Source organism: Bufo bufo, chromosome 1 (genome assembly GCF_905171765.1).
Source record: "Bufo bufo chromosome 1, aBufBuf1.1, whole genome shotgun sequence".
Classification (NCBI taxonomy): domain Eukaryota; kingdom Metazoa; phylum Chordata; class Amphibia; order Anura; family Bufonidae; genus Bufo; species Bufo bufo.
The window spans coordinates 143,582,420-143,654,037 of NC_053389.1; the positions used below are offsets into that span (position 1 = coordinate 143,582,420).

The 71,618-nt window shown below is 44.6% G+C and overlaps 1 protein-coding gene across 1 annotated transcript; it reads right to left on the reverse strand.

Annotated features, from left to right (window-relative positions):
• Positions 1-29,371: 29,371 nt before the first annotated feature.
• LOC120996039 (nicotinamide N-methyltransferase-like) lies at positions 29,372-53,359 on the reverse strand. The gene is made up of 3 exons (XM_040425744.1): positions 53,209-53,359; positions 30,297-30,504; positions 29,372-29,801 (listed from the first exon to the last, which is right to left on the reverse strand). Exons 1-3 carry the CDS (start codon positions 53,357-53,359, stop codon positions 29,372-29,374), a joined length of 789 nt encoding a protein of 262 aa, XP_040281678.1.
• Positions 53,360-71,618: the final 18,259 nt, after the last annotated feature.

Consider the following 71,618-nt stretch of genomic DNA (forward strand, 5'->3'; position numbering starts at 1 on the left):
GCAGCAGCAGAAGAGGACTCAACCGAGGAGGTTAGCGAAGAGGATGGAGTAGAAGGAGTAGAGGAGGTGGCAGCAGGCCTGCCTGCAAGTCGTGGCGGTGTCACCAACTCCTCTTTAGAGCCACTCATTCCATGCTTGGTAGCCGTCAGCAGGTTTACCCAATGCGCAGTGTACGTGATATACCTGCCCTGACTGTGCTTTGCAGACCAGGTATCAGTGGTCAGATGGACCCTTGCCCCAACACTGTGTGCCAGACATGCCATGAATTCCTTTTCCACAATAGAGTACAGGTTGGGGATTGCCTTTTGTGAAAACAAAATTCGGCCGGGTACCTTCCACTGCGGTGTCCCAATAGCTACAAATTTTTTGAAGGCCTCAGACTCCACCAGCTTGTATGGTAAAAGCTGGCGGGCTAAGAAATCCGACAAGCCAGCTGTCAGACGCTGGGCAAGGGGGTGACTCTGTGACAATTGCTTCTTACGCTCAAACATTTCCTTGACAGACACCTGACTGTGGGCAGATGAGCAGGAACTGCTGAAGGTGAGAGGCGGAGTGGCGGGTGGTTGGGAGGGGGCAAGGAGGACAGCAGTGGTTGACGTGGCTGAAGATGCTGGACCAGGAGGAGGATGGTGGCTTTGAGTTTCTGTGCTGCTTGTACTCATCATGTGTTGATCCCATAGGCGTTTGTGATGTGAGATCATGTGCCTTCGCAAAGCAGTTGTACCTAGGTGGGTGTTGGACTTCCCACGACTCAGTTTCTTTTGGCACAGGTTGCAAAGGGCATCGCTGTTATCAAAAGCAGACACACAAAAAAAATGCCACACTGCTGAGCTTTGCAATGACGGCATTCTGGTGGTGGCAACAGCATGCGTTGAATGGCGTGCTGTCTGGCTGACCCCGGGTGCCGATACATGCTGTCTGACTGTGCCACTAGCTCCTTGCGACGACCTCCCCCTGCTTCCAACTCGTCTCCTCCGCCTCTCTGTCTCCCCATTTGAACTTTCCCCCTGTTTTTCTTCTCTTCGAGCGGGCACCCACGTGACATCCACGGACACATCGTCATCATCAACCGCTTCACTTGTATCTGACAACTCAGCAAAGGAAGCAGCAGCGGGTACAACATCATCATCATCACACCGTACGTCCATGTGTGTAATTCTGCCTGACTGAGACATATCCCTGTTATCTACATCCTCTGGCAATAATGGTTGCGCATCACTCATTTCTTCAAACTGATGTGTAAATAACTCCTCTGACAGATCAAGTGAAGCGGCTGTGGTGCTAGTGTTGGTGGTGGCGGCGGGCGGACGAGTGGTAACTTGAGAGGTGCCCGAAGCTGAGCTGGAGGAGGATGGTGCGTCAAGGTTCTGAGCGGAAGCTGTAGAAGATTGGGTGTCCTGTGTAAGCCAGTCAACTATGTCCTCCGAACTTTTCGAGTTCAGGGTACTTGGCCTCTGAACCCTGGGCATTATTCTAGGGCCAAAGGAAATCACAGCACCAGGACCACGACGGCCCCTGTGCGGTGGCCTGCCTCTGCCTGTCATTTTTTTTTAGAATAGTGGTACTATGCGTGCAAGATACTGTGCCACCCGATATGAGTGGTGGGCAGTTGGCACAGTACAGTCTGTGGGCCTGACATTCACTGGCAGGCAACTGCAATAATATTACAGAGAAAAAATGTAATGACTTTTTTTTTCTGCAAGGTACTGTGCCACCTGATATGAGTGGTGGGCACTGGCAGTGGGCACGGTACAGTCAGTGGGCCTGACACACACTGGCAGGCAACTGCAATTATATTACAGAGAAAAAAATGAATTACTTTTTTATCTGCAAGGTACTGTGCCACCCGATATGAGTGGTGGGCACTGGCAGCAGGGACGCAGTACAGTCAGTGGGCCTGACACACACTGGCAGGCAACTGCAATTATATTACAGAGAAAAAAATGTATGACTTTTTTATCTGCAAGGTACTGTGCCACCCGATATGAGTGGTGGGCACTGGCAGTGGGCACAGTACAGTCAGTGGACATGACACACACTGGCAGGCAACTGCAATTATATTACAGAGAAAAAAAATTTATGAATTTTTTATCTGCAAGGTACTGTGCCACCCGATATGAGTAGTGGGCACTGGCAGTGGGCACAGTACAGTCAGTGGGCCTGACACACACTGGCAGGCAACTGCAATTATATTACAGAGAAAAAATGTAATTACTTTTTTATCTGTAAGGTACAGTGCCATCCGATATGAGTGGTGGGCACTGGCAGTGGGCACAGTACAGTCAGTGGGCCTGACACACTGGCAGTCAACTGCAATTATATTACAGAGAAAAAATTAAATGACTTTTTTATCTGCAAGGTACTGTGCCACCCAATATGAGTGGTGGGCAGTGGGCACAGTACAGTCTGTGGGCCTGACACTTACTGGCAGGCAACTGCAATTATATTACAGAGAAAAAATTAAAAGACTTTTTTATCTGCAAGGTACTGTGCCACCCAATATGAGTGGTGTGCACACAGTACAGTCTGTGGGCCTGTGGCCTCCCACACACGGACAGACAACTGCAATATATATATATATATAAAAAAAATTAAAAAAGCAAACTGATGTACCAGCCCTAAAAATGGCTTTCTGGGGTGCTGTCAGGGTCTGGGAGGGAGGGTATGCTGCTTGTCTGGAATGTGTCTGCTGACTGTGACGTACAAGGTTAAAGTTTGCTCAATGATGACGTATAGGGGGCGGACCGAACATCGCATATGTTCGTCCGCCGCGGTGAACGCAAACAAGCGATGTTCGCCGGCGAATAGTACGGGACATCTCTCTCTCTCTCTCTATATATATATATATATATATATATATATACAGTTGCAAGAAAAAGTATGTGAACCCTTTGGAATTATATGGATTTCTGCACAAATTGGTCATAAAATGTGATCTGATTTTCATCTAAGTCACAACAATAGACAATCACAGTCTGCTTAAACTAATAACACACAAATAATTAAATGTTATCATTTTTTATTGTAAACATTCACAGTGCAGGTGGAAAACGTATGTGAACCCCTAGACTAATGACATCTCCAAGAGCTAATTGGAGTGAGGTGTCAGCCAATTGGAGTCCAATCAATGAGATGAGATTGGAGGTGTTGGTTACAGCTGCCCTGCCCTAAAAAAAAAAAAAACACACACCAGTTCTGGGTTTGCTTTTCACAAGAAGCATTGCCTGATGTGAATGATGCCTCACACAAAAAAGCTCTCAGAAGACCTACGATTAAGAATTGTTGACTTGCATAAAGCTGGAAAGGGTTATAAAAGTATTTCCAAAAGCCTTGCTGTTCATCAGTCCACGGTAAGACAAATTGTCTATAAATGGAGAAAGTTCAGCACTGCTACTACTCTCCCTAGGAGTGTCCGTCCTGTAAAGATCACTGCAAGAGCACAGCGCAGACTGCTCAGTGAGGTGAAGAAGAATCCTAGAGTGTCAGCTAAAGACTTACAAAAGTCTCTGGCATATGTTAACATCCCTGTTAGCAAATCTACGATACGTAAAACACTAAACAAGAATAGATTTCATGAGAGGATACCACAGAGGAAGCCACTGCTGTCTAAAAAAACATTGCTGCACATTTACAGTTTGCACAAGAGCATCTGGATGTTCCACAGCAGTATTTGCAAAATATTCTGTGGATAGATGAAACCAAAGTTGAGTTGTTTGAAAGAAACACACAACACTATGTGTGGAGAAAAAGAGGCACAGCACACCAACATCAAAACCTCATCCCAACTGTGAAGTATGGTGGTGGGGGCATCATGGTTTGGGGCTGCTTTGCTGCATCAGGGCCTGGACGGATTGCTATCATCGAAGGAAAAATGAATTCCCAAGTTTATTAAGATATTTTGCAGGAGAACTTAAGGCGATCTGTCCACCAGCTGAAGCTCAACAGAAGATGGGTGTTGCAACAGGAAATGACCCAAAGCATAGAAGTAAATCAACAACAGAATGGCTTAAACAGAAGAAAATATGCCTTCTGGAGTGGCCCAGTCAGAGTCCTGACCTCAACCCGATTGAGATGCTGTGGCATGACCTCAAGAAAGCGATTCACACCAGACATCCCATAAATATTGCTGAACTGAAACAGTTCTGTAAAGAGGAATGGTCAAGAATTACTCCTGACTGTTGTGCACTTCTGATCTGCAACTACAGGAAACGTTTGGTTGAAGTTATTACTGCCAAAAGAGGTTCAACCAGTTATTAAATCCAAGGGTTCACATACTTTTTCCACCTGCACTGTGAATGTTTACATGGTGTGTTCAATAAAAACATGGTAACATTTAATTCTTTGTGTGTTATTAGTTTAAGCAGACTGTGATTGTCTATTGTAGTGACTTAGATGAAGATCAGATCACATTTTATGACCAATTTGTGCAGAAATCCATATCATTCCAAAGGGTTCACATACTTTTTCTTGCAACTATATATATACAGGTCCTTTTCAAAAAATTTCATATATTTTAGATTCATTACACACAACTGAAGTAGTTCAAGCCTTTTCTTGTTTTAATATTGATGATTTTGGCATACAGCTCATGAAAACCCAAAATTCCTATCTAAAAAAATTAGCATATTTCATCCGACCAATAAAAGAAAAGTGTTTTTAATACAAAAAAAGTCAACCTTCAAATAATTAAGTTCAGTTATGCACTCAATACTTGGTCGGGAATCCTTTTGCAGAAATGACTGCTTCAATGCGGCGTGGCATGGAGGCAATCAGCCTGTGGCACTGCTGAGGTGTTATGGAGGCCCAGGATGCTTCGATAGCGTGTGTTGGGTCTTGCATCTCTCAACTTTCTCTTCCCAATATCCCACAGATTCTCTATGGGGTTCAGGTCAGGAGAGTTGGCAGGCCAATTGAGCACAGTAATACCATGGTCAGTAAACCCTTTACCAGTGGTTTTGGCACTGTGAGCAAGTGCCAGGTCGTGCTAAAAAATGAAATCTTGATCTCCATAAAGCTTTTCAGCAGATGGAAGCATGAAGTCCTCCAAAATCTCCTGATAGCTAGCTGCATTGACCCTGCCTTTGATAAAACACAGTGGACCAACACCAGCAGCTGACATGGCACCGAGGCCATATGATGTTTTGTGTATTTTTGTCTCTATGGTGATGTGACGTCATCACGTTTGACGCCGGTATGGGCGCACTATTTAAATGTGTTTTATTTAGAAAATTACCATGCTTGAAAAAGGCTTGCATTCGAGCCGAAACACGTGTTAGCAGTGATTGCCTCCCTTTATATTCCCTCCCATACTGCCTCACTTTGCGGTTTATACTACTTCCTGGATTTTGCTCACTGCTAGTTGCTGCAACTGCTGGTTCCTCAGATAAGTCTATTCCTTTATTTGTGTTTTCCTGTTGGCTTGATTCTTGGTGACCCGGACTCCCTCCGTATTGAGTTCTTTGAAGGGAGCCGGTGGTCATGTCCCCTCTCTATTATAGGGTTTTCAGGTGTCACTCAGTCTAGGTACGAGGGCATGCAAGTTTCTATCATAAAGATCTTTGCATGGGCTGAGCAGTCAGGGAGAGCTCTAGGACTTTTATAGGGCTCACCCATATGTTCCTTAGTTTGGGATCAAGTCAGTCGGATCTTTATTTGTGACTTCTAGTTTTCTGCAACACCATCCGTGACATATAGTTTTTATAATAGCAATTTGCATATACTCCAGAATGTTATGAAGAGTGATCATATGAATTGCATAGACCTTCTTTGCCATGCAAATGAACTTAATCCCCAAAAAACCTTTCCACTGCATTTCATTGCTGTCATTAAAGGACCTGCTGAGATCATTTCAGTAATCGTCTTGTTAACTCAGGTGAGAATGTTGACGAGCACAAGGCTGGAGATCATTATGTCAGGCTGATTGGGTTAAAATGGCAGACTTGACATGTTGAAAGGAGGGTGATGCTTGAAATCATTGTTCTTCAATTGTTAACCATGGTGACCTGCAAAGAAACGCGTGCAGCCATCATTGCATTGCATAAAAATGGCTTCACAGGCAAGGATATTGTGGCTACTAAGATTGCACCTCAATCAACAATTTATAGGATCATCAAGAACTTCAAGGAAAGAGGTTCAATTCTTGTTAAGAAGGCTTCAGGGCGTCCAAGAAAGTCCAGCAAGCGCCAGGATCGTCTCCTAAAGAGGATTCCGCTGCGGGATCGGAGTGCCACCAGTGCAGAGCTTGCTCAGGAATGGCAGCAGGCAGGTGTGAGCTCATCTGCACGCACAGTGAGGCGAAGACTTTTGGAAGATGGCCTGGTGTCAAGAAGGGCAGCAAAGAAGCCACTTCTCTCCAAAAAAAACATCAGGGACAGATTGATATTCTGCAGAAAGTTTGGTGAATGGACTGCTGAGGACTGGGGCAAAGTCATATTCTCCGATGAAGCCTCTTTCCGATTGTTTGGGGCATCTGGAAAAAGGCTTGTCCGGAGAAGAAAAGGTGAGCGCTACCATCAGTCCTGTGTCATGCCAACAGTAAAGCATCCTGAGACCATTCATATGTGGGGTTGCTTCTCATCCAAGGGAGTGGGCTCACTCACAATTTTGCCCAAAAACACAGCCATGAATAAAGAATGGTACCAAAACACCCTCCAACAGAAACTTCTTCCAACAATCCAACAACAGTTTGGTGAAGAACAATGCATTTTCCAGCACGACAGAGCACCGTGCCATAATGCAAAAGTGATAACTAAGTGGCTCGGGGACCAAAACGTTGACATTTTGGGTCCATGGCCTGGAAACTCCCCAGATCTTAATCCCATTGAGAACTTGTGGTCAATCCTCAAGAGGCGGGTGGACAAACAAAAACCCACTAATTCTGACAAACTCCAAGAAGTGATTATGAAATAATGGGTTGCTATCAGTCAGGAATTGGCCCAGAAGTTGATTGAGAGCATGCCCAGTCGAATTGCAGAGGTCCTGAAAAAGAAGGGCCAGCACTGCAAATACTGACTCTTTGCATAAATGTCATGTAATTGTCGATAAAAGCCTTTGAAACGTATGAAGTGCGTGTAATTATATTTCACTACATCACAGAAACAACTGAAACAAAGATCTAAAAGCAGTTTAGCAGCAAACTTTGTGAAAACTAATATTTGTGACATTCTCAAAACTTTAGGTCACGACTGTACACCCTACTACCTTATGTTTGGCTGACAAGGTACATTACCTGCTGATTACACTTTGGGCGTACAAGTGCCTGATGCAATCAACCCTCTACCAAAAACTGATTGGGTGACTGAGCACCAAAGACGTTTGATTGATGCACAGCAAATTGTTCAACAACGCATGGGACATGCCCATGAAAAACAACAGAAAGATTACAATCAATCTGCCAAGGCAGAACCTCTCAAAATTGGTGATCGTGTGTGGTTAAAAAATAACCATCGTACCAGCAAATTAGATAGTAAATGGGAGAGAGAACTTTACACCATTACTGCTATTCTAAATCCAGAGACTGATACGTATGAGATTACCCAAGAGGACAAATCACGTGTAGTACATCTAAATCGCCTAAAATTGTGTCTTAAAGAAGACACTCCAGAAGAAACTTCTCAAGAAGAAGCTGTTCCAGGAGAAATTCAATCCTTATAGCCAGAACTGGAAAAACCAACTGATCCAGAGGAACCAATACAGTCTTTGGGAAAAACATTATTAGCCTCTGATCCTTGGCAATGGTTCTTAACTCCATGGCTCAAAATCTTAGTGCCTGCTAAAACCAACACCACAACACTTCAACCAGAAGCTGAAGTTACTGCAACTCAGGAAACATCAAGTTCTGAAGAGTCTCAGCCACTTCGTAGATCCGACCGGATTACAAGAGGACAACCACCAGTCCATTACGGATATTTCCTGCTCCAGCAGCCGAGAAGATAACTTACAGCTCTGTTAATTCAGCGTTGAGGACATCCTTAACTTGTCTGGAGTTCCAGCGATCCAGAAAAAGGACTAATCTACGGTTATCATGTTCTATTTTCCTTAAAGGACTTTTTAAGGGACTATTTGCCTGTTTTGCAGGTTCAAGCCTGCACCCGGAGATAGACTTTCACGTACCTGAGCCTCCGTGATATTCCACTTTGACATTTATTTGTGCCCAGGGAATGGACTCATACCCTGTGAGCCTCCTGAGATGTTTATTTTTGCTTTTCTTCATCATTGTGGACAATTTTGGTTTCCGGTACATCCTCGGTCTTCAGAAAACAAAAAATATGTGTTACCCCATTTATCACATTTCGTTGTTGCCTGAGATATGCTTGCCTAATCCATTTTACTTATAGGTACAAGTAATACAAGAATGAAGTTATGGCATTATTTTTCTATGCATGCATGCTTTTCCTCTTTTTTATATCTTACAGGATGATACAACATCAAGAATGTGTCGAGGTCGACTTACATTTTACCATGGGGGTATGCAGCGTCCCACTACACGTGTGTGGGCACTGCTTAAAAGCACTTTTGAATCGAAAAAATTGTACTATGCTGTATTATATGACTTTGTACTAATTTATCTGCAAAATCCCTGTTACCAGGCAGATTAGGTGTAATTTATACATCCCACCACTAGATGGGGATAAAACTTAGGTTCTGTATATACTAGAAGCTATAATGATGGGCGAGCACACTTCATTTGGACTGATGCAATTAATAAAATTTAATTAAATCACACAATTGTATACTGCACACGTGTATAACATATAGTAATATAAAATCATTACTAAAAACTTTACCAGAGGGTGGGTGTCCCTCTAATTTGGGCTAGCAGCACCTGTTCCTGTATCTCGTTTGGAGTGAGCCACCATCTTGATATTTGCATCTGTATATACCTAGTTCAGGCCTAGAGAGACAGGATGGGGACAGATCAGTGGTTATTCAGTCTGCTGAGAGTGAGAGAGTGCAGATCTAGCACTTCTGCTCTGATGAAAGTTTAGTCCAGAAAGGGACAAAAGAAAAGACTTAAACATCCAAAGGATAAAAGCCACAAATCAGGCATCAGGGGCCTTTGGGATATTCAGGTGAAGGATACCATAGCCTCCGGCATTCTCACCAAATTACACTGATACAGAAAATATCCGGCTAAGCTTAAATCAAGCCTAAGAAAGCCTGGAAACAGTGGATCTGCAGAATTAACTCTAATACCAACAAGAGACTGTATTTTGTACTGCTGCAATCAAAGTCATCAACAGTAAAAGTTGTGAGTTGCATCTTACCATTGTTTACCTCATTATTACCACTATTGGTTGTACCACCATTAACGGTACTGGCGTCACAACAAAAACCATCAAGGGACTCAGCCGCAACAAGCACCCTAAGCACCCCTAACATCAACGGCACCTCAACCACCATCTGTCACGGATGATGTTTCAGATAGCTGGAACTTATAAATAAACATCCGACTGGCTTGATCCCAAACTAAGGAGCATATGGGTGAGCCCTATAAAACCCTAAGAGCTCTCCCTGACTGCTATGCCCATGCAAGGGTCTGAATGGTAGACGATTGCATGCCCACGTACCTAAGACTGTGTGACACCTGAAAACCCTATAATAGTGAGGAGACACGACCACCGGCTCCGTGCACTAAATACGGAAGGAGTCAGGGTCACCTAGAATCAAGCCAGCAAGGAAACACAAATAAAGAAAAAGACTTATCTTAGCAAACAGCAGCAGCAGCCTCCAGCAGTGAACACCTCATCCAGAAAGTAGTATAAACCGCAAAGTGATGCCGTATGGGAGGGAATATAAAGGGAGACAATTAGTCTAAATAGTTGACACCTGGGAGAAGGAAAGGAGATGACAAAGTGAAACAAAAACAAAGAACGTCATGCAAGAGGTAGAGAAGAACGTCTGCCAGACCTTCTCACAGAACTGGCGGTGACACCATCTTGGCTGATGCTTCCCTACCACAGAGCGTGCCCCAGAGGATTTCGTGCTGTCCACCTCAACACTGTGCTGCCAGCCCAGGGAGGCTTTCTGCTAACCGTGAGTAAACTGATGAACTGTGTGTTATTACTTAACCCCTCATCGGTCCACCGTGCACCTCACGTGTGGCCCCTTTTCTACTGGCTGGCTGCACAATCTATCAAAATGAAGACAATTCATAGCCATCACTTCAAGCCTGTTTAATTATTTAATTCACTATATATCCACCTTTCCTACTCTCTCTTGTATGGTTTGAGGTGGCACCAAGGGCAATCTATAGGATCTCGTCGAGGCTCTCTTTCTCACTCTTACACCTCATCTATTGACTGGCCTGGTGGTTCCTCCACCTGATTATAAACGTTCGGTCTAATTACCTGATGGTTTGGGGCTACAGGGTTAATATCTTTTAACCCTATGAGGTGTTTCTGGTATCCCGATTAAACAGCCTTCACTAATCCCCAACCCTTCTCATGGACACTAAACATTAACTCCACAAACACATTCAGGATATGACATGCTATTTTCTCGAGTTCGTCAGGAGTATTCCCAAACTTTTACAGTTTGTCTATTTCCCCACTGCCACTTTCTAATGGCGCGTATATTTTCCCCGCTGCCACTTCTTTATGGAGCATATATTTTCCACGCTGCCACTTCCTTATGGAGCGTATATAAATACAGTACAGACCAAAAGTTTGGACACACCTTCTCATTCAAAGAGTTTTCTTTATTTTTATGACTATGAAAATTGTAGATTCACACTGAAGGCATCAAAACTTTGAATTAACACATGTGGAATTATATACATAACAAACAAGTGTGAAACAACTGAAAATATGTCATATTCTAGGTTCTTCAAAGTAGCCACCTTTTGCTTTGATTACTGCTTTGCACACTCTTGGTATTCTCTTGATGAGCTTCAAGAGGTAGTCCCCTGAAATGGTTTTCACTTCACAGGTGTGCCCTGTCAGGTTTAATAAGTGGGATTTCTTGCCTTATAAATGGGGTTGGGACCATCAGTTGCGTTGAGGAGAAGTCAGGTGGATACACAGCTGATAGTCCTACTGAATAGACTGTTAGAATTTGTATTATGGCAAGAAAAAAGCAGCTAAGTAAAGAAAAACGAGTGGCCATCATTACTTAAGAAATGAAGGTCAGTCAGTCAGCCGAAAAATTGGGAAAACTTTGAAAGTAAGGGCTATTTGACCATGAAGGAGAGTAATGGGGTGCTGCGCCAGATGACCTGGCCTCCACAGTCACCGGACCTGAACCCAATCGAGATGGTTTGGGGTGAGATGGACCGCAGAGTGAAGGCAAAAGGGCCAACAAGTGCTAAGCATCTCTGGGAACTCCTTCAAGACTGTTGGAAGACCATTTCAGGGGACTACCTCTTGAAGCTCATCAGGAGAATGCCAAGAGTGTGCAAAGCAGTAATAAAAGCAAAAGGTGGATACTTTGAAGAACCTAGAATATGACATATTTTCAGTTGTTTCACACTTGTTTGTTATGTATATAATTCCACATGTGTTAATTCATAGTTGTGATGCCTTCATAGTCATGAAAATAAAGAAAATTCTTTGAATGAGAAGGTGTGTCCAAACTTTTGGTCTGTACTGTATATTATTTTATTTTTTTAATCCCGACACCCTCTCTAAATCCAGAGACAGTCTTACTACTTATCTTCTTGCAAGGGCTCTTTGTGTTGCCTTCAATGACAGACTCGGAAACAGCAGATAATATACACACAAATCAATCGGCAGATGACCCGTAATGACAGGTGAATTCAATCTACACTGTGAGCATACATTTACCTGTCTTTGGTGGCCTTCAACAGCCGGATTACGACCCCACCGAACCACACCACGGGGATACACAGGTAAGGAACTAAATTACAGAATCTCTCACCGTGCTCAGAGGTGATCAGGCTCCGTCCCCGTCTGTGGTTTAGATTGTGTCGCGGTCCCTCTCGGTCGGCTGGTTGTCGGTCACAAGAGTGCCTGTTCGGGCGTCCGACTGATTTGGATCTGATCAGCCTCAGATTAAATGTGGTGATCTGCCGTTGAGCCTAAATAGTAGAATGCGTGCACGCCGGAAGAGCACACTGACACACACTGTTCAGTTAGATCACTTCCAAGATTCTCTTCCTTTAATAGGGCGTGGTGATGCCTTATATAGGACACACAACATAGGTTTACATAGGCAATGTGCTATTGTACATTTGGCAGTTCATGTTCGGCTGGTTCCATATAAGGTCGTCTTCTCCCAAGGCCCTATCTCGTGTGCACAGGGTGGGTCCCAGATGGAGGAGTCATCTTAGTTTCTGCAAGCTTTACTCGATGGGGAGGAAGAGGAAGAGCTGGCAACCATTTTGAGTAAGGAATGTTTAGGCAAGTGAAATGAGCATTTTATAACTCTCACAATCCCTCACATTAGCACCATTCATATCGTGTTCACACACCATAGGTAGTCTAGTGGTAGGACCCATGCCACACTGAGAAACTATGGCGGTGGTGAAAAAGGGCTCCATTGTGTTCCTGACTGGAATACATTGGCTAAAGTCTCCGGTTTTAACATCGTGGTGCCCCTTTTGCAGTGATTTATGTATTTGTATATTTTCATCCACACACTACTCCATCTTGTGTAGGATGCCTTTGTGGTGCATGTGGTCTGCTGCCGACATCCTCCATTGTATGCATTTTTTGCTGGGGTTTGCCGCTAGCAACGGATCACATGCGGAGGAATTGCTCCCCCGGTTATAAACATGCATTTCCTCCCATTCGGGCCACTTTATTTGTAATAATAATTGTAAACCGAGTACCGGGGTGGGTTCCCCAGGATACAGCGAAGTCACAGACAAGAAAAGCGACACTGACACCAGCTTTATATACAAGAAGAACAGAAACTTTAATTTAACAATAGTGATAACACAACAATATAAGTATACACAGACTAAGTTATACCCCAGGCCCACAGTCACCATCCCTGTCCGAGGGACAGGCCTAGCCCGATGGCGCGCACAGCAGAGCCTGCAAGTCGTGCTGTGCCGCTAAAGAGGACCCACCTAGTCGGTGGCGGACGCAGCAGAGCCTGCAAGTCAAATACTGCGCCGCAGTTCAGTACAGTAAGGCCTAGAGAAACATATAACCCTAACTATTGTGAGATAGTGACAGATCTCACAGAGGTGACTGGCAGGGAACGGGTGCATAGTGCGGTCCACACCCCTATTCCACCAGGTGTACAATTAGTCTGGGGATAACCACACAGCCCAGACTGTCAGTCAAAAAAGAGTGAGATCCTGGAAAGGTGATGTTGCACAGCCTGGGGGCTGGAGGACTTGGGGAGCAGAGAACGACGCCTGGGAATGGGTTGCAGGGTCCTAGTCGGATGGACTAGAGAGCCAAGCTTCCCCAAGAGACTTTTTATTTGCACAGCCTAGGGGCTGGAGGACTACAAGGTGGGAAAAGCCTCATGTACTTCACCTGTGTGAACGGGGCTTAGAGGTGAGTCAGATTATGTTATGTTTAGTTAGAGCCCAGCCGGGCAGGAGTTTATTTTGTATCATTTATGTTTGTTTTGCTGAGCTGCCAAATAAAGCAATGTTTGGCCCCTAATCCTGCGGTGATCATTGTGTGAATTACCCCCGGATAAGAGCTAATCCCCCACACTATCTTACTACTTTCAGGTATAGGCTAGTCTCTATTACTTCAGGCGCCACACAGTATAAGTCAATCAGTAACTAGGTGTACTGCATCCATTTTGGGCCCGAGGATGCACTTACCCGGGATGGCCACCAACCTCTTAGCAACTGTGCGGCCTTGCTTGATAATCAGACTTCTGCCCACACACTGTAAATGGTCTTCCTGGAACAATCTCTCTTTCAAAGAGCCGGATCCAGAAAGGGACAACAGCTAATCTCCTTCCTCTGCGTGTCCATTCACTCCCGAACATCCGCAAGCCAGGATGGAACCGGATTCAGTCTCTCACAGAACAATCCTTCCACCATCTCAGATCAGCTCACACTTCCTGGTCTTTCTTCAGAAGCACACAACATGAGTCATCATCTGCTTTGCATATTCAAATCCCAGAGTGTGCTGGCTGTAGCTGCAAAACAGTGGCCTCTAGTGCCCAAAATGCCAAATGACAGTTTCAATACGATTAGGCACAAACATCATACAGGAAGAGCTGTATCACAATCTCACACAATGCTGGTAACATTCTAGTGCACCTGGTAGCCTGTGTCACATGGCCTGTTATAGGTGGGGCTTGCAGCCTTATCCCTACTCCCACTGCATGAGTGATCTCAGTTGTGTTCCTGACTGGAATACATTGGCTAAAGTCTCAGTTTTTAACATCAGCCTGAGGGATTAGCCAGTATTGTCAGTTGCATATCATTGTGGTGCACCTGTTGCAGTGATACGTCAAAGGTTTGGCGTTTATGATCGCCACTACTTCAGCCATGAAAGTTGAGAGGGTCTCATGGGTGAACCTTGAAGTTCCCAGCTGTAGAAAAACAGAATCACTTATCCGGCGGGCTATGCCAATCATATGTTCCCAAGAGCCTCCCATGTGAGAGGAATGTGGGATGTTGAATGTCCATTTACAGCCTTGGTCAGCAAGATATCTCCCTACATGGTCACTGTCAATGTTTGAGGGAATATGGAGTTCTTTGCAGGCTCCAACGAAGTTGGTACCCCTATCAGAGCAGATAAGTTTAACTGGGCCTCTAATGGAAATGAAACGTCTGAGAGCATTTACAAAGCTGGATGTATCTAAAGACTCGATAACTTCATGCACAGCTCTGATACTCATGCACGTAAATATGACTTCCCAGCGTTTACTGTTTGCATGGCCTCCTCTAGTATGTCGTGTGGTGACAGACCAGGGGCCAAACACGTCAAGACTAACATTAGTAAAGGAAGTTCTGTACTGAGTCTGTCAGCAGGGAGGTTAGCCATCTTCTGTGACTGAAACTTACCACATAGTTTTTGGCAAGTGACACATTTGAAAATAGGACAACTCATAAGACTTTTTGCTCCCATTATCCAGAATCCAGCTGTATGTAAAGCTCCTTCAGCGAACAAATGTCCCTGGTGTTTAGTCTTCTCATGGTAGTGTTGCACAATTAGAGATGCAATATGATTGTTTGTGAGTATTATGGGATTATATTTATTGCTCTCGAGTTTTACATTCGAAATACGTCCCTCAACTCTCAACAGTCCACTAGCATCTATAAAGGGGTCAAGTCTCTTGAGGGAACTATCTTTAGGAACACTCTTTTGATTTCGGAGGATTTCAAATTATTGAACATAAACCTCTTGTTGGATACAATGGATGATAACGTCTGTGTGAGCTCGTCCACTGTATGGGCCTTATGACAGTAATGCCAACCTTTGCAATGTTCTGATCTTGTATGTGTGGCTCTAAAGGATCTGTCTATGTGAATCAAACCAGCTATAGCTCTGCTCAGTGATTTCCATGTAGAAAACTTATTGAATTGTTTGGATCCAAGCTTTCTGTTAGAAACTTTTGCGGTGAGTACAGAAAAATGAGGAGCCGAATCTCTGCATCAACATTTGGCTCTAGTAGTTCAAATGTGTCTTTCTCAAGAGTGTCAAGTACAGGTTTGTAGATGAATGGTGGCCCTGTGAGCCATGTAGTATATTTAAGGTAGGCTGCAGGAACAGATCTTGTAGCATGGTCTGCAGGTTTGAGGTCAGTTGGTACATAGTGCCACTGGGTAGGCCATGTCGACCTCCTGATTCTTTGAACTTTGTTATGAACATAGACATAAAATCTCCTAATCTCATTGTAAATGTAGCCCAACACTACTTTGCTATCTGTATGAAATACTGTACTATCAAGTTTTATATCTATTTCTGACACGATAAGGTCTGCTAGTTCTACTGCCAGAACAGCAGCACAAAGTTCCAGTATTTGTATGGTAATCTCAGGACTTGGTGCCAGCTTTGCCTTGCCCATTGCAAAGCCAATTTAGACTTGACCTTTAATGTCTATAGTTTTAAGGTAAGCGACTGCAGTGATTGCTTTTACTGAAGCATCACAAAATATGCACAGCTGTCTGGACTGAACCTCTGCAGGAGAGAAGTGGGCATATGGCCTATATATATACGTAAGTTAGATAATGCTGTTAGAGAGTCTCTACCATCCACACACTACTGCATCTTTTGTAGGATGCCTTTCTGGTGCATGTGGTCCGCTGCCGACATCCTCCATTGTATGCATTTTATGCTGGGGATTGCCGCTAGCAATGGATCACATGCGGAGGAATTGCTCCCCCGGTTATAAATGTAGCTGTCAGAGGAGGAAGAGACCGCAAGGCAGGATTCAAATACAGTACAGCAGACAAGGAGGCTGAAGCATACACCAGCTTTATTAAAGAACAAAATGTAACTGCAGGAAAATCGGATTAACAGTATAGTACCACCGCACCAGAGGCACAATGGATAATGACAGAAATGGTATAAGCAGGTGTACATAAATCAGCAAGAATGGTAATGGAACTTTGTATGGAAAACAGAATAAGTTAAACAGCAAACAGAAGGCTTGCAAGCTACTCTCACTAATAATTTTCTATCTACCCCTGCTACTCAGGGTCCGCTTCTACAGCGCGCTGACTAAATTCCATTACTCCATAACCTATCGCAGATTAGCACCAGTGCCACTCACAGTTCTAGAGTTATCTGAGTAGAGGTCCGTGATGTAGTCTTTTCCCACGAGGTGGATGCTTGTTTTGTCCGGAACGTGGTGGCACGTGTCCTCTGGCTCCTGAATCGATCGTTGCTTGTCTCAGCACGTGGCCTGCTTCTCTCTCTCTTGATTACAGCTGCAGCACTTTACTTCAGAGCTTATCTTGATCTGTCCTTTACATAGCCAGTTTCTCAGGACTCCATCAGTAAGGGCCCATGTACCATCATTAGTCTCTCAGCTTGGCTCCTGACATGTTATCATGCACAGGTTAACATACACAAGAAAAACCCACATAAATGTTGGGCAAAATTGTCTGACCCTAGAGAAGCCAGCTCAGCATCATGAAGTAATCCTAAAAAAGCAAACTGACACTAAACAGGCTAAAATAATCAGTAATTTTATTAAATACATAAATATGACAAAAGACACAAAAGCACATCAAAAGATGTGGTACGAATCACTCCTGAGGCATAGTATAACACAGATGTATATAAATGGAGGCTTGGAATAAAATGCTAAAACATCCCTGGAGGTGGAAGGGAAGATAAGTGATCAGGTGGGCTGCCATAAAAAAAAACAAAAAAAAAAACAGACGTTATCTTGTTAGTGTTAAATCGCAAGGTAGCGATACAAAGAGGTAGTGCAACACAAAGGTAAGATATATATTCAACCCTAAAATAAGGGAAAATGTCAAAAAGTATATGCAACTACCTAAATTGTATATAAATGTAAAAAACAACAAACAATAAACTGGCAGTCACAGTGAATCACTATCAATGTTTTTTTAGGAAGCACATATTGATAGTGATTCACCATTACTGCCAGTTTATTGATATATACCTGTGGCTTGCTAGCTGGGTGCAGTTGTACTAGCCTTGCTTGGTGTTGGAGCTTTGCTCCTTGCCTGGGTGTTTCTGCCCAGTGCTTGATGGCCACCTTATGGAACATAAATTGTCCTCCCTTATGTACCCTCCATGTACCTTTACCCTTACTGGTTGTATATGTGGTGTGGGTTTATGTTCTGGGTGTGTGAAACGTTTTGTTGATTGTTACATGTCTGGGCTGTTGTTGGTGTTGGTCCCTGCATGTATGCTATACGTCACCTGATATTTTGATACCTCCGGAAGGGGGCTGGTTTCCCAGAGGGGAGAACCATAAGTCTGAATGCAGTGCTGCCTGGGGCTGCTGTGCATCTTGCTGTATGGGGCCCAGGCAGTATCAGGGGTGCTGGATTCCGGTGTGTGGTGTTGTTTGTATGGTGTCCCATTTGGTGTGTGGGCACCTGTACTTTTGCACGGGTTCCAGTCGTGGTGGCTGCGGCAGGTAAGTGTGTTTCTGATGTTCTTACCTGCCAACTCTGTTGCTGTATTCAGTCGTCCACTTTTCCCTCCAGCTAGGCCTGTGGAGACTCTGGTTCATCCATGTCTTGGATGAATCGGGTTGTCTCCTTCCCTGTCTCCTAACCTCAGGGATATTCAGGGATTTCAGGGTTCTGAGGTTTCTTTATATGTATGGAATGTGCCATTGCGCAATGCTGGTAACATTCTCGTGCACCTGGTAGCCTGTGTCACATGGCCTGTTATAGGTGGGACTTGCAGCCTTCTCCCTTCTCCCACTGCATGAGTGATCTCACTATGGAGCTATGTGGGAGTTTGGCTGTGAGTTATATCTTAGCACCATTCAAACCGTGTTCACACACCATAGGTAGTCTAGTGGTAGGACCCATGCCACACTGAGATACTTTGACGGTGGTGCAAAAGGGCTCCGTTGTGTTCCTGACTGAAATACATTGGCTAAAGTTTCAGTTTTTAACACCAGCCTGAGGGATTAGCCAGTATTGTCAGTTGCATAACATTGTGGTGCACCTTTTGCAGTGATTCATGTATTTGTATATTTTCAGCCACACACTACTCCAACTTGTGTGGGATGCTTTTTTGGTGCATATGGTTGTAAAATAACATACTAACACTTTTTAGTAGGATAGGGTATTTTAAGGACCATGAAAGGTCAGCACTTGTGTGAAGTGTCAATTTTGACAGATCTTGAGACGACAATAGTATTTGGAAAGGTTAGGAATCCTCCTCCTCAGCATATCATTATTAGCTTTACAAATAAGGAATACTTAGAAAATCATGATGTAAGGGGTTTTACTTGTTAACCATATATGTTTGTTAGAATGTTAAATTTAGGATACAATGTAACTCTATGGAGAGACAACCTATAAAAAGGCTTTGTCTAATGACATAGGGAGAGCATTCTTTGACAAGACACCTGTTGCTCTCTACACACACATTCACACATACACGTTACTTTAAGGGAATTACTTTTTCACTAATTTTAAATTGTTTTATTGCTTGCTTGTTACTTTTTGAGATTCATCTGCTGTGCTTTATTTTTCTCTTCCTAAACTTTGTAACCTTTTCTTTTTATGCAAATTAGATCCTTTTAACTTTTATCTTTCATCAAGAACTCTCCATATTTTGTTGACTCCTTCTGAAGCATTTCTTACAAAATTAAGATATGCTGGATGATATTTAACAGTGGTCCCCTGCCGACATCCTCCATTGTATGCCTTTTTTGCTGGGGATTACCGCTAGCAATGGATCACATGCGGAGGAATTGCTCCCCCGGTTATAAACACGCTACAGTGTTTGGGGTTTTTGAGCATTTCCTCCCATTTAGGCCACTTTATTTTAGTGATTTTTCTTTATATGTATGGAATGTGCCTGTTCTGTCCTACTTATGTGTGAAGGTACATAGCTTGACAGACAGCTAAACCTTTCTCGGCAATGAATTGACAATGGAGTAACGTCCAACTTCGTCTTTATTGCAAGGGTTTTTTTCATTACCAGCTGTCCCATTCACTTCAATGGGACAGCTCCTTCCTATTCAAGTGTATAGGAACAAGCCGTCCCATAGAAGTAAATGATGATGGCTTGTAATTACACCTGCTCACAGCTGCAGTGTCAACGGCGAACAGGTAAATCATGAAGGGATTAGGGAAAGCTGCTCTCGAACAAAGCGTGGCCTTCTCTTCAACCAGCTGATCCTGAGGATAGGTGCCCGTGTATTGCAGATCCGCAAATGCGTTCTGCAATACGGCAACGGGCAGCACACGTTCGTGTGAACGAGCCTATAAGGAGCAGGTAAGTAATAATGATACTCTCAAGAAAGGTTCAATCACAATTCAATGTTATACATTCACCTTTATTACAAGTTCTTATCATGCACAGAATAATATTATTATAATAGAATTATAATTAGAGTTGAGCGGACACCTGGATATACGGATTCGGCCGAACTTCAGAAAAAAGTTCGAGTTTGGGACCCGAACTTGACGCAGAACCTGAACCTCATTGAAGTCAATGGGGACTCGAACTTTTGAGCACTAAAATGGCTGTAAAAATGTCGTGAAAAGGGCTAGAGGGCTGCAAATGTCATCAAAATGTGGTTAAGAGTATGGCAAGTGCTCTGCAAACAAATGTGGATAGGGAAATGACTTTAAATAACATAAAATACATAAAAATAAAAACTAATAATCTTGATCTAGGAGGACAAGGTCCATATGGAGTAGGAGGTTGAGGAGGCAGTGGGTGTGGCGGTGTAGGTGGAAGCGGCGGTGGAGGAGGAGGTAGCCTACACTGCTTTTTGGTTTTACATTTATTTTTTTAAATTAGGGTACACCCCAAAACATTGGGAAATATAACCTGTGATAACCCCCTCTAGTCATGCTAAACACACGTTCAGACAATACACTGGCTGCAGGGCAGGCCAGCACCTCCAAGGCGTAAAGGGCAAGATCAGGCCATGTGCCCAATTTCTAGCTAAAATTGCACACTGACTAATACGGCAGAGGCCCCAGATGGAGGGTATTGCCAAAAATGGGTGTTTTTTAAAACCCAGAAAATAATTGAAGTATTTAAAGACTGTTTTTAACAATCACAGATGCAGCAAAGGCTTCAATATTAAGTACTTTTGCAGTATGCCAGACCATCATGGGAATCACATGTGAGGTCACGGTGTGAGCAATTGGTGGGCCGAGGTAAATACAGTTCTGGTTACTCACGGTTACGTCGTCCCTGGGCACGCTTTCATAAGTTATAAGGAGAACGGCACAAGATTTCTATGGGGCACACTCTGGTGTAAGGGATTCAGGCCAGATGGTGATTCGAGGTGCCCTTGATGGTGTGTATTAATGTGCCTATGGCAAGGTCCCTTTGTGGTCGTGACGCCAGTACCTTATGTGGTGGTACAACCATTTACTGTAGTGTTAACTGAGGAACTGAAGACTGAGACAAGGAAGGTGCAAACCAAATTATAACTTTTACTGAATGTTGCTCCTGGTAACAGTAACATCCAAGTCTAGTACAGTCTCTCTAAGATGGACAGAGGTAAAGCTGCAACAGGTCCACTGCTGATAGGTGTGATGTCTGTCTCTCATTAATTATATATATTTTATGCTTACTGGTAGTGAAATTTCATGCTGGTCCCTGTTATCCCAGTGCAGGTTAGTGAGGCTGCTGGAGGCTGGTAAATCCTTAATTTGTATCTCCAAAGTCCTAAGGCATGTATAACGATGGCTGTAACCCTTTGGGTCTCTGCTTCTTTAGTGCTTTCTGGATAAAAAATCCTTCTGAGTATGTGGACCACTTCAACTCAGGGCTGAAGACTCCAGACTGAACTAGACTGAACTGGAAATCTTCTCTAGACCGAGTCACTAGGCCTGAGCTGGGCTATATATATGGGAGGTGTTATCTCCCCCTAGTGGTAGGCTCAGTGTAATGCAATCTAACACACCTGTTGGCAGGGATTATGCATAAAGATGCACTGCAGCATAAGACAGGTTATATAAAGCATACAAAGCATAACACAACAACTTTGCAGTACCCACGAGGGTAGTGGGACACTGCACTTTGCCCAAAATGTTTTTTTTTTTTTTTTTTTACTAACAGAATATGACAGCAGTATATAACGCTTGAATTTCATACTGACAGATGCAGCAAGGGCTGTAAAATTTAGTATTTTGGCCAAAAAGGGTGTTTTTTAAAACCCAGAAAATTATTGCTGTATTTCTAGCTTAAATTGCACACTGACAAATGCTGCAAAGGCACCAGATGTATGATATTGCCAAAAATTGGTGTATTTTTCAAACCCAGATTATTATTGCAGTATTTCAAGCTTGGATTTAAATGTCACAAATGCACATATGCAGTGCTGGTGCACTGAGCTTTCATAAAATGGCCGCCGCCGCCCACCTAACTAACAGACAGATAAAAGTTATTTTTCTCTATCACTGGGCTCAGGGCAGGGTAAAAAGATTGTGCACTGCACCCGCAAAACTAAATCTAGGTAAATCGCTGAGTTAACAAGCACTTCTGATTAAAGTTTCTTTCCTATTCTCTCCCTCACAGCAGCAGCATCCTCTCTCTACACTAGTAACAGCAGAGTCACGTGCAGCACTACGTGACTCCTGCTTATATAGAGGCTGGGTCACATGCTGCACTGTCCAATCACAGCCATGCCATTACTAGGCATGGCTGTGATGGCTTCTAAGGGCACAGAGTTAAACGCTTGTTGATTGGCTGCAGCCTTTCAAAAAGCACCATAAAATAGCCGAACACCGAACCCGAACCCAAACTTTTACTGAAATGTTCGGGTTCGGGTCAGGGGTCCAAAAATCCTAAAGTTCGGTACTAACCCAAACTTTACAGTTCGGGTTCGCTCAATTCTAATTATAATGCGTTATCATGCCTCATGATTTTCCAAATGATCACTTAAGATCCTAGCAGTATTTTCAGACCAAAAAAGTATTGCAAAGACAAAGGAATGGTTACAAACAATGCAATTAATCAATTTTTAGAGACATTTTAAGTTAAAATTAGGGATGAGAGAATCTGAACTGCAAAGTTCGGGTTTGTGTAGTGTCCCACTACGTAAGGGTGGGCACTACACAAGGGTCAATTGGGTCACGTCGTTCTCCACCTCCTGTGGAACATGGTCATTGTATTTTATATTGCATTTTAATGTATATTGTCATGTTATTTATGTTATCTCCTGTGTACCAGGCCTGTTAGGGGTGTAGTTCCTCCTCCTAGACAGTAGAGGGAGCTAGGGAACTCCCTAGTACAAGTAGCCAGGTCCAGACCAGAGAGAGGGAGAAGTGTGTTTTCAGAAGCCAAGTGTGCACCCTAGCCAGAGAGTTGCTGGGAATCAGCTTCTGACATGCAGCTAGATAGCCCAGGCTTCTAGTTTGCCTCCAGGAGAAGAGTCTGCCTCCTGAGAAACCAAGTTCCTATAGAAGAGTACAGTGCAGAGCAAAGTTTATTCCAGCCAAACAGAGAGAGCTGAAGGGCAGAAGGATATATTTAAAGCAAGGAGACATATACCTAAGGAAGTTTTCCCTAACCAAGGATAAAGCCAGCAATAGGGCATACGGCCTTGGAGAAAGACAGACAGGATTTTGAGGAAAAGTGCAGCCTGATCTGTAAGTGTTTAACCCTCTGAGTATCTTGCAAGAACTATGCCTGCCATTTGATGCAAAGCCTGCCTGTCACTACCTTTTACATGTGGAACTGACCTAAAGACTGTAAATAGTTAAACTGTTCAGTAAAAGGAAGTTTTGGTTCACTGCAACTTGTGTTCCTCAATTATGGTTCAATTTGTTTGTGTTCCTCAATTATTACTACAAGAGATCAGTGTGCCACCGTTACCGGCACTGGCGTCACGAACTTAATGGGATCTTGCCACCGGCACATTAAACCTGCAACACCCAGGGCACCTTACCTACCACCTGGCCTGGTCCCTATACACAGAGAGTGCCCCAGAGGATCCATGTGCCAGCCTCTCCATCACTGCTGTACGCCTGCCCAGGGAATATAAAAACTGCGAGTACCAAGAGCAACCCTCGGTTTGTTAACTACCCCTGTGACCTCACATTCGCTCACCCTGCAGGGCTGCATACTGCATTTGTACCGAACTTTGCGATTTCAGGTGGCCGGACCTGAACCCAGGCTTTTTCACTGAAGTCCAGGTTCGGTGTTCAGGTGATTTTATTATTTTCCGTTATAACATGGTTATATTGGAAAATAATAGCATTCTTAAGACAGAATGCAAAGCAATATGGCCATTTAGGGGTTAAAAAAACAACAACTCACATCTTTCACTTGATTGCGCTGCAGCAGCTTCTTCTATCTTCACTGAACAGGACCTGCCAAAGGACCTGCGATCTGCACAATGATGTCACCGTGCTCTCCCATGTGGTGACGTCATCACACATATCGCAGGTCTTTTGGCAGATCCTATTCAGTGAAGATAGAAAAAGCTGTTGTTGCTCGATCGAGTGGATGAGGTGAGTTTTTGTTAGTTTTTTTAACCCCTAAATGGCCATATTGTTTTGCATTCTGTCTTAGGCTACTTTCACACTCATCCGGAAAAATGGATCTGGTATATATTTTTTTTACAGATTTAACCTCTTAAGGACATAGGGCGTAAAGGTATGCCCTTGTGCCCTGGTACTTAAGGACACAGGGCGTACATGTACGCCCTGTGTATTTTCGATCACTGCCGTGCGGCTGGCAGTGATCGGATCCCGGTGCCTGCTCAAATCATTGAGCAGGCACCTAGGCTAAATGCGCGGGGGGGTCCCGTGACCCCCCCATGTCGGCGATCGCGGCAAACCGCAGGTCAATTCAGACCTGCGGTTTGCTGCGATTTCTGCAGTTTCTGATCCCCGCGGTCCCTGCCCGCGAGGATCAGAAACTTTAGTATTCCTAAAAAAGATCTGTATCCCTCCCCCTGCACCCCCCGAGTGATTTTAGCCCGGTGGGAGGTGCAGGGGGAGGGTTGCGGGCGGTGTGGGCGGTGCGGGAGGCGGGCGGTGCGGCAGGCGGGATCGCGATCCCCCGCCCGCCTCCCCTTGAATAATCGTTGGCATCTAGTGGGTATACCAGGGTGCCAGCACATTGCTGGCACCCTGGTATAAACGGCTGACATCTGCGATGCGATGTCAGCCGTTTAACCCTTTCCATCCAGCGGTCCGTACGGACCGCTGTATGGAAAAAGTTAACAGCTCAGGGAGCTCCCTCCCTCTCCCATCGGGGGGCTGCTGTGCCTTTGCAGCCCCCCGATGGAGAGGGAGAGAGCCCCCAGACAGCCCCCCGCAGCCCTGTGCTCACCCTTCCCCGTCTGCGAAGTTCTGAACAGTACTGAGCAGACGGGGAAGATTCCCATGGCAAGAGGACGCCTCTCAGGCGTCCTGCTGTCCATGGTGCTGAACAGATCTATGCTAAAAGGCATAGATCTGTTCAGAAAAAGTGTAAAATACAGTACAGTAAAATATATATTGTACTGTACTGTATTATACAGACATCAGACCCACTGGATCTTCAAGAACCAAGTGGGTCTGGGTCAAAAAAAAAAGTGAATAAAAGTGAAAATAAAGTAAAAATCCAAAAACACATTTATCACTGATTAAAAATGAAAAAAAATAAAATTCCCTACACATGTTTGGTATCGCCACGTCCGTAACGACCTGATCTATAAAACGGTCATGTTACTTTACCCGAACGGTGAACGCCATAAAAATAAAAAATAAAAAACTATGGTGAAATTGAAATTTTGCCCACCTTACTTCCCAAAAAAGGTAATAAAAGTGATCAAGAAAGTCGCATGTACGCCAAAATTGTAACAATCAAACCGTCATCTCATCCCGCAAAAATCATACCCTACCCAAGATAATCGCCCAAAAACTGAAAAAACTATGGCTCTTAGACTATGGAAACACTAAAACATGATTTTTTTGTTTCAAAAATGAAATCATTGTGTAAAACTAACATAATAAAAGTATACATATTAGGTATCGCCGCGTACGTATCGACCGGCTCTATAAAAATATCACATGATCTAACCCCTCAGGTGACCACCGTAAAAAAATGAAAATAAAAACGGTTTAAAAAAAGCCATTTTTTGTCATCTTACGTCACAAAAAGTGTAATAGCAAGCAATCAAAAAGTCATATGCACCCCAAAATAGATGCCAATCAAACCGTCATCTCATCCCGCAAAAAATTAGACCCTACTTAAGATAATCGCCCAAAAACTGAAAAAACTATGGCTCTTAGACTATGGAGACACTAAAACATTTTTTTTGTTTTAAAAATGAAATCATTGTGTAAAACTTACATAAATAAAAAAAATTGTATACATATTAGGTATCGCCGCGTCCGTGACAACCTGCTCTATATAATTACCACATGATCTAACCTGTCAGATGAATTTTGTAAATAAAAAAATAAAAAAACGGTGCCAAAAAATCTATTTCTTGTTACCTTGCCGCACAAAAAGTGTAATATAGGGCAACCAAAAATCATATGTACCCTAAACTAGTACCAACAAAACTGCCAACCTATCCCGTAGTTTCTAAAATGGGGTCACTTTTTTGGAGTTTCTACTCTAGGGGTGCATCAGGGGGGCTTCAAATGGGACATGGTGTAAAAAAAAACTGTCCAGCATTCCTTTCCATCTGCGCCCTGCCGTGTGCCCGTTCAGCGGTTTACGACCTTATATGGGGTGTTTCTGTAAACTACAGAATCAGGGCCATAAATAATGAGTTTTGTTTGGCTGTTAACCCTTGCTTTGTAACTGGAAAAAAAATATTAAAATGGAAAATCTGCCAAAAAAGTGAAATTTTGAAATTGGATCTCTATTTTCCATTAAATCTTGTGCAACACCTAAAGGGTTAACAAAGTTTGTAAAATCAGTTTTGAATACCTTGAGGGGTGTAGTTTCTTAGATGGGGTCACTTTTATGGAGTTTATAATCTAGGGGTGCATCGGGGGGGCTTCAAATGGGACATGGTGCCAAAAAAACAGTCCAGCAAAATCAGCCCTCCAAAAACCAAACGGCGCACCTTTCCCTCTACGCCCCGCTGTGTGGCCGTACAGTAGTTTACGGCCACATATGGGGTGTTTCTGTAAACAGCAGAGTCAGGGCAATAAAGAAACAGTCTTGTTTGGCTGTTAACCCTTGCTTTGTTAGTGGAAAAAATGGGTTAAAATGGAAAATTAGGCAAAAAAATGAAATTCTCAAATTTCATCGCCATTTGCCAATAACTCTTGTGCAACACCTAAAGGGTTAACGACGTATGTAAAATCAGTTTTGAATACCTTGAGGGGTGTAGTTTCTTAGATGGGGTCACTTTTAGGGAGTTTCTCCTCTAGGGGTGCATCAGGGGGGCTTCAAATGGGACATGGTGTAAATAAACCAGTCCATAAAAATCAGCCCTCCAAAAACCAAACGGCGCACCTTTCACTCTACGCCCCGCTGTGTGGCCGTACAGTAGTTTACGGCCACATATTGGGTGTTTCTGTAAACGGCAGAGTCAGGGCAATAAAGATACAGTCTTGTTTGGCTGTTAACCCTTGGTTTGTTAGTGAAAAAAATGGGTTAAAATGAAAAATTAGACAAAAAAATGAAATTCTCAAATTTCCTCCCCATTTGACAATAACTCTTGTGCAACACCTAAAGGGTTAACAACGTATGTAAAATCTGTTTTGAATACCTTGAGGGGTGCAGTTTCTTAGATGGGGTGGTTTCTATTATGTAAGCCTCGCAAAGTGACTTGAGACCTGAACTGGTCCCTAAAAATTGAGTTTTTGTAAATTTCTGAAAAATTTCAAGATTTGCTTCTAAACTTCTAAGCCTTATAACATCCCCAAAAAATAAAATATCATTCCCAAAACAATTCAAACATGAAGTAGACATATGGGGAATGTAAAGTCATCACAATTTTTGGGGGTATTACTATGTATTATAGAAGTAGAGAAACTGAAACTTTGAAATTTTCAAATTTTTCCAAATTTTTGTTAAATTAGGTATTTTTTGGTGCAAAAAAAATAATTTTTTTGACTTCATTTTACCAGTGTCATGAAGTACAATATGTTACGAAAAAAAATCTCAGAACGGCCTGGATAAGTCAAAGCGTTTTAAAGTTATCAGCACTTAAAGGGACTCTGGTCAGATTTGCAAAAAATGGCCTGGTCCGAAGGTGTAAAAAGGCTGTGTCCTTAAGGGGTTAATGGACAGGAAGAACAGATCCGTCTATGCGTCAATTTTAACGTGGCACTGATACATTTTAATAGAAATTAATGCCGTATCCAGCATTCCGGCAAGTGTTCATTATTTTTGGCCGGAGAGAAAAATGCAGCATGCTGCGGTATTTTCTCCGGCTAAAAAATTTAAGAGGGACTGAACTGATGCATCCTGATGCATACTGAACGGAATGCTCTCCATTCAGAATGCATTAGGATAAAACTGATCAGTTTTTTTCCGGTATTGAGCCCCTAGGACGGAACCTCAATGCCAGAAAAGAAAAACGCTAGTGTGAAAGTACCCTTAAGAATGCCATTATTTTCCGATATAACAATGTTATAACGGAAACTAATAAATTGAAGTTTGGGTCCTTATTGACTTCAATGGGGTTTGGGATGAAGTTCGGGTCACTAACCAGAACTTTGACCTGACGTTCGGCCAAACCCTAGCATCACCCACAATGCTAAGGAGGCTCGTCCCCGTCCCTGCCTGCCATTGGCTGCTCCCCCCTCCCGACACCGCAGCAGCGCCGGTGCGGGGACCAGGAGCGGTGCGAGGAGCGGGGTAAGTATATTACCGGTGAGGGGCCCGACGCATGTGGGGGGTTTTCTTGAAATTGGATAACCCCTTTTGGGTTGTACAAAATTTTATATTGATGACCTACCCTCAGGATAGGTAATTAATATCAGATCAGCGGGGGCCAAACACCAGGCATCCCCAGCAATCAGCTGTTTGAAGAGGAGGTGATGCTCTATGTGAGCAATGCTTCTTTTTCATTACACTGTGCATTATCTCCCTTGCAAAAGTGCCAGAGTTTAGTTACAAGTACTTGTAATAACACTCACTTCCGAGACGATGGGCAGTATATTGAAGCAGAAGTAGTGCTCGCATGGAGCGCCAGCTTCTCTTCAACAGCTGATTGCCGGGGGTGCCTGGTGTCAGACTCCCGCAGATCAGATATTGATGACCTATCCTGAGGATAGGTCACAAATATAAAACCCCTGCATAGCCCCTTTAAATATGAAATCTTAAAATGTAAACCATGCTGTGCCAGTCTTGATAAGGCCTGCTCTGTCAAATCAGGCATATAATTTATGACGAGGCATAGGCTTTGTCATAAATTACATGCTACTCTGGCTCTCCATGAGCGAAACTGAAATCTATGGCAGCTCAGAGCTTCAGTAAATTTCAGTCATTATTTACACCAGTTTCTGGGATAAATAACGATGAATGAGCGCCCACCATGCCCCCTTTTTGTTTTCTAACTTTTTTAACCCAAAAACACATGTAGGGGGAATTGTAAATTTCCCCCTTAAAGCTTATGCACACGACCATATGTATTTTGTCTCTGTGACATCTGTATTGCATCCGGTTTTAGTTTTTTTTTGCGGATCCATTGTAACAAAACAGACAAGAATGTTCTATCTTTTTTGTGGAACAGCCATGCGGACATACGAATATGGAATTCACACTGAGTTATTTCCGTTTTTTGCTGACCCATTGAAGTGAATGGCTCCGCATATGGGCCGCAAAAAAAAAAAACTGAATGAATACAGAAAGAAAATATGTTCGTGTACATAAGCCTTTAATGTGCAAATTTTTACTCAGACCAACTTCTGTTTGTGAGCTGCAATGAATATGACAGCCTTATAATCAATAAGGTCACTCTTAACCGTCCTCTCCTTAACCTCACAGCAATCAATAACAAAGCCTTCTCCCTCTAGAGCTTTCCTGGCAAACTCCTCATCATATCTGAAACCATGCCACTTCTCTTCCCCCACTGTAAAATAAGTCAAGTCTAAATCTCCAATTAATATAAGGTGCCCTTGAGGTTTTAGCAACCCTGAGATCTTCCTGAGATATCTTATGTAATCATCTTGGTCTTTGCAGACAACATCTAGAAGCCAAGCACTGATGATACAATCAGCTGCTGGTAACACTATCGGATCTGTTATATTTTCTTTCTCAAGGTTACATTTCACAACATGTTGCAGTGCTGATTTCATTTTTTCTTCTTTGTCTTGTAACTGGTCACTGAAAGAAATAGAAAGCAGGAGGAAAGTGATTAACTTCAAGAGCACAACATGAATGCTCAGTAGTTAGGCCTGGTTATTGGGTTGCAGCAAGGTTGGTGCACTAAGTTTCAAGCTTATAGTGTGTTCTATTAGGCCTCATGCACACGGCCGTTGTCCAGCCGTGCCCGTATTGCGGGTCGCAATCCGTAAGGTGTGGAACGGAGACACGGAACCCCACGGAAGCACTCTCTCTCCCTGCCTCCGCACCGCAAAACAATAGAACTTTCTCTTTTTTTTTTTTTTTGCGGCACTATGAATGAGAATATTGCTCTGAGAGAAGAAATGTACATTTTTTTATTTTTTTTTACTGATTTCTGAAATTTCATCTGGAATAGAAATAAGGCAGTAAAAATGTACTGCCTAAACATTTTATAGATCTGTTTCCCATCTCTTATACAGTATCACCAATGACGATGACACTAGGTTTCTGCTAATATTTGGGCAAATACTTTACCTTTTTTCTTCTATGTCTACATGACGTTTTGCCGCATGGCCCCAATCAAATGCTCCTGTACGTGTGTCCACCCATCTTTTCAGCTCCATGATGCATCGGTCTCTGTTCTTTAGCACTATGATGTCTTTGAAAAACTCACAGGCTGAAAACAAATGATGAACCATGGAACCAATGCTGAAGTCAATCAAGATGTCTCCTTTAATATGACCTGTAGAAAAAAAAATATTAAGAAAAATTTGATATCATGGACATTGAAGATAAATAGTGAGTTATTGTGAGGAAGTTCACAGCAGATGTGGATCCCCAGGGTGCTATAACAGAATTGACTAGGCTTAATGTGGGAATGACGTTTAGGAATTTGCAATCTTTTGTCCTTAACTTCTTAACACGTATGTGTATGGCATAAGCATGCAGAGGATACTATATATGGTTCATCTTCAACTGAAGATGAATGAATAAACTGAATGGGGGGCACTCTATAGTTGGCGACACGTGTATGGTATTTAAAAAAAGGGTAGTTTATTGTCACACACAAAAATATATCAATTTTTTTTTTTTAACTCTATAAGATTTAAACGCTGTAAAAATTGACAGAACAACATATAAGCAGCAAATGTCAGTATTTCATTGGTTGAATGTCATATCATCAAATATCATTGGCATAAATCTTTCACATTTGAATAGCCAGTCTATGGATATCATATGGTATCAAGTCACAAAATTGCCTTGAGATATATTGGCACTGCTGTTGTATAAGGTTAAATGATTAGGAATGATGGAATTGGGGTCAGCCGCCGAGGAAAGGGGCACCTTTAACCCCGAAACACGTCTGGCATTGAACAGTGAGGGTCAAAAGAACAAGCGGCTACAAGGAAAAATCACAGATAATCTACAATAAAAGAGCGCAAGATACTTTTTTCAGCTGAATCACCCGCTGCTACACACGACACCAAGGGCACGCCCCCCTCCGGAGTCACATGACAGTCAGGTGACAGGTCACCAGGGATATTGCGGACCACGTGGGACACCACAGGTCCTGCAACAAGAAACAGAAGGTATTATCCCAGACGGCTTAAACATCGCTGCTTAAACATTGTTACAAGACGATTTAACAAGCCAACCATAGACCATCTATCCACCTACTCTGAGTAACTTATAACAAATCACGAAACCTAAGATATATCTTTCATTACCATATACAATGATATTCACCGCGATTTATATGCCAATCAGAATATAACAATCATTTAACCTTATACAACAGCAGTGCCAATATATCTCAAGGCAATTTTGTGACTTGATACCGTATGACATCCATAGACTGACTATTCAAATGTGGAAGATTTATGCCAATGATATTTGATGATATGACATCCAACCAATGAAATACTGACATTTGCTGCTTATATGTTGCTCTGTCAATTTTTACAACGTTTAAATCTTATAGAGTTTTAAAAAAAAATTAAAATGTTTTATATATTTTTTTGTGTGACAATAAACTACCCTTTTTTTAAATACCATACACGTGTCGCCAAATATAGAGTGCCCCTATTTATGAATGTGATGAGAGGAAAAAATTAATTTTTTGAGAGATTTTTTATTTATTTTTTAAGTAGGAAACCATAATAAAAGCTAAACAAATTTGGTACCTCTGTAATCATACTGACCTGCCGTCATGTTATTTCACCTAACAAAGACCTTTTTTTCTGTTTTTTCAATACACGATACAATAAATTAAATGGCGCCATTAGAAAAAAAATACTATTTGTCCCACAAACAATAAACCTGATATGGCTATATGAACTAAATGTAAAAAGCTGTAATATTGGGGAGTGGAAAGGATAATAGGAAAACGCAATAACAAAAAAAATAGCCTGGTCGTTAAGGAGTTAATCCCTGCAACAGCTGGAACGTAAATGGACTGAGGACAATAATAAGTAATTCCAGGGCCGGCTCCAGGTTCATGTGAGCCCTTGGGCAATAAATCCCAGTTTGCCCCCTTGAGGCATTTTTTTTACATTTATATGTCCCCCTGTGGCTCCCATACGGTATAATGACCCCCACTTGCCCCTATACAGTATAATAACCACTAGTGGCCCTTCACACAGTATAATGAGCCCCCAATGCCCCCCAACACAGTATAATGACCCCCAGTGGCCCCACACACAGTATAATAACCCCCCAGTGGCCCTCTATTCAGAATAATGACCCCGTCGCCCCCATTCAGAATAATGACCCCCAGTGGCTCCCACACTGGGGGTTATACTGTATGGAGGGGGGACTGGGGGTCATTATACTGTATGGTGGTCACTGGGGGTCATTATATTGAATGGGGGCTCTGGGGGTCATTATACTGAATGGAGGGTCATTGGGGATCATTATACTAAATGGGGGGCACTGGGGGTCATTATACTGTGTAAGGGGTCCTCACAGTGTAATGACCCCCCAGTGACTCCCTCAAATACCTATCATTGCTGAAGCGCAGGGGAGCCGGTGGTCCTGTCATAACACACGTCATGATGTCAATCGTCATACATTTTTGGTATACATTAAACGGACAGCAAAAATGTGATGTGAACCCAGCCCTAGTATCAGAATAAGCACCAGCACACAGAGGAGCAGTGGGGCAGAGAGGGGCGCATGCCATGTACTGACAGAGTGCTACATGGTCCTGGTGGTCAGGGGTGAGGACTGTGTCTCCCAAGGATCATTTATCTATTGGGAAATACAGGACACAGTATAATGCACTAGAATCTATATACTATAAAGATATTTGCCCTACCCTGAAATAATAATACAATTAGGGGGTCATTTATTAAATAGAAATATGTCTATATTAGGCGTATTTCTGACACAGATTGTTGTGCAAAGGTCCTTAGCACCGCAATCTGCAACTTTTGTCCACTCATGCCTAGTCTAAAAAAGGTAGCGTGGGCAGGGAAGGGGATACAGTTATGGCCATACAGTTATTGGATACCACCGCCATACAGTGACCGGATACCACCGCCATTCAGTGACCGGATAACACCGCCATACAGTGACCAGATAACACCTCTGTACAGTGACCGGATAACACCTCTGCACAGTGACCGGATAACACCCCCATACAGTGACCGGATAACACAGCCATACGGTGACCGGCAGGACCGGACTGGCCTAGCGGGATACGGGGAAATTTCCTGGTAGGCCGCCGGCCAGGGGCGCGGGCCGGGCCGGTCCTGCCGCAAGTTTTTTTTCAAAGTATGGCGGCGGGCCCTCCCCCGCATCGGGTGACCGTGACACCAGTCTGATGGGGGGAGAAGAGAGTGACAATGGGGGGGGGATTGACATCCATCACAATGTACCCCTTGCACACAATGCATCTCTTACACACACTCAATGCACCCCTTACAGACACACACACTGCATCCCTTACATACACAGAAACACACCTTGCAGCCCTTACACATACAAACACAGATTCACACAACGCATTCCGTACACACATTCAGAAATACATAATACATACCTTATACACAAACTTCTTTCTATCCCTTACACGAAAACACACTGCAATCCACTACACACACACACACTGCATCATCTACACAATCTGGTATCCGTATACACTACATTCCATAAGCACACACATTAGATTCTCTACAGCAACACATAACACATCCCCTACACACTTCACCCACTGTGAACAAACTCATGGGTGGAACATGTAGGTGGACTTATGGGTGCGCCTTATGGGCATACTCGCTGTCAGGCCCTGGGGCCCTGACCTTGAGCTGTGTAAAGGGCCCCAAAAAATGGAGCTGCTTCCCGTTCTCCCAGAACATTGATTTTTGTAACTTGAAGGGAGGAATAGGAATAAGGTTGCGGCACTCACCGAAATGTATCAAAGGTGTCTTTTATTGTGGCTTCCTCAGCAGGTAGCAGAAAGGATCCGGGGCGGACACATAGTTGCAAGCAGCGACGGCCGTTTCGTGCGTTACGACGCGCTTCCTCAGGCCACTGATTACGTCATTGCGTATACATGCGCTTTATACGAAGTGGATAGGGGGACGGCCGACGCCGTCAGCAAGTATCTCACTCCCACAGATGTGACGTGATAAAAATACATGCAAATCAACAGGTAAGGTTACAATCCAATGGTTAATTGAGCCAAAACAAGACAGATATAGAAAACATACAAAGGAAGGACAAATATTAAAGTGTACATATAAGGCAAGTCGCAAAATTACATCTCTATATCGAAGTCGAGATGCTACGGCAGTAAGTTAAGATTCCTTAATATGAACCATGGTCCACGGTATGTATATAAGGTCTCATCAAATAGGCGAAATGTTTTTAGGGAAAGACAAAGGGAAAGGATCCGCTTTTACATGGGAAAGACAAGTCGCATAAAATCCCTCCAAACATGGGTGCATGAAGTTTCACAAAAATACAGACATGTCATTTCTATCATTCATTCCTACCGCATGCATGGCCTCCGTGCGCATGATCCACCTTGCCTCCCTCTGCAGGAGCAGGCGATGCCGGTCACCACCCCGAGGGATGGGGCGGACATGCTCTATGCCCGCAAAGGAGAGGCAACGCGGATAGGCGTCGTGGGCCGTGCGGACATGTTCAATGAGGCGTGGACTGCCTCTGCCTGATCGAATAGAACCAATGTGTTCGCGAATGCGCTCGAACAAAGGGCGAATTGTCTTTCCGATGTAGAAGCGTCTACAAGGACAGAAAACCACATATACTACATAGGACGTACGGCAATTAATAAAGTCCCGTACTGTGTGCGATACACCACCTATTTGTAGATACCTAGAGCAGACATTAAGTACGCAGAAGGAACAATGGCCGCATCTAAAATTGCCCGTCGGTTTTTTCAACCAAGTTTCATCTCTAGGTGAAGAAAAGACGCTCCTGACTAACTTGTCTTTAATTGTGGGGCATCTTTTAAATGTGACCAATGGTCTGTTTTCAGTGAAGCTGTTAAGAGTGGGGTCTCCCTTGAGAAGGTCCCAGTTTCGATTGATGGTCTGCCGGACCATTTCAGCGACCGGACTATATTGAAAAGTGAAAGCAAAACGTGAAGGTTTAGTACTGTTGCTCCGTTCAGTGAACAAGGAATTACGGTCAAATGAAGACGCTTTTAATAAGGCTGCGGAGACTTCTCGCAGTGGATAGCCCCTACTAATGAGTCTAGCTCTAAGTTCTCCAGCTTGGCGAAGAAAACCTTCGTCCGTGTCATTGATCCTTCGCAGACGGACGAACTGCCCGTATGGAACTGCGCGTTTAACTGAAGATGGGTGGAAGCTGGTCTGGTGGAGGAGCGAGTTTGTCGCTGTCGGCTTACGATGGCCACAAGTGTGCATCACTCCATCTTTTACCGTAACATGTACATCTAGAAAATCCAGAACTTCACCACCAAAATTGATGGTGAACTTCATGTTCATGCGATTGCATGCGTTAAGGTGATCAACAAATGCACGACACGACTCCTCGCTCCCCGACCAGACCAGAAAAATATCGTCCACATATCTTAAGAATAGGCTGATGTGGCTCACATAGGGGTTATCCACCGCGAAAATATAGGTCTCCTCAAATACCGCCAGGTACAGGTTGGCAAATGTGCAAGAGACAGGCGTGCCCATAGCCGTGCCTAGTACCTGGCGGTACCACTGTCCATCAAATTGAAAGACATTGTTTGACAAAACAAGGTCTAATGCCTTGTGGACGAAGTCAATGAAAACCGCACTCTTATTGCTTCTGCTGAGGACTGTATCAACAGCCCTCAACCCAAGGTCATGGGGTATTCTAGTATATAGACTCTCGACATCCAAGGACACGAGACTGAATTCCTCCCGCCACTCCAGACCTCGGAGTGCCCGGAGGAAGTCTCCCGTATCCTTGAGGTATGTCGGAGTGCTCCCTAGTAACGGTCTAAGGAGCCAATCAATATAGCCAGATAGAGGTTCCAGCGCTGAACCGATGCCTGCCACGATGGGACGTCCCGGAGGTCGAGTGAGGGACTTATGGATTTTTGGTACGAAATACCAAGTGGGGATTTTTGGGAAGCCTGGCACGAGTTTATCCCTAAAGTTTTTAGGTAAAAACCCGTTATATATGTGCTGATCAATAAACCGGCAGAGTTTGGAAGATATTTCAGGTATCGGGTTCCCCCTTAACTTCATGTAAACTGTACTGTCTCCCAACTGTCTATTGGCCTCCTCCATATAATACTCCCTAGACATCAGGACCACGTTCCCTCCCTTGTCGGCCGGCTTAATCACCATATTTTTCTGCTTTCCTAACCACAATAAAGCATGAGATTCTTCCGCCGTGAGGTTGGAAGGTGCTGCTGGATACACCAGCGCACGTATTTCTTTCAAAACTTGCTTGTGGAACAGGTCAATTGGTGAGCCGGCCGGCATGGGAGGAAGGAAGGTGGACCCGATGCCCCCTGTGTATCTGCTAAAATGTTCTACTCCATCTGTGGATTCATCAGGTTCAGTGCTGGAAAGGAAATGGATGCAGGAAATTTCTTCATCACTGAATTTATCAGACAAATGGAAATCAGTGAGTGACATTGTGGCAGGAACCTCCCCCTGTAAGGGGTCGAGGACCTGAGAGGCAGTTTCAGAGAATAATCTCTTGAGGTATAACTTGCGGATAGACAAAAACAAATCTATCTCAAAGTCAACCAGGTTGAACTGTCCGGGTAGGCTGTATCCCAGCCCCCGATTGAGGAGTGGGATACAGCCCTGGGGCAGTTCAGAGCCTGTGAGATTGAGAACCACATTTTCGGGGGGTGCTTGGATATAGAGTTCGTCAGGAACTACTGTCGCCAGGAGACCTGACGTCTTCTTCTTGTCGATTTTCTGGTTCCTCTTGCTTGCTGTTCCGCGTCTACCACGCCCCCTTCTCGTGCCTTTTCTAAAGAGATTGTTGTATCTTCAGCTGGATTAGCTCCATTTCCCTCGGAGGCACTTGATTCCGAATCGGTAGCCCAGAAATTATGGCGTCCTCTCCGTGGGGCTCGTTTGGGGTGGTTTCGCTTTTTACCCCAGTCAAAGACACGATCAGCCTCATAATCATTTTTATCTCTGATAAATTTGTCCCTCTTTCGATCTTTGATGTCCGCCTGTGTGGCAAGTAATTTTTTATTAAGCCTTTTCTCAAATCCATGGAATTGCGACTCCATGAGTCGTTTTTGTAACTCCCCCTTTGCCTTAGTTAATTCCTCTGTGACACTGGTGTACTCCTGCTGGTCCCGTGTCAATACCAATTCCATGATCTCTAAAGAGAATCTCTGGTGTGCCGCTTTCCATTCCCCTATGAATAGGGGATCATCCTCATACTGCACGATCTCTTTAAAGAGGCGTAGGCCTCTGGGAACACGCCCACTTTCCTTGTAGGACTTCAATGACTCAATAGTCCAGAATAGTCTGACTTCTTTATCAGCCAGTTGAAATATTTTTGCTTCCAAACTTTTAGTACTGGAAGTCTGCACATAATCCTGTTGATTGCAGGTGACAAAAAATGTGTCCGCCCCTTGGCGACCCTGAATTAGACTGCATGTGGTTTCAGATGCGGTTTCTGTGTCAGAAATGGTGGCTTCAGTGTTCGATATAGCGTGCTCTGCCATCATGATACAGGTAATGTTGAATGCAAGAAGACGTAGATTGTAATCAGGCGGCACTGCATACACTGATCACGCCGTATTAGAACCAGGCCACATGCAGTGGGAAACACTTCTCAATGTGGTGCTCAGCAAGAAAGTAACTTGTAGTAGACAAATGGCAACTTGAAGGGAGGAATAGGAATAAGGTTGCGGCACTCACCGAAATGTATCAAAGGTGTCTTTTATTGTGGCTTCCTCAGCAGGTAGCAGAAAGGATCCGGGGCGGACACATAGTTGCAAGCAGCGACGGCCGTTTCGCGCGTTACGACGCGCTTCCTCAGGCCACTGATTACGTCATTGCGTATACATGCGCTTTATACGAAGTGGATAGGGGGACGGCCGACGCCGTCAGCAAGTATCTCACTCCCACAGATGTGACGTGATAAAAATACATGCAAATCAACAGGTAAGGTTACAATCCAATGGTTAATTGAGCCAAAACAAGACAGATATAGAAAACATACAAAGGAAGGACAAATATTAAAGCGTACATATAAGGCAAGTCGCAAAATTACATCTCTATATCGAAGTCGAGATGCTACGGCAGTAAGTTAAGATTCCTTAATATGAACCATGGTCCACGGTATGTATATAAGGTCTCATCAAATAGGCGAAATGTTTTTAGGGAAAGACAAAGGGAAAGGATCCGCTTTTACATGGGAAAGACAAGTCGCATAAAATCCCTCCAAACATGGGTGCATGAAGTTTCACAAAAATACAGACATGTCATTTCTATCATTCATTCCTACCGCATGCATGGCCTCCGTGCGCATGATCCACCTTGCCTCCCTCTGCAGGAGCAGGCGATGCCGGTCACCACCCCGAGGGATGGGGCGGACATGCTCTATGCCCGCAAAGGAGAGGCAACGCGGATAGGCGTCGTGGGCCGTGCGGACATGTTCAATGAGGCGTGGACTGCCTCTGCCTGATCGAATAGAACCAATGTGTTCGCGAATGCGCTCGAACAAAGGGCGAATTGTCTTTCCGATGTAGAAGCGTCTACAAGGACAGAAAACCACATATACTACATAGGACGTACGGCAATTAATAAAGTCCCGTACTGTGTGCGATACACCACCTATTTGTAGATACCTAGAGCAGACATTAAGTACGCAGAAGGAACAATGGCCGCATCTAAAATTGCCCGTCGGTTTTTTCAACCAAGTTTCATCTCTAGGTGAAGAAAAGACGCTCCTGACTAACTTGTCTTTAATTGTGGGGCATCTTTTAAATGTGACCAATGGTCTATTCTGTGAAGCTGTTAAGAGTGGGGTCTCCCTTGAGAAGGTCCCAGTTTCGATTAATGGTCTGCCGGACCATTTCAGCGACCGGACTATATTGAAAAGTGAAAGCAAAACGTGAAGGTTTAGTACTGTTGCTCCGTTCAGTGAACAAGGAATTACGGTCAAATGAAGACGCTTTTAATAAGGCTGCGGAGACTTCTCGCAGTGGATAGCCGCTACTAATGAGTCTAGCTCTAAGTTCTCCAGCTTGGCGAAGAAAACCCACTGCATGTGGCCTGGTTCTAATACGGCGTGATCAGTGTATGCAGTGCCGCCTGATTACAATCTACGTCTTCTTGCATTCAACATTGATTTTTGTGACCACAGTTACAAACAGCCTCCAGAGAGCCTGTTCTACACAAGAGCAGTGGAGCCGGACTGCAGCTAGAGCCCATCATCATCCTCATCTGGTTGTAAGGAGGCAATCTAGTATATTATTCATGGCACTAATCTCTAATTTAACTCACATTAGAGGGACACTATAGTCCCCAGAACCACTGCAGCTTAATGTATTGGCTCTGGTCTTTATAGCCTGTCCCTGCAGGCTTTTTAATGTAAACACGGCGGCACTGCAACACTGGCGTTAGTTAATATGGCAGATCATATGGGTGGGGCATTGTGATATCACATGGGGGGGGCGGCAAACTTTTCTTTTGCCTAGGGCGGCAAAAAACCTTGCACCAGCCCTGGGGCACATATTTGGCATAACTACTGTGGGGGAGGCACATATCTGGCATATCTACTGTGAGCGGGCACATATCTGGGCATAACTACTGTGAGGGAGGTACATATCTGGAATATCTACTGTGAGGGGGCACATATCTGGCATAAATACTGTGAGAGGACACATATCTGGCAATTATACTGTGAGGGGGCACATATCTGGGCATAACTACTGTGAGGGAGGTACATATCTGGCATATCTTCTGTGAGGGGGCACATATCTGGCATATCTACTGTGAGGGGGCACATATCTGGGCATAACTACTGTGAGGGGCACATATCTGGGTATAACTACTGTGAGGGGCACATATCTGGCATAACTACTGTGAGGGGCACATATCTGGGCATAACTACTGTGAGGGAGGTACATATCTGGCATATCTACTGTGAGGGGGCACATATCTGGCATATCTACTGTGAGGGGGCACATATCTGGGCATAACTACTGTGAGGGGCACATATCTGGGCATAACTACTGTGAGGGGCACATATCTGGGCATAACTACTGTGACAGGAACAATGGTGGGCATAACTGCTGTGAGGGGCCACAAGAAGGACATAACTTTTGTGAAGGTACCACAAGGTGGGCTTAATTACTGTGAGGGGCCACAAGGTGGGCATTAGTACTGTGATGGGCCACAATGTGGGCATTAGTACAGTGTGGTAGCACTTAGGGGAAATGATTTCACAGGGGCAGTCACCATCTCTTCCTTATGTGATTATTCTTTTTTTCTCTATCACCACAGGGACCTTGTTCTGTATCCAGTGGACCATCACGCCAACGACACCCTGGATGAGGTAGGACCAGATTTGGCCTGATCTGAGGTCTGATGGGCATGGGGGATGGCTGGGGGGGGTCTTTGGGCTAATGATTGATCTGGTGGCTGAGTAGGGGTCTGATGGGGGGGGGTCTTTGGGCTGATATGAGGTCTGATGAGCATGGGGGGTGACTGGGGGGGTCTTTGGGCTGATGATTGATCTGGTGGCTGAGTGGGGGGTCTGATGGGGGGTCTTTGGGCTGATCTGAGGTCTGATGGGCATGGGGGATGAGTGGGGGGGTCTTTGGGCTTATGATTGATCTGGTGGCTGAGTGGGGGTCTGATGGGGGGGTCTTTGGGCTGATCTGAGGTCTGATGGGCATGGGGGATGACTGGGGGGGTCTTTGGGCTGATGATTGATCTGGTGGCTGAGTGGGGGGTCTGTGGGGGGGGGGGGTCTTTGGGCTGATCTGAGGTCTGATGGGGATTGAGGTAGCTGATATGAGGTCTCTTTGCAGTGGCAGAGAGACTCACTGAGGCCTGCAGCAGCCATTTTAGTCAGATTACAGCTACTCTGCAGCTTTGTCTCTAATCTGACTGTAATGGCTGCTGCTGTATTCAGTCTCTCTGCCACTGCTGCTTTTAGGGTGGCCAGACGTCCGGTTTTAGGCCTGACACTCTGGTTTTTAGACTCCTGGTCCGACGCAAGGCCAGGACGGACGGCCATAATAAGTCCCCCTTTTTTGTTGTTAAAGATGATGGGACGATGGGTCCGGCTTAGGCATAGTCACTGCTCGTCTGCCACTGCCCCCTTGCCTGACTCTATACTACAGTCACTCACCCCACCTCATTCTCTCTCTCTCTCTCACTCTCTGCCAGACATTTCTGCCAGCCTGAACCTGGCCCAGGAGCAGCACTCATTCAGCCAGCCAGAGCCCACACTGAGCCCAGCCAGCCTCCAGTATTCAGCCTTGCCAGTTGCCACTGACTTTCAGCAGGTCGATTCAGCAGCTTTCAGCCGGAGCCAGCCCAGGTAATAGTTGTTATCTGGCCTTGGTATGTTCTGTATATTATTATATGTGATCTTGCCTGGTATAAGGTATACATCTTCTGGTATATTAACATGTATAACTTATACCAGCTGACCAGCTGTACATATATAATCATATAAGGAGATACCAGATTATACCAGCATGGTCCATATCACTATATACAGGAAGATATATGAGTTATACCAGCTGTACATATATATAATTATATACAGGAGATGCACAGGTTATACCAGCATGCTCCATATTGGAGAGACACATGGAGGAGTTGGGGATCCATATTCAGGGCTGCAGTTTATGGTGGAATTATAAGAATAATTAGGTTAAGTTTTTTTTTTTTACTTTATTTACAGAAAAAACTAATTTTTCAAAGTATGTCATCCTATCAACATGGGGGGACATTACCCTATTACAATAATGGATTCAAATATCAAAAGATTTATAATAGCTCATGGCCCGTGCCGACCCCCAGGACCTTTTCCACGAGATGATGAGAGAAGGTGCTTTTCTGAAAGCTATTATGAACGAGTTACAAAAACAGGCCTTAAGATCCCTGTGATTTGGCTATGCTACTCGCCTAAACTTAACGTAGCCTACTGTGAACCATGCTGACTGTTTGGGGACCGTAAAAAGACAGGATTTGAACCTGCATGGGCAAAAGGAATACAGAAATGGCAAAGGCTTTCTGCAAGAATTCAGGCTCATGAGTCTTCCAAAACTCATATAGAAGCCTGTGTAGTGTATGAACAGTGGAGGAAGAACAAAACAATCGATGAGGAAAATGAGAAACAAATTAGACAGGAAAAAAACTATTGGAGACAAGTATTAAATAGGATTGTCAATGTAACATTGACAATGTCAATGGCTAATCTTTCCTTCCGCGGTCATAGAGAAAAACTTGGAGAGGTAAACAATGGGAATTTTCTCTCTATTATAGAGCTGCTCGCGGAGTATGACCCTGTTCTAAAGCAACTCCTCCAGTTACCCCAAAAATCTGTAAGATACTTGAGTCCTAGAATCCAAAATGAAATTATAGACATACTTTCAAATAAGGTCCGGAACATCATCGTGTCTGAAATAAAACAGGCACCTTTTTTTTCTATTATAATGGATACTACACAGGATATATCAAAAGTGGACCAAATGAGTCAAATAATAAGATATGTTTCTGTGGAAAGAGATGAAAGCCAGAGAGCAACTAGTGTGGAGATCAAAGAGGTTTTCCTAGGGTTTCATGCCGTTGAGGACCAGAGTGCTGCAGGCCTTGAACATGACATTGTCTCGTGCATAGAGAGCAACGGCCTCAATATAACAAAATGTCGTGGCCAGGGGTATGATGGGGCAGCGACAATGAGTGGGGTGTATTCTGGTGTTCAGGCTCGAATTGCACAGAGAGAAAAAAATGCCTTGTATGTACATTGTGCAGCTCACAATCTCAACCTGGTACTTCAGGATGCTGTTGGGAACATACCAGAAATTTCTAATTTTTTTGAAGTGGTCCAGGAATTGTATGTTTTTTTGGGGGAAAGCATACGCAGATGGAACATTCTTTCATCATTCTCTACAGAGTCCTCAATTACATTGAAAAAACTTTGACCCACTCGATGGTCATCTCGCCATGATTCACTGCTTGCTCTACGCTTTCGTTTTGTGGACATTATGCAAGCTTTAACAAAAATAAACTTGATGTCATCCAAGCTAAAAGAAAGGGATGATGCTGCTCGCCTTAGAAAAAAATTAGGATCTTTTCAATTTGTTTGTGTCATTGTCCTGCAAAGCAAGATTTTTGACACCATAAATGTGGTTTCTAAATTGTTGCAGTCAAAAAATATAGATTTATCCAGTGCAGCACATCTTATACAAAAGGCAGCTCAAGTCCTTTCAAAATATAGGGATAATTTTGATGGAGCAAAACAAACAGCGGTAGAACTGGCAGAAAAGTGGGACATCCAGCCGCAGTTTGAAAACAAGAGAGTAAGAAAAGTGAAGCGTCACTTTGATGAACTTTCAATAGATGAAAGGTTGCAGGATCCAGAACAATGCTTAAAAACCGGTGTGTTTTATAGGTGTTTAGACATTGTGACCAACCAGCTGTCTAACCGATTTGCTGGAATGAGCAATGTCATGCAGCGTTCAAAGCTACTTCACAGCTACAGGAATGCTACCCAGAGGACATGTCACCAGCTTTCCCAGAACAGCTTCTGAGCTTCCGATCAACATTTCAGGAAGAGATTCGTAGATGCTCCACTGTAAAGGACCTTTCTCACCTTCTAATTGTTGAAAATTGTGCCTTGTCATCCAATCTACAAGATGTGTGCATAGCATTGCTGCTGTTCCTCACCATTCCAGTTACAGTTGCAAGTGCAGAAAGGTCCTTTTCAAAATTAAAGTTTATAAAAAATTACTTGAGAAGCACCATGTCCCAACAGAGGCTTTCTGGCCTAGCTCTGTTAAGTATTGAAAATCAGAGAGCTAGAAGACTTAACATTGAAGCCATTGTGGACAACTTTGCTGAAATGAAAGCACGGCAGCGTCCATTTTTAAGTTTTCAGTTCGGCCTTGAGTTCGGCCCTCAGTTCTGCCTTGCGTTCGGCCTTGAGTTCGGCCCTCAGTTCTGCCTTGCGTTCGGCCTTGAGTTCGGCCCTCAGTTCTGCCTTGTGTTCGGCCTTGAGTTCGGCCCTCAGTTCGGGCCTCGTTTTGGTCCTTAGTTTGGCTTGCAGTTTATACTAACCTTTGTTGCATGGTTTTAAATTGTTGTACTAACCAAGTGATTTAACAGTTTATTCTTTCTTTCTTGCTTTATTGTTACTAAAAGGTGCTAATACATGGTTGTTCTTTGGTTACTTTCTGCAGATCTCGTTGTGTTGTGGATGTTTGTTGAAAAGTTCTGTTAAACAATAATTGAATGTTACGGAGCTGGAAGGCATCACGTTTGAATTTACCAAGTTGGAAGTTACCAATGGTTTGTCTTGCAATCCTGTTTCATGAATAAGATTCCTCGTTATGGAAGATTTGAGTAAGTTACTTCTATTATGTGTCTGAGCTACAGTGGAAATTGAATAAAGTGGTAAGTTATTGCTGTTTCTTATTTCTGCAGGTTCAGACTTTATCCAGCTTGCTGTAGCAAATAAAATACGGTTTGGAACCAGCGGAGAATTTGAGTAAGTTGATATTTTTTTTTTTTTCTTGGTCCAATTGTACAATAATTGTCATAATAGAGGCAAAGGCAAAAGGATGGTAAATAAAAATGTCTTTTAAATTGGTGAATGAAAATTAGCTTCATAGACTAGTTTATCACAACAGAATTAAATTTCCTGTATGAATGTGTCTGCCTTTTCTTATTTTGTAGGTATGTCTCTTTTTAAGAAGGATGAGGATAGTTTTTGGAAGAACACCAAACTGTTAATGCCCCTAAATAAAGTTTGTTTTTGGTGGAGTAAGTACAGTATGCATCATTTTTTTCATTCTGAGTGCTTATGACATATAATGTACATTTTACCGCACAAAGTTGTACTATTGGGACTGGAGGCATGTTGGGTGAATGGTAGGGGAGGTAGTGGGGGTGGGTGCGGCGTCGGGTTGGGGGGCCCATGGATCAATTTCGCACCGGGGCCCCATGGATTGTGTGTACGCCACTGGGAGTGAGACAGGGTCCCAGGGCCCTGGATGGACAGGAGGTATGGACACAGCAAGTAGGTGGAAGGGACTCGGAGGGGGATTCATACAAGAAGTAGGGGCAGGAGGTCTGTGCAGGACAGCAATAGGAGATAGGAGGGTGGAACAGGAGCTCCAGGCCAGAATAGCACCCCCCTGTAGGGCAATATCAGGGACAGTTCTTTGCCCACCCTGTTCTTAAATACCACATCATCATCTAGCCCAGGAATGGATGTTTTTTTGCTTTCCCTCCTGGATTTATCGATGTGCACTGGAACCCCCCGGATTGTGGTTGGACATATGGTTTCTAATTTGGTGCCGCCGAGCACCTGATTTAGTGCCGCAGAGCACTTGTTATTGCCTACCACATCTATGCTTTTTGCTTAACTTTAATAATTTAATTTATTTTCATTTTGAGGGATATCTTTTCCATTCACACGTCCGCAAAATGGGTCCGCATCCGTTCCGCAAAATTGCGGAACGGGTGCAGACCTATTCATTTTCAATGGGGCCGGAATGTGCTGTCCGCATCCACATTTGCGTATCCACATCCGCATTTGCGGATCCGCACTTCCGCGTCTGTGTTTCCGTTTCCGCAAAAAAATAGAACATGTCCTATTCTTGTCTGCAATTGCAGACAAGATTAGGCATTTCTATTATAGTGCTGGCGATGTGCGGTCCACAAATTGCGGAATGCACATTGCCGGTGTCCGTGTTTTGCGGATCCGCAAAACACTTACGGATGTGTGAATGGACCCTCACAGTAACATTATTAAAGGTTGTGTTTTATCTTTATGTATATTCTAATGGATTGCTTTCCTTGTACAATGTTATAATATACTTTCTATGTTAGAAAGTATATTACAGTGCATTTGTATTTTGCGGCAGTTGTGTGCGGTTCTGCTGCGATACTGCAGGTATATAGAGGGACAAGCGTTATTGGAACAAATAATTTCTACTGGTGTGATATACCAGTCGTCCCCCAAAAAAACTGATTGAAGCGGGGTGTTATATACCAATATACTCTCTTTATAGTGCATTTGGGTACTGTATAGTGCATTTGCGCATGCTTTTTGCATTGAATTTTTTTTTTTATGGAGATCGCAAATTCTAATAATACATCTGGTATGTCACTGTCCATGTTGTGGGACTATTTGTGCACTTCTAGTAATTACTTCTTGGCTGCAAATATGAGCTGAAGGTTTTTCAGGTTCGCCTGCCATGAAAATGAATCGCGTTCGTGCGATCGCGTTCGCGAACCGTCCCGGCAGATGTTCGTCCATCACTACTCATAGCAGCTCAGTGGGCCCCGGCACTTGCCCGGGTATGACGGGTGCTGACGCCGGCCCTGAGTAATACTAACGCAGCAGGAGGCAGGTATTGTAGTTAGGGCAAAGCATGGATCAAAGCAGGTGTAGACAGGCAGAGGTCAGACAGGGCAGCAAACTATAAGATTTAGTTAAATATGCTACCTTAATTGGTAACAGGAAGCAAAACACCTTACCTGACAACTGGAACACAAGGAGCCTTATTGCTTGGTGCAGCGTGCCGGCCTGCAGGAGAAAACACGTGAGGCTCACGGTGGGCCAATGGGTGCAACAGTTGTTTGTACTCATGGTTAGCAGATGCCTCCCTGGGTCGGCAGTGCAGTGGATGGGAAGACAGCACGAGATCTTCCGGGGCACTCTTCATTGCAGGGAACACCAGCCAGATGTTGGTTGAGGTGCCCTTGATGGTTGTGATGTTTAGGGTGCTTGTGGCGGCTGGGCCCGTGTGTCCGTGATGCCAGCAACGTTAGGTGCAAATGTTGAGAATTGTAGTTGTAAAAATGAGGAGTCAGTAATTGTAAAGACAGTTGAACATTTACTGAAGAATCAATAGTCTCTGGACAGTTGGTACAGTTCATCAATGGACAGCTTTTGTATGCATCACAAGTTCAAGGGTATTCTATTTTCTGGTAGTGGCAAATATCTAGGAGGAATTATCCTTTTAGGAGTAGACTCTTGACAGGCAAGGATCCTGATCGAAATCCTATATTTAGTTCACAGCACACTGGCACTAAGGATGCTAATAATGATTTATCTATGAGTATTCCTTTAAGGGTGTCCCCCTCATGGCAGGCAAACACATCTGCTTCATTCTTTGCCAGGAAACTCTTCTAGTACTGGGCTTATGGTTTCTCACTACCACCCAGAAGGTTAAGTCAGTGATAAGGACAACTTGTCCTAAGTTATCTGGTTGTGTCCAGGCACTCTGTAAGCTTCTCCTGGTCACTGGTGCTAATGAGGTCTGTAAGCCTTGGTTAGCTGTTACCCTCAAAAGTCTCCTTGCATCTCTGTGTATAGACTCACTGTCTGGTGCTGTTCCTCTGTAGATATCTTCTCTGGGCTTGATCATGGCCCAGAGGAAAGTACAGCCGTTACAAGGTGACTTAGGTCTGTGTCTCTCCTCCATGGACTTGCTTCTTACTCTTTTCCACTCTCTCCTACTCTAAGCTAGACACACCCCACTATATATTGTAGGAAGGCACAAGGGTCCGTCATTGACGGAAGGTATGTGTCACTGAGATTCCTGGCCTCGGTGAGGTAAGAGCCGGTAATTTCATGTGTCAGCGGCAGCTAGTGCTGGCTGACATGGTTTTGCTATTTAGTATGGCTGTAAAGCTGGCTCTTACTGGGAGCAGCCAAAGTGCAGGGTGGGTGGCCTCTCCCCAGGTTCCAGGCCGGGTCTTAGTTTGAGCTATAAAACACAGGCAGCACTGTCAGGTGGTGAGATTTTACTCCTCTCTGACAGTGAAGTGCAACGTGCCGGTCCGCAGGGGAGAACATGGGAAGTTCACGGTCTGCTGAAAGGGTACAACAGTTCATCGGTTACTCACGGTTAGCAGATGCCTCCCTGGGCCAGCAGTGCAGTGAAGGGGAGAACAGCACAGGAATTCTCCGGGGCACACTCTGATATGAGGGACACAGGCCAGATGGTGGCTGAGGTGCCCTTGGTGGTAACTTAGCTTTATCTGCTTATGGCTAGGTCCCGTTAGTCGTGACGCCAGTACCATTGTGGTACAACAATGGTGAGAGTAGTAGTTGAATTAAGGAGTAAGACAGCAGTTGAATCCAACTCACAACTTTTACTGTTTTGTTTTTCTCAGTAGCAATGACATTCACAGATAACACAGTCTCTCTTGTATGCAGAGGTAATAACTTGTAATCCCAGGTAACATCCTTTTTGTAGATAAAAACTTCAGATTAAAGTTCCGTTACGTTAGTGAAAATGCAACTGGCTGATATCTAGCTCCTTGCCTTATTCTAATCCCAGTAATGGTGGTTTCTGATCCTTCCTTCCACTTAAGTGACATAACAGATTGGCCTTTCTGTCTTCTATATACCGGTGAGGCTGCCTGTAGCTAGATTGTCCTACATCAAATTAAAAGAGCCCATAAGCCTGACAAGATGGCTGTTATCTTCCTTTGTCTTTTCTGTAGTCAAAAAACAATTTTCCACTTGTCCTCCTGGAGGACTGCAGAAGGAGGTCTCACCTTAGCCTTGCTTCTTGGCCTAAAACTTGGGAAAAGATCACTTGGCTCCTCTTCCCCCTGCTCCTCACTCCAGCTACTACATGTCTCCTCTCCTCTCTACTAACTTCTTCTCAACATCTTCTCAACATCTTCTCAACTGACTAACTAGGCCTGAACTGAGGTATATATATCCTAGTGCTATCTATGTACTGCACAAAATAGGCAAATATATGCAGTATACAATACAACAACTTGGCAATGCCCACGTTCACTAGTGGGACGCTGCAGAAGCTCTGTCAGTCTCTGTGTTGGGACCTGGGAGTTTTGGCCTGGGTAAAGGCCTGCTACCTTATTGGCGTTAGAGCAGGTGGTTTCTGCTATGTCCAAGGACTTCTGCTTTGCTGCATGGTGTGAACAAACGCCAGACTCAAGGTGACTGTTTTCCTTGAAACTGACTTTTTGTTTTGCTTATACTTATGTGTGAATAAACACCGAACTGTTTAAGTTAAAAATGTTGTTGTTGCCTCTATACTGCATCTGCAAGCCTGTCTACCAGAGCAAATCCCCACAATATATACTATGTGGCGCTAGCACCACCTAGGATGGATGAAATGACATTGCCAGCCAGAAAATAAAGAATACAATACATTACAATTAGAGTTGAGCGGACACCTGGATGTTCGGGTTTGACAGGTTCGGTCGAACTTCGGAAAAAAGTTCGAGTTCGGGACCCGAACTTGACCCGAACTTGACCCCGAACCCGAACCCGATTTAAGTCAATAGGGACCCGAACTTTTGAGCACTAAAATGGCTGTAAAAATGTCATGGAAAGGGCTAGAGTGCTGCAAATGTCGTCAAAATGTGGTTAAGAGCATGGCAAGTGCATTGCAAACAAATGTGGATAGGGAAATGACTTAAAATAACATAAAATAGGGAAACGCTATTGAGGCGCAAATGTTGGCCAAAAGAGTATAGCGGAAATGTGGGACAAATTATTGAAGTGCAAATGTGGAACAACTTGTTTAAGTTTAAGCATTGAATCAAAGGAGGTGGCGCGCATCAATTAAAGAAATTTTATTCCCTGTCACCTATGCAGAGCAGGGGTTTATTCACGTCTAAAATGGTATAATTTCAACCCAAGAATATAACAGAAAAATTACAGAAATTTATTAACCTGTCTACTTGGTAGAGCAGGGGTCTATGACAGAAAAAAATTGTTTATTGTCACCCTAAAATGTAAAATAAAAATTATTGAAATTTATTAAGCTGTCAACTTGGTTAGAGGAGGGGTATATTACACCCCAAAATTTGTGAATTTCACCCAAAAATGTAACAGACCAATTTTTTTTTTAACTGTATGACATCTGGGGCAAAGGCTGCCAACTAATTTTTTTTTGCCCAAACGGGTGTTTATTTAATAACTGAATTTGACAGCAGTATATAACCCTGTAATTTCACACGTGCTGATGCTGCCAAGCCTGAAAATAGTGGTTTTGGGCAAAAAAGTGTGTTTTTAAAACCCCAGAAAAAGATGGCTGTATTTCTAGCTTAAATTGCACACTGACTAATCCAGATGTTGTATATTGCCAAAAAAGTGTTTTTTGGTAACAGAATATGAAAGCTGTATATATTAAACTTGAATTTAACACTTGCAGATCAGGAAAATAGTGTTTTTTGGCAAAAAAAAGTGTGTTTTTAAAACCCCAGAAAAAGATGGCTGCATTTCTAGCTTAAATTGCACACTGAGTAATCCAGATGTTGTATATTGCCAAAAAAGTGTTTTTTTTGGTAACAGAATATGAAAGCTGTATATATTAAACTTGAATTTAACATTTGCAGATCAGCAAAATAGTGTTTTTTGGCAAAAAAGTGTGTTTTTAAAAATCCAGAAAATGATGGCTGTATTTCTAGCTTAAAATTGCACACTGACTAATCCAGATGTTGTATATTGCCAAAAAAGTGTTTTTTTTTGGTAACAGAATATGAAAGCTGTATATATTAAACTTGAATTTAACACTTGCAGATCAGGAAAATAGTGTTTTTTTTGGCAAAAAAGTGTGTTTTTAAAAACCCAGAAAATGATGGCTGTATTTCTAGCTTAAATTGCACACTGACTAAGCCTGCAAATGCACCAGATGTTGTAAATTGCCCAAAAAATTGGGATTTTCAATGTCCCAAAAGCTCAGATGCAGTGCTAGCGCACTGAGCTTGCATAAAATGGCCGCCGCCGCTGCCCACCTAACTGACTTATTAAAGTTATTTTTTTTCGGTCACTGGGCTCAGGGCAGGATAAAAAAATTGTGCCCTGCACCCACAAAACACAATGTATGTAGATCGCTGAGTTAGATTCAGATTTTGAGCAAAGACTCTCTCCTATTCTCTCCCTGAAATCACCAGCAGCATCTTCTCCCTACACTAAGCACAGCAGAGTGACGTGCAGCGCTACGTGACTCCAGCTTATATAGAGGCTGGGTCACATGCTACACTGGCCAATCACAGCCATGCTATTAGTAGGCATGGCTGTGATGGCTTCTAAGGTCAGACAGTTAACCGCTTGTTGATTGGCTGCTCTGCAGCCTTTCAAAAAGCGCCAAGAAAGCGCTGAACACCGAACCCGAACCCAAACTTTTACTGAAATGTTCAGGTTCGGGTCCGGGGTCCAAAAATCCTAAAGTTCGGTACGAACCCGAACTTTACAGTTCGGGTTCGCTGAACCCTACGCTTGTACCATATTTTACTGATTGCACAACATAATTAAATTAACAACGATCTCTTTTGGAGGGGTTTTATATGTTCACCTCAACAATCAACTTCCTTTGAAATTTTTCCTTTGATCCTACTTTTATATAAAGCATTTTCTTTATATCCCCGACAGTATATACATGAAAAACGTAACTAATATTTATTTTTCCTTTACTTAAAAGGTTCATGCCAAAAAATTAACACGGATGAGAAAAAAAACCCTGTTCAAAAAACACACTAATTGATCAGATTTTGTGGTCACAGCATCCACACAGAAAAATTTATGAAAGGCTGAAAGAAAATATTTTTGGTAAAAAGTGGTCATGAATAGTTTGGCGTACACGGAAAGCAGACATGGAGGAAGAGAGGAGAGAGGGATAGGGATAAAGAATGGGGATTAGGGACCTGAACTGCTGCATTGCATCAGTTCCAGGAAATATTCTTTTTACAGGAGTACTGAAGCACTGAAGATTGCTGTGAGCGTGCCCCAGAAGTCCCAGCCAGCCAACTGCACGATCATCCCTTGCTTGTTCACAGAACGGTGCAAAGTTCACTCCACATCGCCAGCAGGGTCATGATCCATAGAAATAAAAACTTGTCCAGCACTCTTCTCTGTAGTGTCTTTTAGGACAAAATGAAAAACTCCATAGTGACATTGGTGATGTTACAACGAAACCTATATGTTTCAGATGTCTGAATTTGCCTCATTACTCATGGCATAGTAGCATTTAACGCTCACACATGTTAAAAAGCTTCTAGCGGACCTATGCACTGCTGAATGCACATGTGGGGACCCATCACACCAACATTGACTCTTTGGAGGTCAACAAATTTGCTATGTTATAATAGCCCACTTAATGTAATACAAATAAGAAACATAAGTACCATAATTCAAACCTTTAGATATTCGTGTTTCCAGTTGTATAACTGTGTAACGGATACTTTATTAATGATATGCTCCTAGTTTTGGAAAAATTAAATGCGTCTGTTCCAGCGCTTATTTTCTATATAAATTGCAATGATGACAATCTTCATTTTACACATCAGAATAATTTAGAAAGTATTACATATTTGGATATACAGCTTATATGAGATTGTGTTAATGGTATGGTAAATACTTTCTAGATTCTATAAGAAGCCAGGTAGGGAAATTCATTGTTGCACAGGAAAATCTGTAACCCAAAACAAACACTTCCGAAATGTGTAGATTTTTTAAATTTCAACAACACAGTTTCGGGGGTTTCGAATTTTGTCCAAAATAAAAATGAGTGCTGGATAAGTATTTATTTCTATAAATTTGAGCAACTGCTTATAGTGATAAAACCAGTAAAAGTGAAATGTTATTCCCAGCAACTGAATAAATTTAGGTGCCACGAAAAAGATGAAAAGATGTTTTAAACACTCTCTTCACGCCATGAGCAGCGGGGTGATAATTGCAGGTGGTATACAGATAAAAATATATTCTATAATGAAAGCATGAATGAAAAAGAAGAATCAGTTAAACAAAGAAAAACACATACCAAGTGAGAAGGTTTTTGCAAGACATGCAATAGGAAATGTCAAGAAATCCTCTTCAAAGACCATTTCAGGTTTATCTGATAGATACTGCTCCAGATGCTGTCTGGAATCAAATCCATCTACATGGTAGAGCTTCTTGGTACTGGAATCCATTGTGTAATCTTGGGTTGCAGAAGAGGTGACTACCTCTACACAACTGTTCAAGATTTATATACACCGTTAATAGCCAGGAATCAATTTAAATATCCTGTTAGTAATTACATCTATGACATACTCTTCATCAAACATTCATGAGAATTATAAATAATAGATTCACCTGAACATAAATTAACTTCACATGAACACATTTGTTTTCTTAGGCGCAATGAAAAAGAAAAATCCTTAAAAACATATTATTCTGACTCTGTTGTGATAGTGATCTATCCCTTGTAAGACCTCTATACCTATCCTGTATAAGCAGATATAATCACTGCAGACAATCCTTATCAGATAGTTGAACTCACCAATACCGTGTTAATCCACAAAGTTGCTTTATTCTGTACATCAGACAACAGGATACAGCAGAATGAATGGATCTCAGTATTATACAGTCAAAAGATGATGCTTTCTTTAGTGTACCACCATGAAGAATATATGTATCCCTGTTTCATGTGGCCTGTTAGCTGCATCTATGATACAGTAGGTTCTGTACTCCAGAGGAAGGGTGGAGCATTGCAAACAAAGGAAATGAGTCATAGACCTCAGGGAAGGGAACATGAAAAAACAAGTGCATTACCAAAAAAAGGCCACTAGATGGCAGCATATAACTAACCATAGAAATATCCATAGGAAATGGTTCAAAGAATAAACTATATAAATTTCCATCTACATTAATGTAAATATTAACTGTGTAACAGCATACTCCCCGTCTGGCATTGTAAATGTCACTATTTACACCATAACAGTAGTTATACAAATGCAAATAAACAACAGTGCAATTTGCTTTGATGTCTGAAAATTTGAAAGACATAAAGAGAACATGCGTATAATGCAACAACTATAATGTGAGATTTCAAGATGTATCAATTAAAGTTCAAGACACTTTCTTCTTGAAGTCACAGGTAGGATCCAGCAGCATACGCAAGCAAGTTCATTCTCCAAAAAGGAAGAGCAGAATAAGTTCCGTGATAGGTCTGATGAAAGTCTTTACAGTCCCTTGTCTTGCATCTTTCACCTCCATCTTGCGTACCTTACCGTCATCACTAGGAACGCTCTTTACAATAAGTCCCATAGGCCACTCGAATTCTTTCGGCTTGCTGGTCCTTGAGCAGAACGGGATCTCTAACTTATATGTTAGGGTTCGGGCATTGCTTTTTCCTCCGTCCTTGCAGAGTAGAAAGATACTCCATCTTCCAACGATTCCAGAAGCAGTTGGCGAGGTGTTGTACTCGCTTCCACTGGTCATAGCACAGATTTCCTGCTTGAAAGTTTCCAGGTGGAACAGGAACGGACCCAAGCTTCTGGGTAAGCAGGGTAGCTGGGATAAGGATATTTGGAGTCTCTGGATCTGTAGACACTGGAACAAGTGGTCTTGAAATGATTATGGCAGAATTAATTTCAGATGGGACATAATGCCATTGTTCAGGTTTAGATGATTTCCTGATTCTTTCTACACGGTTGCTGACATACACATAGAAATGTTTAGTCTGGTTGTATATGTAGCCCAGAACAACTTTACTGTCTGTGTAGAATTTAGTGTCATCTATCTGAATGTCTAGCTCACTCAGTATGAAATCTGCAATATCTACAGCTAGCACAGTCCCACAAAGTTCAAACCTAGGAATTGTGTACTCAAGCTTAGGTGCTAACTTAGCTTTCCCAAACAGAAACCCTACGTGGGTTTGATTAGAGGAGTCTCTCACCTTGAGGTAGGCAACAGCTGCTATTGCCTCAGTAGATGCATATGAGAAGATATGAAGCTCTTTTCTCTGACTTGTAGCAAGGGAAGCTGAGGTGTAGCAGTGTGGTATACAGATTCCATCTAAGGCATGTATAAATTGTTTCCAGGACTCCCACTTTGAAAGCTTGTCTGATGGCAGTGGAACGTCCCAATCTTTGATAGACTCTGAGAGCTATCTAAGTAAGGCTTTACCTTGTATGGTGATGGGAGACACAAATACCACTGGATCGTATAGGCTGTTTACCACTGACAGAACACTACGCTTGGTAAATGGCTTGTCTGCAGAGCTGACTTGAAAGCCAAAGGTGTCATTTAATAGGTCCCACCATAGGCCCAGACTTCTCTGTACAGGTGGCATGTCCATCCCCAGATTTAAGGCTTTAAACCCTGTGGCATGATCGCCAGGTTGAAAGGCTTTCATAACAACAACACTATTTAAGGCAATCTTGTGTAGTCTAAGGTTAGCCTCAGAAAGCATACCTTGTGTCTTTTGGAGCAGGTCTATGGCTTCTTTGTCTGTAGGTAAAGTCTTAAGTCCATCGTCAACATAAACGTCTCTCTTAACGAAGTCTCGAGCATTCATGCCATACTCCTTTTCTCCATCAAGGGCATTCCTTCGTAAACCGTATATTGCAACAGCGGGTGAGGGACTATTTCCGAAAACATGTACCTTCATGCGGTATTCAATAATCTCATTGTCCATGTTGTTTTTGCGGTGCCACAGAAACCTTAGGAAGTTCCTATGGTCTTTGCGTACAATGAAGCAATGAAACATTTGCTCAATATCAGCAGTTATGGCAACTGGTTCTATTCTCCGAAGAAAGGCAGGTACCAGAACTCATCATGTCTTTGAAGTGGTGGCGCTGGTACGGCGTGATTACTGTCAAAGATCCTTTTCATAAAGGCGATGAAGTGGTCCTTTATTTCTTGCTCCTCCTCCTCCTCCCCCAGGCACCATCCTTCTTTGACTCCTCATCAGACTCCTGCTGACTTGTCTCAGATGGAGTAGCCTCCCCGTGAATTCATTCAGGATTGAGAAATCCTTATCTTCCTGCTCCTCGACGGCTTGATCAATGACACGACGCAATGCACGCCCCAGAAAGAAGTCGATAGGTACGATTTCACTGATGGTGCCCCGGCTGCGACTGACCAGTTTGGTGATCTCATCAAATGGCTGCAGAAGTCTGCATGCGTCACGCATGAGCAGACACTGGCGCGGTGAAAAGAAACCAAGCTCCCCAGAACCTGTCCTGTTGCAGAGTTCGTACAGGTAGTCGTTAACGGCACATTGCTGCTGGTGCAGCCTATCAAGCATATACAAGGTGGAGTTCCGGCGCGTCGGGGTGTCACAAATCAGACGTCTGACGGGCAGGTGGTGTCGCCGCTGAACGTCAGCAAGGCAAGCCATGGCCAGGTAAGATTTTCTAAAAAGATTTTCCTGGCCTGCCATAAGACATCCTGGACCCCGGGGTATTTGGCAATAAATCGCTGATGACTAAGTTCAGGACGTGTGCCATGCATGGCACGTGTGTCATTTTGCCCTGTTTCAGTGCGCTCAGCAGATTGGCACCGTTGTTGCACAACACTTTACCAATTGTCAAATTAAGCGGGGTTAGCCACTGATCAGCCTGTGACCGCAGAGCTGAAAGCAGGGCAGGACCGGTGTGGCTCTTGGCTTCCAGGCACAACAGCCGCAGCACAGCATGGCAACGTCTCACCTGGCACGTCGAATAGGTTCTGGGGAGCTTCGGGGGTGCAGCAGAAGAGGCAGAAGCAGTGGAAAAAGAGCAGTCAGCCGAGGAGGAGACGTAGGATGGAGCAGGAGGAGTAGAATAAGAGGCAGGCCTGCATGCAATCCGTGGCGGTAACACCAAATCCACACAGGTGCCACGGGTCGCATGCTTGACAGCCATCAGAAGGTTCATCCAGTGGGCAGTAAAATGTATGTACCTTCCCTGGCCGTGTTTGCTACACCACGTGTCTGTGGTCAGATGTATCTTGGCACCGACACTGTGTGCCAGAGATACATTCACTTGCCGCTGTACATGGCCATATAGCTCTGGGATTCCCTTCTAGGAGAAATATTTCCTTCCGGGGACCTTCCATTGCGGTGTGCCAATTGCCACAAATTTTCTAAAGGCCTCCGAGTCTAGGGTTGATCGAACCCGAACTGTAAAGTTCGGGTTCGTACCGAACTTTAGGATTTTTGGACCCCGGACCCGAACCCGAACATTTCAGTAAAAGTTTGGGTTCGTTGTTTGGCGATTTCTAAGCGCTTTTTGAAAGGCTGCTTTTAACTGTGTGACATTAGAAGCCATCACAGCCATGCCTACTAAAGGCATGGCTGCATGGCTGTGATTGGCCATTTTATGCAATCTCAGTGCACCAGCACTGCATCTGAGCTTTTGTGACATTCAACTCCAAGCTTGAAATACTGCACTAATAATCTGGTTTAAAAAAAACACCCTTTTTTGGCAATATACTGTACAACATCTGGTGCATTTGCAGGATTAGTCAGTGTGCAATTTAAGCTAGAAATACAGCCATAATTTTCTGGGTTTTTACAAACACCCTTTTTTGGCAAAATAATTTTACAGCCCTTGATGCATCTGCACGTGTGAAATTCAAGTGTTATATACAGCTTTAATATTCTGTTAGTAAAAAAAAACACTTTTCTGGCAACATCCAACATCTTGATTAGTCAATGTGCAATTTAAGCTAGAAATACAGCCATAATTTGCTGGGCTTTTAAAAACACCCTTTTTGTGCAAAATATACTATTTTATAGCCCTAGCTGCATCTGCACGTGTGAAATTCAATCGTTATATACAGCTTTCATATTCTGTTATAAAAAAAACAAGCTTTTTTTGCAAAATACTTGCTGCATCTGTGATTGTTAACAAGTTTGCAAAAATTTTTATAATTTTCTGGCTTTGAAAAAACACAAATTTTTGGCAATATCCAACATCTGGTGCCTTTGCATGATTATTTAGTGTGCAATTTAAGCTAGAAATACAGCCATAATTTTCTGCGTTTTTACAAGTGTTAAGGCCGATTCATTGGCCTGTATTTGTGGGAGGGGCACGGTTGCCTATATCATGGCACCTCTGCCCCTCCTTCAATGAACGTTGTGTCAAACGCTGGCCTCGTTCCGTGTGTGAAGTTGCGTCTGGTCCTAGAAGTTCGTTTCTACGCAAAGCAAGCTACTAGATCAGGTAAGTGACTGCCACATTGCAGTCTCGGCTCACACGTCCGGCCGGCAGTGCCGGCTCCCTAGGTAAGAGGGGGCCACACTGCACCGGAGCGTCTGCCAGGAGCTCCGACTCCCACGTGGCATGAATCGTAGGGTGCAGGGATCAGCGCGATCCCGATTCGTACGTCTCTCCTCCCTTAATGTCTGGCACGGGCCGCTGTGCCATTAGCTAGGTAGGGCTCACGGCAGCAGTAGTTTGGTTCTTCTCCCCTCATGCCCCTCATGCCCCCCATGCCACTACTGGCCCTTGTCATGTCGACCGCACACTCACCTCAGCGTCCTGCTTGCGGTCTCCTCCGCTGTCTGCCCGTGCTGCAGGTGGCCGGCACTGTGTGGGCTCCCCCTGGTGGTTGCTGGAGTCAATGCAGTCCATGGAGCAGTGTTGGATGTCACAGGCTCCCTCCGGTGGTGACTGCCGGCAGTGCAGTCCATGGTTCTGTGCCCTGTGTTGGCTCCATCTAGTGGCCACCAGGGGTTATGACTACAAAAAAAAAAAAAAAACTGTTAAAATGGTGAAAAAAATAAATAAATAAATAAAAAATAAAAAATAAAAAAAAAGAGAAAAGGAAATAATTATAGAGTGTAACTCATGCTTGATTGGTGGAGTTTTAGGGAAGGGGCGATATATTTTGTTCAGTGCTAGTTAGAGGATATCTGTTTTGTTGGTCGCACGCCTCTACGATTGGCGCCATGACGTATGCAAGGATCTTACATGTGATGTTATTCCAGGATTTGTCTCGTCCTTCTTCATACACATTCTGCACGTTGTTCAACCATCAGGGTACAGTATGGCAGTAGCTATGTCGTGGTACTATTCCATTCTCTCCTTCTGGTAATGGGTCAGTTGTGCCACGGTCAGACTCACCATTCACTGGGGTGTTCTAGGTCCAGCTATCGCTTCTCCTTGGCTCAGGTTCTCTCGTCCTTTTTTCACTCGTTTTCTTCACAGTTGCATGGGTCTCGGCCTACTCACAGCCACGTCACATCGTCCCAGTGTCGGTTGACAGTCAGGAGTTGATTTATGCCTACTGTATCCACAGGGTATGTCACATGCTTCAGACATAGTGGAGGCTTCGGTCGACGAGAACCCCGCCAGGATGTCAGAAGGGGGCAGTGTGTCGTCTCTTCGCACCTGGACTGTCCCTAGGCTGATGTCGGTGTTGTCCAGACGGGGTATTGCATATCCCGCTGCTGCTAGGAAGGCTGAGTTATACCGGTTATTGGTCGTTAACTCAGGCCTTCAGCAGCAGGAAGAAGTCTCCGCGGTCACTGTTCAGAACTCGCTGACACAAATCCATCTGTTGCTGAATAACTTGACTTCGTCCGTCAAGGATGTGCAAACCAGGTTGCAAGCGGTTGAGACTCGTTGTTTTGCCACTACTCCGCATACCATCGATGCTGCTGTTCCATCCACTTCTACGGCGACAGGGGCAGGTATCCCTGTGACTGCGCCCAGTATTATGCCGGCACATTTTGTTCCTGCCAATCTAAAGAAGGACATCCTAGAAGGTAGAGATGTCAATCTAGCATCCTTACTGGTCGCTACCCGGGATCTGTCTGATAGTAGGGTCATTGCCTGTGGGGATGTGTCAGTGATCCTGAAAGGCCGTGACCATAGGCTGAACCGCAAGCTCACGGTACCTGAATTTGTGCTCGCATTTAGTTTGTACAGAGACGTAATCTGTTCAGTTCGTCCCGAGAGAAGGGAAGAACTTGACTTGTACTTGTTCAGAATAACGGAGTTGGGGTACAAGTATGGTGGTAGTTCCTTCTGCGACTACCATTGTTCTTTCTCGGCCAAAGCAGCTGCCACCTTAAGTCAGTTCCAGTTTTTTACTAACTGGGCCAACATTGATACGGGGATTTTTTGTAGGCACTTCGCCGGGCTTAAGGCTCCTTCATGCTCCCTGTACCAATCAATTGACCATTCCACGGCGTGGTGTCATAAGGCCGCTCAGAGTGAGGGGTCTAGTTCTACAGGTCCTGTTCCCGGCCCGTCCGATTCACTCAGATCCTCTGGTTTAGTTGACAAGCTGGGCAGACCCATCAAATTACTCGGCAGGTCACAGATCTGTAACAATTTCAACTATGCATCCTGTAACTTCAGTCAGTGCCGCTTGCTACACATATGTACTAACTGCTTCAGAGCCCACCCTAAAGTAGTTTGTTCATTAAAAGTAGATAATAATTACATGTGTGTTGTTAATATAGTTCGGTTGATGCAGTTCCTACGCAGGTATCCTGACCCAGGCTTTGTGAAGTTCCTTAGTACAGGATTCACGTTCGGTTTCCACACTGGGATGGTGACCCTTCCAGATTCCACACACGAATGCAGGAACCTACAGTCCGCTGACCAACACCCTGATGTCTCCGATAGGTTAATAGCAGCGGAGTTAGTCAAAGGTTTCCTGATAGGTCCTTTTTCATCATCACCCTTTGATAGGTGGAGAATCAGCCCGATAGGAGTCGTGTTTGGCAAATTTAGTAACAAGGAGAGGTTGATTATCGACCTGTCCGCCCCGCATGGTACCCCTATACCTAGCATCAACTCTCTAATTCCATCAGAAGAGGTTAGCGTGAGATATGCCACCATAGATCAAGCCATAGCTCTTATCTTACAGTTAGGTCCCAGCACAATCCTTTCTAAAGCCGATATTGCAGACGCCTTCAAATTACTACCGATCAAACCGTCCCTCTGGCAGTGGTATGGCATCAAATGGAGGGGCCTTTATTATTTTGCTTCCAATCTCACATTCGGGTCTAAGAGTAGCCCGTGGCTATTTGACCAATTAGCCAAGGCTCTCCACTGGATTTTAGTCCATGAATTCCACTGTAGCAATGTTATTCACTATCTGGATGATTTTTTTAATTGTTGAGCGTCCTGACGCTTCCCCCAAAGACCTTCATTTGCTACTAGGGGTTTCATGTCTCTCTCAAGAAAGTGGAAGGTCCCTCCGCAGTCATCACATTCCTTGGTATAGTCTTGGACACCCAGAACATGGTTGCCAGGTTGCCAAGGGACAAATTACAGAGAATCAGGGAAGCCGTTCATAATTTCACATCTACTAGAGTGGTCAAAAAAGTTCAGCTACAGTCCCTGTTAGGTATGCTGAACTTTGCGATGCGCATAATTCCGCAGGGTAGGGCATTTGTATTTCGTTTACTTTCTCTCCTTCCTACAGCCCCTTCCCAGGATAGCAGCATACCGTAGGTCTGGACGATATGGTCATGGCTGACTTAAACATGTGGGATCAATTTCTCACGCAATGGAACGGCATCTCGCTCTTTGTTCCCACAATATCCGACAACTCCCCCGTAATTTTGTCCGACGCCGCCGCCAATACAGGTTTCGCAGCTATTTTTGGCAACCATTGGTTAGCAGACAGATGGCCAACCAAAGTTAGTTCCATTCCTGGGTTTTTCCGTACCTCAGCAGTTTTTGAACTCTACCCCTTAGTGGCAGCATCCTATACCTAGAGTCAAAGTTGGTCAGGTCAAACTGTGTCCTTCGTGTCCGATAATGCAGCCGTCATCGAGATTCTCAATAGTGGGTCTTCTAAGTCTCCATATGTCATGTTATTTCTTAGGCGCTTGGTCCTTCTGTCATTACAACACCAGTTTCATTACATAGCTTCACATATAGCCGGTAACCACAACGCAGCAGCCGACGCGTTATATCGTTTTAATTTTACCCTCTTTTCACAGATCTGTCCAGAAGCAGACGCTATCGGGAGCCCAGTCCCTCCATAAGCTGCTCTAATCCTTCCATAGACGCTCATCTCGCCACCGCTCGGTCACTGTTACTCAAGTCCCTCTCACCCAATACAGCCAGAGCCTACCAGACTTGGAGAGCCTTCCAGAGATTTCAGGACTCTCATCCGCAAGGTGACACCGAGTTCGTTCCATACATCCTGGCGTTCATAGGTTACTGTCACACCAATCTGAAACTATCCCACGCCACGGTCAAGTCCTACCTCACAGGGGTGCAACATTTTAGAGCCATGAGTTTCACCCAGCCAGGTTCATTGTTTACTATCCATGTCATTAAAGCTACTCTGAGGGGTCTCGAGAAAAGCGACTGCGAGTCACGCACTCGCCGACTACCCGTCACTGGCCAGCTTTTCCGCGACCTTTCCGACTTGTTAGACAAAAAACCATTCGGTGCCCTGCATAGTTTGATAATAAAAGCTGCCATGTACCTGGCCTTTTACGGGTTTTTGAGACCGGCCGAGTTTACTTCCCCGGCTAACAGCAGCAGGTACGTCACTCTCGGTCAGCTCTCGGCTTCCAGAGATGGTTTCATACTCTCTCTACTCACCTCCAAGACCTCTCAGGTAGGCCCCCCGACCCAGGTGTTTTTCTTCCCGACCTCCCATCATTGGTGTCCCGTGCGCGTGCTACAACAGCTTCTGTCCTCTCTGCCAAACAAGCCGCCCGGCAGTCCGTTGCTACCATTCAATAATACTCACCTTACCTGTCCCCAATTCATAACTCATATTCGTGTTTTACTGACTAATCTGGCAGTAGACCCGTCCTCAATATCCGGGCATTCGTTTCGCATAGGGGCGGCATCCGCCACGTCAAGGAATCGGGTTCCAGCACACATAATCAAAAGACTAGGTCGCTGGCGTTCATCCTGTTTCAGCCGCTACATTCCTTGTCCGTACACTGAAATGAATCTTGCTTGTCAGAATTTGGTGTTATGAATAAATGTTTGTAGCATTCCGATATGATAGAAATTGTTGTTTTTTTTGGCCTCCTTCAGCTATCCCTGCAACGTCACGGTTTCGGCATAACTCTAACCGCTTTAGCTAGCCAGCAGGTAGGAGTCCTTCTTCGTGAGTGCCCGACCACAAGTGTTAAGGCCGATTCATTGGCCTGTATTTGTGGGAGGGGCACGGTTGCCTATATCATGGCACCTCTGCCCCTCCTTCAATGAACGTTGTGTCAAACTCTCCCACCATACCCACCCTCAATCTCAGCTTCTCACCAAGGGGATGGCCTCCTTCAGCTATCCCTGCAACGTCACGTTTTCGGCATAACTCTAACCGCTTTAGCTAGCCAGCAGGTAGGAGTCCTTCTTCGTGAGTGACCGACCACAAACACCCTTTTTTAGCAAAATACACAATTTTACAGCCCTTGCAGCATCAGCACGTGTGAAATTCAAGGGTTATATACTGCTGTCATATTAGTTATTAAACAAACACCAGTTTTGGGCAAAAAAGTAAATTTTGCAGCCTTTGCTGTATATGTCATTGTGAGATACACACTTTAGATACTGTGGTTATATTCAGTCATTTGAAAAACAGCCATTTTGTGCACAAAACTTAAATTCCGGCCTAGTCTGGATCAGTACGTGTTAGATAACCCCTTTAGATACTGTGATTCTATTCAATAATTAGAAAAACAGCCATTTTGGGTAAAAAACTTTAATTGCGGCCTAGTCTGGATTAGGACGTGTGCGATACACCCTTTAGATACTGTGGTTATATTTTTCTATTAATAAAACACTCTTTTTGGGCAAAATACGCAATTTTACAGAACTTGCTGCATCCGAACATGTGAAATTCAAGGTTTATATACTGCTGTCATATTCTGTTATTAAACAAACACACATTTTGGGCCCAAAAATTAATTTTACAGCCTTTGCTGCATATGTCATTGTGAGATACGCCCTTTAGATACTGTGGTTCTATTCAGTTATTTGCAAAACAACCATTTTGGGCAAAAATATATAATTGCGGCCTAGTCTGCATCTGTATGTGTGAGATACACCCTTTAGATACTGTGGTTCTATTTAGTTATTTGAAAAACAGCCAGTTTGGGCAAAAAAATTAAATTCCGGCCTAGTCTGGATCAGTCGGTGTGAGATACACCCTTTAGATACTGTGGTTATATTCTTCTATTAATAAAACACCCTTTTTAGGCAAAATACACAATTTTACAGCACTTGCTGCATCCGAACGTGTAAAATTCAAGGTTTTTATACTGCTGTCATATTCTGTTATTAAACAAACACTCATTTTGGGCCCAAAAATTAATTTTGCAGCCTTTGCTGCATATGTCATTGTGAGATACACCCTTTAGATACTGTGGTTCTTGACGGGGGTATTGGTTATAACTCACTCGCCCCTTCCACCCTTACCTATTCCCTCCCTGCTTTACCCCCTCCCCACACCAATACACTCAACCACCCCAAAATAAAACTCAGACAACTGATTGGAATGTATTGGCCACAGCAGCCGTTTTATTAAATATAAATACATAAATAACCGTAATAACAATATTAACTCTAACGGGGGAGGTCCTTGAAGCCCCAAAAAACCCCAGAGCTGTCGGACCGGGGGTAAGCCATTTTTGCCTCCAGCCGTAACACCCCAGCTCCACAGAATGGCCCTGCCCCTCCATCCACCCCAACAGCTCGCCCACCATGGGAGTCCAGCCCCAACCGTGGGGCCCTCCCAATGTCTTCAAGTTGCACCGTAACCAACTCCAAGGACACTGCCATAACCAAACAAAAAATGTTATTCCTCAAACCCCTGCCTTCAAACCCCCCTACAATCGATTCAGCCGCACATAAGACATAAAACGCGCTGATTCCCAGCGCCCAATCCGCTTTATGACCTCCTCCCCCAAACCCAACCTTGCCGCTTCAGTCGCCACCACAATCCTAAACGAATGGCTGGAGTACCCCTCACGATCCCATCCCAACCGCTCTAAACACTTGTAAAACACCGCCGAAAATTGGAAACGAGACAATAAAGATCCATCCGCATGCGTTAAAAGTGGAGACAGCCCCTCCCCATACTCCCGAAGACAGCAAACCGGACACATAACACACTCCACAATTTGAAACAAAACAACTCTACATCTCCTACCCTCTACATCCGTCTTTGAACGTCGAATCACAAACTCCACCCTATCGTGAAGCAAATCCACATCATCTCTCATAAGCCCGCCTAACCTGCACGCCGATGGACACACCAGCTCACCCACATGAAGAGCCCAATAAAACGCCAGAGAAAAAGCCAAACAAAATAACCTAACCTCCCACTCCAAAGTACACACCCCCTCAGCTGGCCACCCAATTCCAACGGTAAAGCGAACAAAACCAGCCTTCTGGTATCTTCCCCTGTCCGCAACCTACGCCAACCCCTCAATGCCTGCGAAACCAGAAACGACTTAGTGAAGTTGGACATCCATCTCAGACCCGCCATATAACTGTTAATCTTACTCACAGACCATCCCTCCTCCTTACAGTGACCCAAGAACATTAATAATGAAAACTCCCAATCCTCCAACCCCACGCCAAGATCCCTACATCAAGCCTCCCAACAATGCCAAGCCCTCAAATACATAGCCCACGTACCGGGCGCCAATGATGCTTGAATGAGCCCGGTTAAAGTTCCTCAAATAGCTCCCACAGGCAAGCCGGACATGGCAGTCCAACCGCTTCCGCCTCTGGGGTCAATCGCCGAAAACGATCCCACTGGAAACGAGAAAGGGCGTCAGCAATACAATTCCTAACTCCTGGCACATCCACCGCCACCACCCAAGCGTTGAGCTCCAAGCACTCCAACACCAACCGCTGAAGGAGTCGTACAACTAAAGGCGACGTAGCCGAAAACCCATTTATTGCTTGAACCACCCCCAGGTTATCACAGTGAAACCGTATCTTCCTATTCCGAAAATGATCCCCCCACAGCAAAACCGCCCAAACAATAAGGAACATCTCTAGCAACGACAAATTCCTCACCCAGCCGCGCTCGAACCACACGACCGGCCAACATCCAGCACACCACTGACCTCCACAGAACGACCCAAAACAAGAACCACCCGCAACGTCCGTAAACAGTTCGAAATCAAACGAATTAACAACCTCCCCCATGAATAACGAGCGACCGTTGTATCATTCTAGAAAAGAACTCAAGATTTTCAAGTCCGCTCAGAATTCTTTCTCGAGCCGGACGAAATGATGTGGAGCGACCACCCCCGCGGTTGCCCTAGCCAAACGCCTGCAAAAAAACGCTACCCATGGGCATAATACGGCAAGCGAAATTGAGTTTCCCAAGCAGTGTTTGAAGCTCCCGTAATAGTAACTTCTTCCTCTCCTGAGCTTTTTTCACTTCCCCCTGCAAATCTACCAATTTATCCAACGGCAATCTACACTCCATCTTTTCGGAATCAATCACAATCCCTAAGAAACTCAAACCCGTAGCCGGACCCACAGTTTTCTCTGCCGCCAATGGAACCCCAAAAGAATCAAAAAGCGAACGTAATGTTTCCAACAACAACGAATAAACCTGCGACCCCGGGGGACCGATGCACAAAAAATCATCCAGGTAATGAATCAGAGATGCACAACCTGACGAGTCCACGACAGCCCACTGCAGAAATGAACTGAACGTTTCGAAATAGGCGCACGACAAGGAAAACCCCATGGGCAATAGAGTTGAGCGAACACCTGGATGTTCGGGTTCGAGAAGTTCGGCCGAACTCGACCCGAACTTCGCCCCGAACCCGAACCCCATTGAAGTCAATGGGGACCCGAACTTTTCGGCACTAAAAAAGGCTGTAAAATAGCCCAGGAAAGGGCTAGAGGGCTGCAAAAGGCAGCAAAATGTAGGTAAATCCCCTGCAAACAAATGTGGATAGGGAAATTAATTAAAATAAAAATAAAATAAATTAAAATTAACCAATATCAATTGGAGAGAGGTCTCATAGCAGAGAATCAGGCTTCATGTCATAGCAGAGAATCAGGCTTCACGTCACCCACCACTGGAACAGGCCATTGTCAGATATTTAGGCCCCGGCACCCAGACAGAGGAGAGAGGTCCCATAGCAGAGAATCAGGCTTCATGTCATAGCAGAGAATCAGGCTTCATGTCATAGCAGAGAATCAGGCTTCATGTCAAAGCAGAAAATCAGGCTTCACGTCACCCACCACTGGAACAGGCCATTATCAGATATTTATGCCCCGGCACCCAGACAGAGGAGAGAGGTCCCATAGCAGAGAATCAGGCTTCATGTCATAGCAGAGAATCAGGCTTCTAGTCATAGCAGAGAATCAGGCTTCAAGTCATAGCAGAGAATCAGGCTTCTTGTCATAGCAGAGAATCAGGCTTCACGTCACCCACCACTGGAAAAGGCCATTGTCAGATATTTAGGCCCCAGCACCCAGACAGAGGAGAGAGGTCCCATAGCAGAGAATCAGGCTTCATGGCATAGCAGAGAATCAGGCTTCACGTCACCCACCACTGGAACAGGCCACTGTCAGATATTTTTAGGCCCCGGCACCCAGACAGAGGAGAGAGGTCCCATAGCAGAGAATCAGTCTTCATGTCATAGCAGAGAATCAGGCTTCACGTCACCCACCACTGAAACAGGCCATTGTCAGATATTTAGGCCCCGGCACCCAGACAGAGGAGAGAGGTCCCATAGCAGAGAATCAGGCTTCATGTCACCCACCACTGGAACAGGCCATTGTCAGATATTTTTAGGCCCCGGCACCCAGACAGAGGAGAGAGGTCCCATAGCAGAGAATCAGGCTTCATGTCATAGCAGAGAATCAGGCTTCATGTCACCCAACACTGGAACAGGCCACTGTCAGATATTTTTAGGCCCCGGCACCCAGACAGGAGAGGTTCATTCAACTTTGGGTTGCCCCGCAATATAATGGTAAATCGAAAATAAAAAAAGGATTGAATGAGGAAGTGCCCTGGAGTACACTAATATATGGTTAAGGGAAGGTAGTTATAAATGTCTAATCTGCACAACGGATGGACAGGTCCTGTGGGATCCATGCTTGGTTCATTTTTATGAACGTCAGCTTGTCCACATTGGCTGTATACAGGCGGTTGCGTTTGTCTGTAATGACGCCCCCTGCCATGCTGAATACACGTTCAGACAAAACGCTGGCCGCCGGGCAGGCCAGCACCTCCAAGGCATAAAAGGCTAGCTCTGGCCACGTGGACAATTTGGAGACCCAGAAGTTGAATGGTGCCGAACCATCAGTCAGTACGTGGAGGGGTGTGCACACGTACTGTTCCACCATGTTAGTTAAATGTTGCCTCCTGCTAACACGTTCCGTAATAGGTGGTGGTGCAGTTAGCTGTGGCGTGGTGACAAATCTTTTCCACATCTCTGCCATGGTAACCCTGCCCTCAGAGGAGCTGGCCGTGACACAGCTGCGTTGGCGACCTCTTGTTCCTCCTCTGCCTTCGCCTTGGGCTTCCACTTGTTCCCCTGTGACATTTGGGAATGCTCTCAGTAGCGCGTCTACCAACGTGCGCTTGTACTCGCGCATCTTCCTACCACGCTCCAGTGCAGGAAGTAAGGTGGGCACATTGTCTTTGTACCGGGGATCCAGTAGGGTGGCAACCCAGTAGTCCGCACACGTTAAAATGTGGGCAACTCTGCTGTCGTTGCGCAGGCACTGCAGCATGTAGTCGCTCATGTGTGCCAGGCTGCCCAGAGGTAAGGACAAGCTGTCCTCTGAGGGAGGCGTATCGTCATCGTCCTGCGTTTCCCCCCAGCCACGCACCAGTGATGGGCCCGAGCTGCGTTGGGTGCCACCCCGCTGTGAACATGCTTCATCCTCATCCTCCTCCACCTCCTCCTCATCCTCGTCGTCCTCCAGTAGTGGGCCCTGTCTGGCCACATTTGTACCTGGCCTCTGCTGTTGCAAAAAACCTCCCTCTGAGTCACTTCGAAGAGACTGGCCTGAAAGTGCTAAAAATGACCCCTCTTCCTCCTCCTCCTCCTCCTGGGCCCCCTCCTCTTCCATCATCGCCCTAAGTGTTTTCTCAAGGAGACATAGAAGTGGTATTGTAACGCTGATAACGGCGTCATCGCCACTGGCCATGTTGGTGGAGTACTCGAAACAGCGCAACAGGGCACACAGGTCTCGCATGGAGGCCCAGTCATTGGTGGTAAAGTGGTGCTGTTCCGCAGTGTGACTGACCCGTGCGTGCTGCAGCTGAAACTCCACTATGGCCTGCTGCTGCTCGCACAGTCTGTCCAGCATGTGCAAGGTGGAGTTCCACCTGGTGGGCACGTTGCATATGAGGCGGTGAGCGGAAAGGCCAAAGTTACGCTGTAGCGCAGACAGGCGAGCAGCAGCAGGATGTGAACGCCGGAAGCGCGCACAGACGGCCCGCACTTTATGCAGCAGCTCTGACATGTCGGAGTAGTTGTGAATGAACTTCTGCACCACCAAATTCAGCACATGCGCCAGGCAAGGGATGTGCGTCAAACCGGCTAGTCCCAGAGCTGCAACGAGATTTCGCCCATTATCGCACACCACCAGGCCGGGCTTGAGGCTCACCGCAGCAACCACTCGTCGGTCTGTTGTTCTATACCCCGCCACAACTCCTGTGTGGTGTGGGGCCTGTCCCCCAAACATAGGAGTTTCAGAATGGCCTGCTGACGTTTACCCCGGGCTGTGCTGAAGTTGGTGGTGAAGGTGTGTGGCTGACTGGATGAGCAGGTGGAAGAAGAGGAGGAGGAAGCCGAGTAGGAGGAGGAGGCAACAGGAGGCAAAGAATGTTGCCCTGCGATCCTTGGCGGCGGAAGGTCGTGCGGCAAACAGCTCTTCGTCTGGGGCCTAGCCGCCACTACATTTACCCAGTGTGCAGTTAGGAAGATATAGCGTCCCTGGCCGTGCTTACTGGTCCACGTATCTGTGGTTAGGTGGACCTTGCCACAGATGGCGTTGCGCAGTGCACACTTGATTTTATTGGATACTTGGTTGTGCAGGGAAGGCACGGCTCTCTTGGAGAAGTAGTGCCGGCTGGGAACAACATACTGTGGGACAGCAAGCGACATGAGCTGTTTGAAGCTATCTGTGTCCACCAACCTGAATGACAGCATTTCATAGGCCAGTAGTTTAGAAATGCTGGCATTCAGGGCCAGGGATCGAGGGTGGCTAGGTGGGAATTTACGCTTTCTCTCAAATGTTTGTGAGATGGAGAGCTGAACGCTGCCGTGTGACATGGTTGAGATGCTTGGTGATGGAGGTGGTGGTGTTGGTGGTACATCCTCTGTTTGCTGGGCGGCAGGTGCCAATGTTCCTCCAGAGGCGGAGGAAGAGGCCGAGGCGGCAGCAGCAGCAGAAGAGGTAGCAGGGGGAGCCTCAGTGAGTTTCTTGTTTTTAAGGTGTTTACTCCAGTGCAGTTCATGCTTTGCATGCAGGTGCCTGGTCATGCAGGTTGTGCTAAGGTTCAGAACGTTAATGCCTCGCTTCAGGCTCTGATGGCACAGCGTGCAAACCACTCGGGTCTTGTCGTCAGCACATTGTTTGAAGAACTGCCACGCCAGGAAACTCCTTGAAGCTGCCTTTGGGGTGCTCGGTCCCAGATGGCGGTGGCCAGTAGCAGACGGACTCTCTTGGCGGCGGGTGTTTTTGCCCACTGCTCCCTCTTTTGCTACGCTGTTGGCTCGGTCTCACCACTGCCTCTTCCTCTGAACTCTGAAAGTCAGTGGCATGACCTTCATTCCATGTGGGGTCTAGGACCTCATCGTCCCCTGCATCGTCTTCCACCCAGTCTTCCTCCCTGACCTCCTGTTCAGTCTGCACACTGCAGAAAGATGCAGCAGTTGGCACCTGTGTTTCGTCATCATCAGAGACGTGCTGAGGTGGTATTCCCATGTCCTCATCAGGAAACATAAGTGGTTGTGTGTTAGTGCATTCTATCTCTTCCACCCCTAGGGAAGGGCTAGGTGGATGCCCTTGGGAAACCCTGCCAGCAGAGTCTTCAAACAGCATAAGAGACTGCTGCATAACTTGAGGCTCAGACAGTTTCCCTGATATGCATGGGGGTGATGTGACAGACTGATGGGCTTGGTTTTCAGGCGCCATCTGTGCGCTTTCTGCAGAAGACTGGGTGGGAGATAATGTGAACGTGCTGGATCCACTGTCGGCCACCCAATTGACTAATGCCTGTACCTGCTCAGGCCTTACCATCCTTAGAACGGCATTGGGCCCCACCAAATATCGCTGTAAATTCTGGTGGCTACTGGGACCTGAGGTAGTTGGTTCACTAGGACGTGTGGCTGTGGCAGAACGGCAACGTCCTCTCCCAGCACCAGGGGGTCCACTAACACCACCACGACTATGTCCGCGTCCCTTACTAAATGTTTTCCTCATTGTTACCGTTCACCACAATAAGAAAAAAATTATTTGGCCCAATGTATTGAATTCAAATTCAGGCCTTTTTTTA

Excerpts from the sequence above, each read along its gene's own strand:
- LOC120996039 (XM_040425744.1), bottom strand. The coding sequence starts at position 53,359 with ATGGATTCCAGTACCAAGAAGCTCTACCATGTAGATGGATTTGATTCC. Across the intron at positions 30,505-53,208 it reads TGCAAAAACCTTCTCACTTG|GTCATATTAAAGGAGACATC; the intron begins GTATGTGTTTTT and ends TTTTTTCTACAG. Across the intron at positions 29,802-30,296 it reads GTAGACATAGAAGAAAAAAG|TGACCAGTTACAAGACAAAG; the intron begins GTAAAGTATTTG and ends TATTTCTTTCAG.